Source organism: Lutjanus erythropterus, chromosome 9 (genome assembly GCF_056507025.1).
Source record: "Lutjanus erythropterus isolate fLutEry1 chromosome 9, fLutEry1.hap2, whole genome shotgun sequence".
Taxonomy (NCBI): Eukaryota; Metazoa; Chordata; class Actinopteri; order Lutjaniformes; family Lutjanidae; genus Lutjanus; species Lutjanus erythropterus.
In genome coordinates, this window is record NC_139325.1 from 8,340,867 (window position 1) to 8,412,955 (window position 72,089).

The window sequence follows — 72,089 nt, forward strand, 5'->3', positions numbered from 1 at the left end:
GGTTTCAGCGTTACAAGGTTCTGTAAATGCACTGTGAAAACAATACAGCAATGTACTGATATCAGAAAATGTACTTTGTAAGTTGTACTTTTGAATACTTAAGTATTTTTAAAAATAAGTACTCTAGTACTTTACCTCAAATAAAATTTTGACTGAGCAACTTTCACTCGTAGTTGAGTATTATTTGACCAGGAGTATCTATATTTTGACTCAAGTACTGGGGTTGAGTACTTTGTCCACCACTGTATATTACCAATGAAAACAAGGCAAAGGTAGACAAGAGCTTGGTCAGAGGAGTTTTTTATTAAAATGTCTACATGGATACACCTAGATGAACATCAGCTTCTGCCTCTGTCCTGATGACATTTGCCTGAAAGTTTTCCCCGGGTCCAAGTTTTTATAGGTTTAAGTACACCATGCACTGTGTGAGGGGTTAGAATTTTTGGCGAGGTGTTGAATAGGATTAGAGTGCAGTACAGGAGTATTTCAACATATTCCTCTAGCATCAAACCTTTGTAACATTGCTCATTTGTGGAAACACAAATGTATTGATCTTAGAAGTCATCCATCACCTAGTCTCAACTCCTCTTCCACCTCTGTTGGCTGCTCCACCACAAACCCCAACATCTGCAGGTCCCATCCTGGCCCCACCTCAGCCCACCTCTTATCAGACAGCTGGCTGATCTCAGAGCCTCGCATGGCATTAGTAACTGTTAGCACAGCAGAATGACTGGGCCCGTCTTCATGCATTTGATCTGACCTAACAGAAGCAGAACTGACACTGTGCAGTCTTGTAATGGAGCCATAAACTTCTTGTGCATCTTTGTCTGTCTGTACTGTGCCACTTAACTGACTCAGATGAAGAGCTTCACCTTCAGTTCCAGAATCAAAATCAGACTCATGATCCCAAATCAGATCCATGAACTCAGGCGGATGTGCAGACCAGTCTGATTCTGATTCTCTGATCTGTAGACTGTGAAGCATATCGTCATCATCTGAGTCACCTGATTGATCTGGTATCCACTCAGACTTGGTGTCCACAGATTTAGCAACAGATTTGAGCTGTTCTGACCACAAAAGAGGCTCCAACTTCTCTGACACCAGTTTGCTCTTTCCAGACTTTCTGACATCAAGTAAACCAGGGGGGTCCATTTCAAAGTTACTGGTGGCAGAATGCGTTCCATCTAATGTCTCAAGTCCACTGCCAAGCAGACTCTTGGGATCTCTTGAATCCCAAACAGAGTCACTTAATGTGGCTTTAGCATTATAGCGGGTAAGGCTCTCTGCACTAGTAGCAGTATACATGGTAGAATTATTACTACCCCTTTTGTGCTGGATTGCCCCGATAGTGGCACTACAACTCGTTTTATTACCATTAGGACAAAGTTTAGGAATTGCAGTTGTGGAAGCATTTTCAGCAGAGCCATGATTACTTTTAGTATCAATATCAAAACTGGATTTGTTTGTATTATCTACAGTGGTGGTAGTAGAACTATCTCTTGAAGCATTACTGCTACTGTTCTCACTGGATAAACCACTCACAGAACCATTTTTGGAACTATGGATCTCCTCAGCCTGAAGTGTCTCATAGTCTTCTGGTCTAGTGTGGTCAGACATAATGATGCCATCTGTTTCTGATTCCTTCAGTTGGCTCTCTGCCGTTTCCATAATCATGTCTTCTGTCTCATCCACCTGCTTTTCATTCTTTCCCTCCTGGCCAACTGCAGCACTCAACTTCCATTCTTTTTTCTCAGCAGGGAGCACAGAAGTCTTCTCAGGGAAAGATTCTTTTTCCCCCTTGTGGCCAATCTTTGTCTCCTGGTCTGGACGAGTTTGGACTTTGTTAAGGTGCTTATCTATTCTTTCTTCCTCCCTCTCTTCTTCATACAGCCACTCTCTTCCTTCCTCGGCTTGAAAAGACATTGCCCTTATCCTTGGTTTCTCTTCATCTTTTTGTCCAACGATCCAGCCTGGACTACTGACTATGTTTTTGGTAGCTGAGAAGAAAAGAACAACCATGAAAAAGCTCCTTTAAAACCAGAGTGTGTTATGATGGGTTTACTTATCTCCAGTTGTCAGCTGGTGTGGTATGATTTATAGAATTTGTTCTCAAAGCTTACAGTGTTGTTTGTCACCACACATGGCATCACAGCAGGAGCACACTGAGGGTGGGGCTTCCAGCTCCTCCCACCTACACACAAAAGAACAAAGCAGTTATGTCCATTAGTTCAAACTGGTTTACGTCATTCAAGGCACAATACAGCACCAAAACCACACCAAAATCTCCAAATGTATGTGTAAGTATTAGGAGCAAAGTGTTCGGCACGTGAGGCTCTAAAATCCTGACTTCCACAGACAACTTTCATATGCAGTTATTTTGCCATGTGATATACTCTTATTATTTTTTTTATATGGCATTGTGTAAACTATGCTGAAATAATTTAAGGAGAAAGTTTGTGCACAATAACTCATTCTTAAATTATTTTCTCAATCGTGACAAGCCCAAAAGCTGAAAGAGTGGCCAAGCTAGCATTACGTGTGACCATAAATGACAGCAAAACACAGGAAAGAACTGTAGTGTTTGTATTAATAATGTAAAGCAGTAACTTTACTTGGCCAAAAGAGTGCATCAAAACAAGGCTTTGTACAAGAGTACTGTAGTAACAGTGCACATTTTTCATCATGCCTACGGCTGATATATACAGAACATTTGGGATTTAGAATATTCGACATACCACTTACGCCAAATTTTGCCACCCATGGTTGTGCAAATGTACAAAGATTTGCCCATTAAAAACAGGCAAATCCCTTTCATTTTTTGTCATTCTGCCTTTAAGTACCAGCTGTGCTATACTTCTAATAACATTGGTGGTTTACCTGCCGGCAGCCTTGTTGTAGTTGCAGGACTTTGCAGTGTGGGAAGCAGTGAGACCAACTGACATTGAACAGTGGAGGTACAGGACCTATACACAAACAGTAGGTAAGGAAAAACATGACACACTGTTATAGTATCTCAACTGGTGTGCTATCAAACACATAGAGCCAGTTTCACAGACAGCCTAGTCCCAGCCTGTTTACCTCAAAGTGACTTGCACAGATTTATCTGTAAATAATTATAGATTTAGCCTCTTCTAGATTAGAACTACTCTAGGACTAATTTGAAGTTTAAATTAATCTTTCAAAGAGACAGGCTAACTTCTGCTCTGTACTGTTTGAGAGGGAGCATGGACCATTTATAATCTCTTGATCAGGGGGCCCACCTTTTCCCACAGAGGGCCAAAACTGGAGCTTGATGTGAGCCTTGAACCAAAAGCACACACCTACTGTACTGTATAAGAGGCAAAATGGTGCCATGAGCCCAGGTCAATCTTGGTGGAACTTTGCAAATCTCCGCTGGTTGCATCTGACAGTTGTGGTAGCACTGCAGTAGGCGTTTCTCTAATATGTTGCCAGGCAGGGATCTGCACACTACTGACTGACCTCTTTAAGTTTACAAAGTGAAATATAGCTAAACATAAAAAGTTGTCTACTGATGGGAGTTCTGACAATTACACAGGCCAGTATGATGCTGTGTTCGTCTGAAACACTTGCTCTGAGCAGATCTTAAGGTAACTTCTTCATACAGCAGTATACAGCCAAACTGTGCTCCTTTTGTCAGAGCAACTCTGCAACTCTAGGGTTGCTTGATTGATTGATTTTCTCTCCTGTTAACGTTTTGGCATCTCATAACATACACACTCTGTTGTTACATGACATTTTTTTTTTTTTTTTAACTACAGGTAATTTCCTCCAAGGCTCAGCCCGATTTGAACTTGGGCAAAGGTCTGCTCAACCAGAATAACTGAGCACAATCAAGGGTTTCAAGGGCCCTTAAAGGGATAGTTCACCAAAAAAAAAAAGAAAATTCAGTCATTATCTTCTCACCCTCATGCTGACTGAAGGTCGGGTTAGTTTTCAAATGGAAAAAACAAACAAAAAAAAATTAAAATGCCTCCATACTGCTCACCTTGTGTAATCCAAGTCTCCTGAAGTTTGTACATGCCCTTCACATGTGTGCGCACACCATCACACCACACACACCCAGTTCAAATGGTACTGACATGCACACTCCAAACTAAGGATCTACAGTGGTGATCAGGCTGAAAACATGGCACAAATGACTTCTTTCAAGTCAACTTGGCATGCTGAGGCTTTAGGAGACTTTGATTACACTGGACAAACAGTATGGAGACATTTTATGTTGTTTTTTGTTTATGAGGGTAAATACATAATGACTGAATTTTCATTTGTGGCTGAGCTATCCCTTAAAGGTTTTGGTACGGTGTCCAATTTTAACTTGTTTTGATCTTACTTGTGATACGTCTCTGAAGAGAAATGCATCCACAGAAAACTTTAATACACTGCCCCCTCCCAGCAGGAACTGGGAGCTGCTGCCCTTTCTCCTGCTGTCTGTCATGCAACTGTAATCAAAAATCACACAAATACAGCAATCAAGACATGGAAGCTGACAAACCAATTACTGTAAAAATTGTGTGACTATCTGTTCTTACTAGAGACACACCCATAGCTCGTAATAATATCCACTTTCGGTGCACTGTTTGGGTCTTTGGAGCTTGTGGCATAGCATGAGTCCACATAAAGCCTCTCCCCAACCAACAAAGCTCCTGTCTGGGCAACAAAATACACCGGCTCCCCTAAAAAGAACCAGTGGCCTGGAGGAAGGGGCTCCCACTGCGCTGTTAACACACAAACACACTCACATTTGATGCAGACAAAGTAAATCTTTTGTCTTAAGTGCTGAAGTTGCATTTGCTTTTGTATTTTGTTTTTATAGGACATGATCAAACTATGCTAGAGTTCACTGTATAGCAGCCTGGATTTATGCTTTCATATTTACACATTTTTCACCTTAAACCCATACAGAGGACACGTGCATTTTCCAAGTCACATCTTTTTTAATAAATTAAAATCTGAAGTTATGAGAAGAGATTTTGATCTGAAATCTAGAAGTTGTAGAACTACGCTGATGTGTGTTCAATTTGTTTAAAAATGGCTTCACTGACACATTAGAATTACAATGTCAATGTCAAGTTTGAAAAACAACTTGGAATTCAAATGTGAAATTTGGCTGATTTTGGTTTATTTACAGTTAATATGTCATCTTGCACAAATTACAGCAACTGAAGCCTTTTTAGATACTGTAGGTGTGTTACCATTGCAGACAGTGAGGCTGAAGCGGAGTTTACTTTGGATGCTCTTCAAAAAGGTTGTGTGCTGAACTTGAGGTCTGAAGCCGACTTGGTAAGAGTAATGAAACCTGAGACACAAAAAGGACAGAAATGAAATCTGGACCATGCAAGATATTTTTTCTACCACATTAATCCAGAAGCTGATACAAAGACTGACAAATCACTTTTGTGCTTCAGACAAACAGATGGTGCTAACAGAACACAACAAACCAGCAGGAACAATGCTGAGCCATTTCATAACGACTGACCAGCCTGAACCAGTCGTGAGCCTGTGAAATATGTGTGAAATAAGGCCCAACCTGACCCCGTCGGGTTCTGTTGGGTTTGGGGACAAATCTCAAGCTCTACACTGAAGCACAAATTAATCAACTTAGTGCACTATGGCATAACTGTTTATAAGTGTCATAAATGTCATTTCCTGATTTTAAAGGATGTATACAGTAAAGTGATGTAATTTTCTATATCCACATTACTGATGATTATTTAGCAAATAAAAATCTCATTGGGTAAATATTTTCTGAAAGCGCCAACAGTCAACCCTACAATATTGTTGCAATCAAGGTATTTTGTCAAAATTATTATTATATGGACTCATCTTATCATCTCAGTCACTTTCACCCCTAAGAGTACACAGCATGTCATCACTCACAACTGGCATGACCAATGATTATTGATATTAAATGATATGAAACTTCACTGTCATACTATGTTTTTCAGCTATATTGCCCAGCCCTAAGTGGACTTGAGATGTGAATAATTACCTGTTGTACTGGCAGTAGATGGGAAGGTTAAGTGGTAGAACTCTGATGACAGAGCCTTGTGGAGGTGGTATATAGTTCAGTAAAAATGTATATACTAGCTGACCACCAACAACCTGTGAGACAAGAATAACAAAGATTGAATATCAAATCATTTTTCAATCCATCTCAATTCAAAGCTGGTATCTATGTAGATTTCAGCATCTTTAAAAGGGTAGTTCTACCAGAAATGAAAATTCAGTCATTATCTACTCAACCACATGCTGACTGAAGGTAAGGTTTAGTTTTTTAGTCCACAAAACACTGCTGCTGAATGGTGGCCAGTTTTCCAATGTAATAAAACAACAGGAAAAAACAAATGCCTCCATACTTCTTGTCTGGTGTAATCCAAATCTCCTAAAGCCCCAACGTGCCAAGCTGACTTGAGAGACGTCATTTACACCATGTTTTTAGCCTGATCATCACTGTAGATACTTAGCTTGCAGTCACGTTCACGTGGGCATGCACACTGTCTGAACTGGGTGTGTGTGTGGTGTGACGGTGTACAAACGGCATGTCGGGACCTTAGGAGACTTGGATTACACCAGACGAGCAGTATGGAAGCAATTGATGTTTTTTTTATGTTTGAAAACTGGTCACCATTCACTTCACTTCTTTGGGAGATTCTGCAATGCCGTTTTCCTGTGAAACTCCAGCAGTGTTTTGTTAACTAATAACCCAAACCTGACCTCCAATCAGCATGAGAGCGAGTAGATCAAAAGTGAATTTTCATTTTTGGGAGAACTATTCCTTCAAGTCTGGCTTTTTACTGCCAGAGAAATAACAACAGCCTTAATACAATTATGATTAGGCTAAAATGATTCAGAAAGCTGATGACAATACTGCATATAAGTGTGCAATGTGCTGATGAATTGATCAGAGGGCAGGGACACTTTAGAGTAATATATAGGAAGCAGGGTTTGGTGATGTCAGCAGTACAACATGGTGATGAAAAATGATATTTTTGCTGGGTCTAAAAGGGTCTCAGCACCACATGTCCATAACTTAATCATCATTTTATTATGGCCAGCAAGGCATAATAATGTCTATTTGACCTTCCTGCCCTGAAAACCGTGATATGCTCTATCAGCATGGCTGGATACAATCACAAGAAGTGAGGAGAAGTTTGCTGTTCAGTTTTGTCCTCACCTGACACTTCGCGTCGCATTCCGTTAGTCTGGAGTGGAAATACAGGAAGCGGGGGCTTACTCTGCTTGCTGCGCACGAGCCAAGCCGGAATAGGGACGGAAGGCTCCACGCGCGCAGCTGGAAGCGGTCCACGCGCACAGAGATTTGATTGGTACCGCAGCCGACCTCCACAGCGCGTGCCCGTCGCTGGACGCTGTGCTGTGGTCTTGTTGGTGGCAGCAGCAGCTCAGTGAGCCCTGCTGGGAGCAGTCTCTTCTGAGGAACAGGCCCAAACAGCTCTCGTGGTACAAGTGGCGCTGGCGCGTGCTGGAACATGGGCAGGCGGATGAATGGTGGGCGCCAGGCTCCTTTAGGTTCGCTCGGCTTTTGGCCTACCTCTTCCGACCATGCCGCGCTCTGAACCGGACCTCCGAATGTACCACGAAACAGTGTCCACAGAAGCCACGCGAACACCAGCATGATGAAAACAGGAGCACAAGGGCACGTGCTGATAGACCGTCTGGTATGGTTTCATCTGATTACGTCACAGCTTCATTATCACACCTGCTGATTGAGCTCCAGTAGCCAGGTAGTCTGTTGTAATCAATATTTTTGGTAAATGTTGTGCACTAAACACCACATATTGAAATTAAATGTATAATCATGACACTGTGTGACAATACCAGTGTTGGGCAAGCTACTAAAAATTAGTAACTAGTTACATTTATTAGTTTCTCGTCTCAAGAAGTAACTGAATTACTAACTGAATTACTGCATTAAGAAAGTAACTAGTTACTAGGAAAAGTAACTTGCATTACTTGTTGGCTTTTTCTCATAAAATAACAAGAAATGAACACTTTTAAGTTTTGGTAATTGTTACTGTGTTATTGAATTTGAAAAGTAATTAGATAAACTACTAGTTACTGCAAATGTAATGTAACTCAACATTGGAGAATACAAAATAAATAGGCCGGTTAAAGGCACAGATCATACAGGCAGTCTCCCAGGGCGCCAACTTCAGATGAATGCTGGTCACCCTCAAAGGAAAAGGTGGGTGCCCTTCCTCCTGTCATCCTCCTTTCCTCATTTTCAGCCTTGTCAGCCTTGTGTTAAAAAACACTCTGTTGTGATTGGCTGTTGTAAATCTCCCCTGTATTGTGTTGTAAAAAAAAAACCAAAAAAAACACCTGTTTTGTGATCGGGTGTTGTAAAAATCCACTGTGCAGCGACTTGCTGTTGTAAGACCCACCTGTTTTGTGATTAGCTGTTCTAAAATCCACCTGTCTTGGCTGCTATAAATCCCCCTGTGCTGTGTTTTCTGTTGTTGTAAAACTCTGTGCTGTGCTGTGCTGTGATTAGCTGTTGTAAAATGCTTGTGTTGTGATTGTTTGCTGTAAAACACTCTTATGGTTTGGCTGACTGTTATAAAACCACCTGTGTTGTGTTTGTCTGTTGTAAAATTCCCCTGTGATGTGATTTGCATTTGCAAAAACCACCTGTGCTGTGATAGGCTGTTGTAAAAATCCATATGTGCTGTGATTGGCTGTTGTATAATCCCTCTATGTTGTGATTGGGTGTTGTATTGTATTATGTTTTTTTCTTGTTGCTATCGCCTATGAAATACTGGCATGCAGGTCAAATACCATGAAGCACGCATCCACATGACTGATAGGTATTGATAGTTGGTAAGATGTAACAATGTAGTGATTACTGATGCGTGATTTGTTTGTTTGAGATGTACTTTTTATTTGGAATAAAAGTATATATTTTCTCATTTGTTGTTCACATTTTACTGTAGAATGAAGGGGTGGTGATGAAGCTGTCCTGGTGGGATAGTGTGGTGGCGGTGATGTTGGGGAAGCACCAACCAACCACCTGAATAAAAGAAAGTTGGTAACCAGCATTGTTTTTAAAAGCTCATTTTTGCAGGATTTATGTCTTTATTGGACAGCTAAAGAGTAGACAGGAAAGGAAAAGAGGCTGGTAAGAGGGGCTGACATGCAGCAAATGGCCACAGGCAGGGGTCAATCTGGCAGCCACTGTGGGACTGACAGCCTCAGTACATGGGTTGAATGCTGTACCAGTTGAGCTATAGGACCATCCTGACACCAGGTATCTCTGATTGGGATTGTAGGTTTTGTTGAGCCAGCTCATACAAAGAAAGCCTATCTGTCTTGACTCTGTGGTCCAGCCCTCTGTAATTAGGGCTCTGTTTTCTTTTAGTACAAACTGAATTCAAATTCAAGTTGAACAATCACGTTAACCAAGCATTTGAGCCAAGATCCAAAACCAAACCAATCCCATCATGCTTTGCAGCTGATGGAGAGCAGCTGAAAATCACAGTGACATCTCATGAATCATGCTGCAAGTCACTGTGCTTGGACTTTGGGACAAAATTAAAACCCTCCAACATTGCAGTTGGAATTCCAAGTCGGACACAGAGCAGGATCCATCAAGCCCGAGCTCCCTGACATGAACACACCTCAGTGAACAGCACAGTTACCTTTTCAGAGATTTTTATCATATGTAGTGTTTGTGTTGTGAAATGTGCTGTAAGAACTTTGTAGCTGCCCTTTCCATCCAGTTTACTTATGATTGATAGAGCTCTCTGCAGCCATGCAGTACAAGTCTACTTCTCTTGTCTCTTTTAAGTATGCTTATCTCTTAAATCGACTGCTTGCGGAAGTTTAGAGACTTGCCATACAAACATCAGTTGCTGCAGGCATCCATGTTTTCCTGAACAGAAGCACTGGGATGCATTTAGATTGAAAGTTGGGAATAGAGACTCAGAACTATCAACTTCCAACTTGCAATGGATTGCAGCATTAGAATTGCCAATGTCAGTGACTACATTTACATATACACAAATATTCCACTATTATTCCAAATATGACAATCAGAGGGGAGTTTGTGGCTGGGGCAGGGCCTACATTTAAACTGTAGGAAAAAAAAGTACAATAATTAGCATAATGTCAGCATTTGACTAAATCTAAATGAATCAGCTGCACACTTCTTGTTAACTAGTGAATTTCATTTGTATTCCTCATCACCAGTAACTTAAGGAAAGAAACTGCTTTGGTGTTTGGTGCAAATTACTCTTAACATAAAGGTAGATAATAAAAATATGATCAGATATTTCAGGCTAACTGAATGACACTAAAGTTCAACAAAAGAAAGAGCGATTAGCAAATATTACTAGAAACCACCAACTGTCTTCGTACCTAATTGACAGAATAGGTTGACTGCCAGTGAAACGACATTTATGACCTTTGGAGCAACAGTGACAGACATGTCAGATGTTAAATATGTGGTGTGAGTTAGAATGGTGTGAAACGGTCGCAGTTCCATTAGGTTTAGGTACCAAACTACTTGGTTAGGTTTAGGAATAGATCAAACTTTGGGTTGAAAAAAGTATGTTACCTTACATAAGTAAGATCACTTACAAAACGTAACTTAAAACGTTGCATAAGTCAACACTGATGTGGTTTTACACAGGACACAAACTCTAGTCTCCTGGGTGAAAGTCCTGTTTGACCCATCCGTATCTACACAGGCTTTTGTCACTCTGTATACTGCTTCTGTCATAATTACTATGGCCGCAAGAAGTCGCTGCCTATCATAAGATGTAAATAAACTGCTTGCATGGATGACAGGTACAGCTGTTTTAATGGTGAAGATGGGCTGAAACCACCCAGCACGAAACCCTGAATTTGTAGTTCTCCACCTCCAAGATACTGTGATTGGCTGCTTCCAGTCGGTGATGTGTGTGTTTTTAACGGTTGTTAAACTTTGCACTGCCTTAGCAGTTTTTTGCACCATCAAGTAACTGCAGATTGCACACTCCTGCTCTGTCTGTAAGCCCAGCATGTGGCCCTAACCCAGGAAACATCTTTAATTGTTGCACACTAAATGCTCCTTTAGCCCTGTGTAGTCTATGTATGTTACATAGTCTTGTTAGGTGTTTGTAAATTTGTAATTTTTTTTAGTAGTTCTCAGGGGTGGAACTAATCAATTACAAATACTCAAATAACTGTAATTAAGTAGCTTATGCAGGTACTTGTTCTTTTATGATTTTTAAGTCTGTACTTTTACTCATACTTAAGTATGCATTACAAGATTTGATCTACGTAGTTACTTTTAAAATCATAATTGATATGCTGAGTACAATTTGAATAAATATCCAAACCTTTCATAAGCTTTTTAGTAGCCAATAAGGTGATCTGATCATAAACAGGCCAATGAAAACCAGGGCATATGGACGAAAAACTAAACAAAAGGCTTTGATAGTACACATTTGGAGTAAGGATCTTAATGGTTAATCAATAATCAATTAATTGCCATCAAGGATTTAACAAATTAAAAATATATTAATGGATATTTAATCAATAGACATGCCAGTAACTGCACCTCATGTGTCATTGTTTTGTCAGGTGTGGCTAAACTTTAACTGAAAAAACAACAAATCAACTACTGGTTCAGGAAAACGCACAAAATTTGCAGCCTGGTTTGGAGAGGTGAGGTGACTGTGACATCAGCAATTATAAGTAACTAATACTCTGAGTAGCTTTTGTGACTAATACTTTGTACTTTTACTTAAGTATATTTATAACACCAGTACTTTTACTTGTATTTGAGTATTATTTTAGTAGTGTAACAACGCTTGTCCTTGAGGACAGATTTTCAGTTCTCTTTCCACCACTGGTAGTTGGTGGTCACAGAGAATGTGGTTTCAAAGAAGTGCTAGAAGGAACTATACAGAAATCTGGTTAGCTAACCTGACAATCCTACTACTACTGCTGCTACTATTACTAAAAAATATTTTGAGACTGTAGGTGACTGCTAGTGACCGGGATGGTTTTGGCATATTCAACAAATGGCTCCACCAGACAAAACACTGTCAGACGAGGTGCAGTTACTGCCATGACTATTGATTAAATATACAACACATTTTTTAATTGGTTGATTTCTTAACTGTGATTAATCAATGATTAATGATTAATCACTGATCATTAACATCCTTACTCCACACCTGTGCTGCTGCAGTGTTTTGTTTTGTTTCATTTTGTGTTTGTATCTCCTGGTTTTCATCGGTCTGTTTGTGAGCAGATCACCTTACTGGCTACTGAAATGCAAACGAGAGGTTTGCATTTAATTCAAATTGTACCCAGTACTCAACTATAATTTTAAAAGTAACTAAGTAGATTACATAGTGTAATAAATACTTGAGTATGAGTAAAAGTACTTGAAAATCTACTCATACTATCCCCAAAAAATACTTAATTGCAGTAATTTGAGTATTTGATATTAGTATCCCTGATAATTATTGTTATTAAGCCAACAAACATAAAACATTAGGCTAAATAATTTCACCATATTTGGGATTTAGGTAATCCCAAAAGAGAGTGATCAAGTTACATTACGTAATATTGTGATACTTTGATTAGATTACCGACCACATTTTTGACATGTAGCTTAAGTAGTAATTGTAGCCGAATTAATTTTGAATAAAATTTAAAATAATGAAAGTACCCCCTCTCTCCATATGGTGTCTTATAATGAAGTGGGTGTGTCATGTAGTGGAGGGGTGTGTCATGTAGTGGAGGGGGTCTGCGAGACTTGGGTGCTTCACGCCGTTTGGGTGCCCACACAACTCGCCTTAATTGCAGGAATAAACGCGCATTGGAATCTGCCGTCGGTCGGAGTGAGCGGGGTTTGCAAATGACGGATCACTTGACCATAGCGTTAGTGATTTCAGGGTCAGGAAAGGATCGAAGTGTGAAGAACGACGAAGCGGGCAGTGGGTATTTACGAGACCTCGGAGACGGTCGGCTGATTTCCGTGTCACGTGGTGGACGCATTAGCAAACCGCAATTCATTCATTGCCTGAACCGACCGTAGTTAAACCAATAGACGCGCATGTAAACTCCAAGCGGGGCTGGCCTTGGTTCTGAAGCAGCGGCTCAGAGCACCGCAGAGAGGCTGTCCCTCTCTGCCCGGACCGGACAGCCGTGCTGGTGGCACACCGAGCCAGGCGGCTCATGAGGGAGAATAACGGCATAGTGGAGCCCGTGGAATATTTGACGGGACTCGCTGAATGAGGCTTTGAAAAAAAGTGAGCGTGTCCCCGTGCCAGTCCCTCAGTGTCGATGCGCTCCTGATGTAGGCCGGCGATCCTGCTGGAGGTGGGTGATGGATGATTGTTTCAGATCTGCTTTGTTTAGGGACTAATGTGTGCAGGACAGGCTGTCCGCTGTGATGTTCTGTCCCCTGCGTTGTTAGAAAGGACACACTGGTCAGGACTGGACACAGACATGTGCCGGTACACCCTGTACCCATAGACACAGACCGATTCACGGGTCTGTGAGCGGCTCTGACAGAGCTGCTGTAGGCCGGGGGTGCAGATCGGTCTGGAATGATATTGTTGTCGGGATGTGTCGGTGGTTGCTTGTAGTAACGGCAGATGTTGAACATGGGAAGAGGAAGCGTTACTGTCCTGAATGATTCTTATCTTATTTGAATATAATTTCCTATACGTTCCTGAAGGGTAGTGCGTGATTGGAGAGTATCGGCTGTGTGGCTGAAATGGTGTCACCAGCAGGATTCACGAGATGAGCAGGATGTGGGATTAGGTTCCTGTTAGAGAGAGACAGCAATATGCCTCAGCAGCATCCAGACCCTTCAATACAGTGGACCCAAACCATTTGTGTGTGTGTGTGTGTGTGTGTGTGTGTGTGGTCTCAGTCCTCACTGTGCTTGGTCACCTGCTCTGTACATCCTGCTGTCACTTTAAAGGGAAGATTCATAACTTTTCATGATGAGCTCCAGTTGGCGTTGATGGTCAGTGTAGTCAGTTTAAGTAATAAATTTCTCATTGTTGCTATATTTTCTGCTGCAAAATCTGTTGTTTTTTCCTGCACCCTGTGATGTCACAGCGATGTGAACTACAGACTGTTAAATCTTGGATTTCTAGTTTCCTGCTGTAGCAGCAGGGGGCATGCTAGTAGAACTTTTTTTTTCACATGTATCTTTATTGGGTTGTCAATATATAACATATTCACAGTATGACATGTCACCCGTTTTTTACATTTTAAGCAACTATATAAGCACAAAGCACAAGCCGACCCTCCCACTTCACCAACTTGAGAGCCAAGCCTGCGTTAACAAAACACAACATCAAAACAACAGACAAACAAACAAGGGGTTTGGAATTACAGGTTTATTTAGAGCTTTTGAAAGTGTATCATAAAAAGAGGACCAAAATGAACTCAGTTTTGGACAGGAAAAAAACATGTGTGTCGTTGGCAGTAGATAAACAGCATCTGTCACACACATCACCTGTGTTAAACAGTTTATCAAGTTTGACTTTGGATAGGTGTGTCCTATGTAAGACCTTAAACTGGATCAGTGTCAGACTAGCACAGGATGAAGTATTCCTAGATGTCAGGGGAGATGATGATAATGATATGATTAACTTCACCACAGCTGAAATGAATCCACGGACTACAGGGACGGCTAGAATTGATTGATCAATAATAGAATCAGGTGGTTTATGGGGAAAGTTAGGAAGGTTGCAGTGCACAAAGTCTCCGATGTGAAAATATCTAAATAAATGAGATTGTGGGAGGTCAAATGTAGTCTTGAGATTGTCAAAAGATGCAAAGACATTGCCAACAAAATTTTTTTTAAAATGAACCAGACTTTTCTCCTTCCACACAGAGAAGATCGGGTCAAGTGTATATATGTGTGTATGTATATACATATACTACTACTGCTAATAATAATAATATATAATATATTTAATAATAATAGTAATAAAAAAATAATAATTATAATACCCTTGAAATATGTGAGAAATACGACCCGACAGATCTGAAGCCGTAGCTAGATGAGTATTTTTGTTACCTAACACTATTGTTGGACAGTAATGTAGTACTCAATATTATTACTTTTTGCTGTATTGAGTAATGTAAGGGAATAATTTCCAAACCAGTAATTGTATTACAGTTACTATTTCAAGTAACTGAGTTACTGAGTAACTCCATACATCAGGTCAGATCAGGTCATGCCAAAAGCTAAATGAAGGATGGCAGGAGAGGGAGAGGCAGACTTTCCACAGGTGCAAACTATTATCATCACTTTGAGTTTGCTCGGCTCCTGCAGAGATAATGTGTGCTGATGGAATCTAATTTAAAGACCACACTCTGAGAGGTGGAGTTTGTTTCCACACAGCCAACATCTGGACAGCTGACAACAAAAGCTTTGTCAGTGTGAACTAGAATAACAGTTAAACTTTTGGACACAAGAATGCTGCCAACAAGGTACAAAAGTAATTCAGTAATAACTAGTGATGCAACTCATTTCTTTTGATACTGAGTAATAAGTAAAGTAATATTACTTTTTAAAGGAGTAATAAGTAAAAAGTAACTTATTACACTTTCTTAGTAACTTGCCCAACATTGCCTAACACTATGGTTTGGCCAGCAAAGTAATAGCTATTGGTTAAGGTACTGATGGATGGCAACATGGTCATGGGAGTCACAAGCTCACCTTTTTACAGCCAGCATCATCGATGGCTGTGAGTGCATTTCACCAACAGAAGAAGTGGTCTCCCCACCCATCCAGACGAGTCTTCAAGCTGCAAATGTTAAATTAAACATTTTACTAGCACCAAGATTACTAAAATGTCTGTTTGTTGCATAAACAATATTTCAGAATCAGTATTCCACTGTTTGTGGACTTAAGTTGTTCACAATTCCAACAAGATTACAACTATTTTAGAGCAACCAGTAGCATCTGTGGCTGCAAGCTATTAAACATGTTGACTGGACTGAGGATGCAGTTAATACTGCTCTTGTTTTCAGTACTATTGACAAGCTGTTGTGGTCTGCTGTACTTCGTTGCCAAACTGTGCATGCAGCTTACTTACCGTTTACAAACTGTGACTGTGTCTATAGAGCAGCCTTAAAGAAGTTATTGCTTCAATTAACTACATTTACCATCAACACTGATTAAACACATGAAAAGTGCCAACATTTTCCCTTTCACTTGTGATACCATGCAGTGATGTACTTAATATGCATTTTTGTATTTTTGCTCATAAGCTCATAGCTTTATTCAGACTTAAAATTCACAGAAAAGCATAATATGACCATAATGCAGTATGAAGCAAAACATGTAATAATGTACTGAGAGAGATGATCTGACTGATGGTCAGATGATTATCACTGTTAGAGTTTTTTTTTTTTTTACTTTATTATTATTATTATTATTATTATTATCATTATTATTATTTTTTTTTTTTAAAACAAAAACAGAACATAAGACAGGGTCAGCACAGGTGTAGAGAAATGCTTAATATGTGGAATGAAGATTGATTGTTACATTCATTTTCAAAATCTATGAATCCTTTGTGTCCACAAATATCATTTGAGGTCCAAGATGTTTTTATGATCCTTGGCTCTGTTTAATGTAAGTCCTGAGTGTCCCCTACAAAGGAAGATGTCTCTCATTCTTTCTTAACTTGAAAGTCTATTCTGTTTGTGTGAAGGAAACATACAGAGGAGGAATAAGGCTTAAATCTTCAACCAAACATATATAAAGAGATCACTTAAGGTTCAAATAGGACTTCCATTTTTCACAGTATTTTTCACATTTCTTGGTAGCATGTGTCAGAGATGAAGTCAGTCATTCCATAGTATGAATTTAATTAACTATTTCTAGCCTTTCAAGGATTGCAGGAGATTCTTTACTCAGCCATTTTCAGGTTATTGCTTTATTGCTACCTGCTAGTAGTATTTGTAACAGGTATCTGTCCTGGTTTTTCAAGCCAGTTGATACATTTCCCAAATGTATAACAACGAAATTAAAAACAAGCTCTGAGCTGATCTGACCTCTGTCACCACATCTGTCCAATAGGAAGAAGTGAAAATGACCAGCAGACATATTACCACACATTCTCCAGCACTGACTTTGTTCAGGATTATTACTTTGCAATTTTTTGATCTTTGGAGTTATGAAAAACCTTAAAAGGGTTTTCCAGGCATATCCCCTGCATAAATCTGAACTTGTTGTAGAAGTTATCCTACATATATTTAACCAGTCATCTTCAGTCAATGTTGCGTTCTTCTTTGATGATGATATTTGTTTCTATGTATTTGATTTTGTTGTCAAATTTAGCTGGTGTGAATACTGTGTCATATGCCACCCGACATACTATTTTCATATTCCTCTTGCAATTCAGGTCTCAGTTTTAGCTTTTTTTTTCATCTACATGTGGGCTGTTGTAACATCTGGAGGGTTGTATGTGGGGTTGGGCCTGCTGATGCTTGACAGCCCTCAACCACTGTAACACTGTGGATTAAAATCCTATTATTCTAATTACTATTATAGCTCATTGCACCTGATTTACTAAAGGAAAACAAATTATTTAGTCACACTATTTACCAATGATTAAATGATAATTCAGTGTTTGGCAACTACACGCCTATGTATTGCGAAATAAGTGTGTTCAAAGTGTTGATATAATAAATTGAAAAGTACAGTTGTATATTGCAATAACAATATGTGGTTGTCACAAAAGGCACACCTGGACTTGTCTCATGGTGAACTGGGGAAAAATATTGCGCTGTTCTTTTACACTTTATACACAGTACAACTCTATCCTTGCATTTGGACTGATGGTTGTGTATATTTCTAAATGGTTGTGTCTCCTTAAAAATGGTGTCTTTGTTTTTGACCAAGACTCAGAAATATGAGAAATATGGCTAATAATTCTTCAAAGCTGTTCTATATTTTATTTTATATTTCTTTTTCCAGGACAGAGGGGTGGAATTTCCACGGCTGTAGAGAAAGCAAAGCAAGAGCGTCAAAGGCAAAAAAAAGAAGCTTCTGTAATTCATGTGTCCCTTAGTGTCTGCTGGGCAAGATGAGTACAGACAGACCCAAACGGAATATCATTAAGAAAAAATATGTAAGTGAAATTTCTTTCCTCTTTATGGTTATTTATGTCATATTGTATATTTGGATGGTAAAAAGTATGCAACTTTTTTTTTTTTTTGAGTTATATGTTTTACTACATTGAACCACAGTGGACTGAGTCTGATTTTTTTTTTTTTTTTTTTTTTTCAGCACAAAAGATTCTAACATGAAAAGTTGATGTTAAACCACAAACATACATTTGACCTAAATTAATAAGAAATAAAAAGAAAGAAGAAAGAAGGAGAAAATATAGACAAGAGGCATCTCTGACAGCAGTTTTGTCTGCATCAGCATTTGCATAACTGCTCACATTGTACTGAGTTATTCTGATTGCTCCATCATACTGCAGACCAGGGTATGTATTTTTCTAGGTGATCATGGATATATAATTGGTAGGAGATGGAAACAAAAGTGAGAAATGAAGTCTAAATGATACAATATTGTTTGTTCAGCTTATCAAGGTTTTATTTGTTGGCCATTTTAATTTTATGATCAATTTCATAATTGTTTTTATTTACAAAGAAGGTATAATTTTATTTGATGTGTTATTGGTCTTTTCAATTATTGAATAATTCATTTTTAATCATTTAGGAAAAAGTCTTTGATATTTGTGCACAGCACTAAATCATTAATTATCTTACTGAAGGTAAATTATGATAATTCAGATATCATCAACAATGATCATTTACAGCTGCATGTGATTAACTGATGACAAGTGTGCAGCCGTGTGCATGATGACAGCTGCTCTGATGTTGTCGGAGAACAGTTGGAATTGCACTGCTTCTTTGTCTTTTCTGATGGGTGTGATGAGAAGAAGCCAGATATGCAGGTTATTAAAGATGTGTTTGTCTACATCAGTTTATGGCTGACTGTGGAAGTGCAAATGAAGCTTATGCTCCACAGTGATTTAGATTTTTTTTAAAGCAGGCACAATTATGGATATTTGAGAGTATAAACAATCCAATAATATAATATTTTATAATTTATATATCCCCCAGCTGGCTTGGGCAGGGCCTTTCTGTGCAGAGTTTGCATGTTTGCATGTTTGCCACAGTCCAAAGACATGCATATACACATGCTTCCATGTGTGCATACATTCTCACACACACACACACACACACACACACACACACACACACACACACACACATCCAATGGACAGCAATGGAAAAAGGAACTCTGCTCCAGTGATGTCTGCCACACGACTCAATGATAAATGGTTCATAAGATATGAAAGGGGCGTGGCTACAATTTAGAGAGCTGGGCGTAAGTCACCACTCTTACAGTGCTTTTCATTCAGTAAATTTGTCTCCTCATCTTGTCTGCTCGGTTCCTCTCCTTGCGTCTTGGCTCTTCCCAGGGAGGATATGAGAGAGAGGTGCAAGGAAGAAACGCAAGGAGGAGACAAAGCTGTGAAATGAGAAATCCTCAGTTCCACAGCATCAAAATGATGAGCTGCACAGCTTTATTAACTGTCAACTGACTGTGTGACCATCCACTGAACCCCATATTTAAGAACAATTTAAAAACCTGACAGTATTCATTTAGATCTGTAAACTGTTTAACTTATTGATGTTGATTTTAATCATCATTTAATATTCCCTTTAGATCTCCTATTTATTACAGATCAGTGTTATTTGTTTACTCTGGCTATTTCTTTACTTGTATTATTGTTATCTGCACAATAATACACACTCAGCTGTGTAAGAGTGGGTGTATGTCAAATTTATTGTAAAATAAAAAAAGTTCTGCTTTGTGTGATGCCAAAACTCTTTGCAGTGATTATATTTCTATTACAAAGTGTTAGATATCACAAACTTAATGAGCTGTTTGTGACACAACATAAATAAAACATAAGAAGCTTAAAGTGCTGTGTTAACATCTGTCAGTCAGATTATGATTTTCCTGCGTGTCTTCTGATAATTGTGGATAACAATCGCCAAACTTGTTCAGTCAACATCACACCTGTTGATAAAAGACTTACATGTATGATACACCGGTGTATCCTCGTTCTGAGGTCCTCCAGGAGCCTCCTCTCTCCTTGCTCTTCATCTCTTCTAGGGGCCATTAAAGGGATACTTCACTCAAAAATGAACATTCAGTCATTATCTACTCACCCTCATGCAGTGTTGCAGCATCTCCCAAACAGTGGAAGTGAATGATGGCCAGTTTTCAAACTTAAAAAAGAACTGGGAAAAAAAAAACCCCAAACACAAAATGCCTCCATACTGTTTGTCTGTGTACTCCAAGTCTCCTAAAGCCCCGACATGCCTTTTGCACACTGTCACAACACACACCCAGTTCAGACAGAGTGCATTAGGACTGTGTATGTTCGATTCGATTACGATTATGCTGTCAACGATTTGATTAGATTCGATTTCACAATGCATCACAATGCATTGAATCCTCAATTTTCTATATACCTGCACATGGCTACTTTTTCATCAGTGAATTCAAGCAGTCAGATAAATATGAACTCCCTTTTTTTACTGTTTAGAAAGTGCTTCAGAAATTAATAACATAAGTCTTAACATTAAATTGGCAAATAAATAACTAAATAAATTGTATGGGTCTAGCCTCCCTGTATTTGTGTGAAATTGTTCCATCCTCAAAAACATAAATTATACTTCTGCAGTCTAACTGCAGCTTCTAGCCACTGTGTTCTGCTCAAGTAACTGCTAATAAAGCTGCAACGATTAATCAGTTATTAATCCATTATTAAATTAATCACCAACTATTTTGATAATTGATTAATGGTTTTGAGTCTTTTTTTATCATAGTGTCCAAATTTTCTAATTTTAGCTTCTCATATGTAAATATTGTCTGATTTATACATGGAATCACTTGTCGCCGTGGCTGAACTGCTTGAGGGGCCTGAATCACATGAATCAGGACGATGCATCTTTCCTGTTGTGTCGGAGTTTGCATTTATTTTTCTTTTAACTGACCCCGTCTCGAGTCACCGATCCATCTTCCGTTGACTGCGGTTCTCATTGTTGATGCAAGATCATAAAACGTACACCTGCGTAGCTGTGCTACGAGGTGGTGTCGCAAAACAGCCGGAACACTACCACGTCATTACTGATACTATTTGAATTTAAATAGAATTTACATAGCTTTGGAGTCGCTTGCAAACAGTTTGAGAAACACTTTTAATTTAAAAATATGATATTAAGTTTTAAAATATATTGGACCAATGAACTCATGGATCACTAGCGGTCGCTCGAGGACCACCAGTGGTCCGCGGACCACTCTTTGAGAAAGGCTGCTTTAAGGAGTTGGAACATCCTTCATGATGGCAGTCAGGGCATGAGAGAGGAGACAAGGAGGCATACTTCACCCTGATTAATGTAGTAATGACTCCCACAAGTCCTTAAAACAAACAGGCAATAAGCTATGAAAGAGAACTCTGCTGAGACCAGTGATTCCTCCCACAAGAGTCCACCTCTCTCCCAAATGGCCCCAATGGGGCTGAAGGATCAGTATGCTGTAGATGGACAAGGTTGTGGTCCAACCATGTCTAAAGTCCAAAGAGGTTTTATATGTTGTGAAAGGCCACACTTGTAGACAAGGTGAAAAGCCTGCTGTCAGAGCAGCCTCATGGCTGCATCTTTCGATCTCTTCTTTGTCATTGTCATTTACTATGCAATGCCACACATCAAATAAATGGACAGCCTCACCTTGAAGCTATTCATGGTGTTACACTCAGTTTTTCACAAGAAAAATGACAGAAGTAGACCTTGCAGTGTGAAGTAGGCCTCAGGGTGTGAAGGAGGACAGAGAAGTTCAAACCTGTTTACTTTCACACCTGCACTGATCTCTGGATATAGAAGGCGGATGTTAAACTGTCAGCGTTTAAAGTTCACTAAGGGCCCTTTTCCATACACAGAGCTAGCCTGGCTTGATTTGGTTTGACTCGGCCAGTCAGACCAGCATGGCAGAGGTTTGCATTTCCATTACACCAGGGCTACCCGGTCGAAGGTGTGTCTCTTAACTGAAGATGAGCTTGAGGAGGCTGGTTGTAAAGCTGTGGATAAATCATTCATACACATCTCTAGGATAAACACACTGTTTCCTTAAATTCTTCATAATAAAAGTCCTGTGTTGTTTTATTTAAATGCTTTTATTATTCAGGGGTTCATCAGTAACTTAACATGACTTCAACACAGCTGAAAGCAAATATAGAACGCTAAAATAGTGCAGAAACCTGAAATTACAAACAGTGACAGAGGAGAGAACCTACATTTTAAAACAATGATTCAGCTGGAAGCTACAGAAGAACTGAGAGCTGAACATAAAGAGGCTTTAAGAAATGTTCTCTCTGCTCTCCTGCACACATGAGCTGAGTATCACAACACTGGCTTGTTCGAGGGGGAGAAAGGAGGGTCCTGACTGGTTGGCTGCGGCCAGTAAGATGTCACCACAGCCTGCTTGGAGGAGGGTAGGACTCACTTTTGCCCCACTCCAGAGTAGGTCAATCTCGGGCGTGGTTCAGCACAGCTTGGTGCAGTGAAAGTGATAATGGAAAGGAAATTTTGTGTGGTATGGTTTGGCTCAGTGCAGCTAAAAGCACCGAATGAAAAGGCCGATAAAATTGTCAACCAGGCCAACACCCCCAAATGAGACAGCAAATCTCAACTGTGTAGATACTTCAAGTCCTTTATTTTTCTCTTTTTATTCTTAAATATAAAATTTTACTGTAGTGTGATGTGTTTTTTTTGACAGGTGATGTTTATAACAGTTGTGTAACACTGATGGCATTTGTGTCTGTGACTCTGCAGGATATCAGTGATGGGATGCCATGGTGTGAAGAACGTTTGGTCCGCAAAGTTCTTTTCCTGTCCCTCAGGGAATTCAGAGACACTCACCGTACCACACACAAACACATACAAACACGCACACACAAATGCACATCAAAAAATACACTCTTACGTGCTCCACGAAAAACACAGGCACTACCTAACACAAGCACACAGAAGAACACGCGTACAAGACAGAATGTGCACAAGCCACAGCAAAAGGTCACACACAGACCACAGAACACACATACACAGAAGAACACACACCGTGCACACAATACACACATTTCAAAACACCACACCAACAAAGGGCAAAAAACTAACTCATCTCAGGACTCACACACACCAAAAAATAAATGTACCCACACGCCACAGAGCATGCAAACACAATCAAAAAGGTGTACAGGGAAAATCACACACACTGTATCACATACACACCTCCAAGAAAATACATACATGTCCCAAAAGAATTCTCTATCAACCAGGACACTACGCTCGCATAAAACACAGAATAAACTGTCACTGCTGAATTCCAAATACACAGAAACTGCAAAACACACACAGAGAAGTCAGCACAAACACTCAGTGAAAAACACCTGCACACCTGACAACACACAGACGCTGTTGAGCACTCCTGTCCCGACCAGGACACTGAGGTCACGCACTCCCACGAGCCTCAGAGGTCAGTACCATCAATACTCTTTTCCTGCTCCTCTGTCTTAGTCAAGGAGAATTCTAGTTCATCACAGCACTGTACTCAGCACTGGAGTGGCAACGATTAATTGATTAATAATCAATTAATAAATTAAGTGCCAACTATTTTGATAATCATTTAATCAGTTTAAGTATTTTTTTTTTTAAGTCAAAATTCTATGACTCCAGCCTAAATGTGAATGTTTTGTGGTGTCTTTACTCCTCTGTGTCAGTAAACTGAATATTTTTGGGATATTGCCTAAAAAAGACATTTGAGGACATCACCCTGGGCTCTGGGAAATATTGAACAACACTTTTTTTTTTCCTTTTTCTGATATTTTATAGGCAAAAAACTATTAATCGATCAATTGAGAACGTAATCTACCAATTACCAATTACTTATATTTGTTGAGCTGTGGGAACATGGTGACATCACTAAAAAGAGTCACTAAGGAACCCTCATTGCACAGAAAGACTGTGATTACAACTACATTAAGTAAAGTATGTCAAAATGGCTCTTTAGCATGGCTGGGCATCAATTAAAAAATTACAGTACCAATACTAATATACTTTAAGTGATACCAATAAAAATGGAGTACTTAATTTGATACAGGTTGCAGATTGTTAAGCACAAACATTGTTGAATTCCAGAAATCAGTGGGTATTGAAAATAAGTATGAGGCTCATTGTATGTATAGATAATCAGAGTACTCAGCCTCATTTAAGTAACTTAATTTCAATCTATTCTCTTTAGGCTCCGCAGTTAATGGCATCAGCCGGTGTCAGCCCCTTGTGCCAGCTAGTCCAAGCTGGGGCTGGTCCCTACAGACACGCCTTCCACAGCGCCGCCCTGCGAGCATCCATCATGACAAGGATGACCCTGCCAGCAAGAGGTCAGCTGCCGTAGTGAACGCTCTTGCACATGTTTGCATGTTCATTCCTGTATGCATGTCTCCAATAAACAGATAGAGAAAACTATGCTGCTAACTATGCTATATGGAGTACAGTCAGGATCCGAAACCAAGATACTGTGGCATGAGAACACCTTATCAATTTGTCTGATCACATACCAAAATGGAATTGAAAAGTCTGATTGTGATAATGTAGAGGATTCATTTTCTTGATCGGATGACAAATACAAATCAAGCAGGGGCCCCATTTCCCAGAACCTCCTTAGTGTTACGTGGATCGTAAGCTGTACCTTAAGGTCTTCCTTAAGCTTACAGGCTATAAGCAGAGTCTCCTTAGCTGAGGTATACCTTCTGAAAGGTTTACCTTTAAGGGGGTGGACTGAAGCACTTCTAAGCTGTCCTGTAATGATGCGATCTGTTCATCTTGTCACAGTTTTGTCTTTTAGGCCAATACTATGCTCTTCAAATGGACAGTTGTAGTGAAGTGCACATCTAGGTTATTTGTGCAAATTACACATCCTGACAATGTTGTTGTTAAAACATGCCTATTCTTATCATGATGGTAGCCTGATAAAAAATCAGATAAACTAATCCAATTTATGAAAAAAAATTGTGGAACTTTATTTTATTTTTTATGTAATGGAGCTAACTGAGGATATGTAACCTGAACCCCAGACTGACCCTGAGAGCTGAACACTGCCAGCAGAGGAGCACAGTGCTGACAGGGACCACACACACACACACACACACACACACACACACACACACACACACACACACACACACACACACACACTTGCAATTAAATGTGAATATGCTGCTACAGGTGCCTGTTATGTGACAACAACAAATTTGTATTAGACCTTTTGTTTGTATGAGAACAAAATCATTCACACCTTTGGCTACAGTTGAGGACAAATTTATTAGGTCCCCTATGAAAGTTAAAGTTTTTTTCAAAATGTTCCCAAGTGCTTTTTTTTTTAACAGATAAGGGATTTTCAACATAGCATTTCTAAACAGACTAGTTTTCTTTAGAAAGCATTAATTATTTCTATTTGTACACAATAACAGAATTATTTCAGAAAAAAATTAAAATACCAGGGTCAATATTATTAGAGGTGTTGTCTCTTCATCACCCTATTTGCAATCCTTATCGAACCCCTAGCTCAAGCAGTGAGGCAAAATGAGGAAATAGAGGGAGTAAATATGAGGGACATGTGGATGATGTCTCAATATATTTAAAGCAACCAGACATCAATCTACCAAACTTGATGACCTTATTAGAATTCTATGGGCACCTCTATTGTTATAGGTTAAATGTAGAAATGTATTAATTATTTATTAATTATTTATTAATTATTCCCCATCTACAGAAATTCAAGAGATATAGTTTCAAATGGGACAAAACATCTTTTCATTATTTAGAAATAAAAATTACAAAAAAACTGAATTATATGAAACAAATTACAAAAACCTCTAAATCTACAAATCTTTAAGGATATGGAAAGATGGGAAGTTCTGATATTAGATTTTAGTTCAAGATGAACATGTTGCCAAGAATTTTGTATCTATTTCAGTCTTTGCCAGTGCCGATTCCTCCCTCGCAATTTATAGAGTGGGACAAGAAAATTTCAAGATTTATTTGGAAGGGATGCAAACGAAGAATTAAATATACAACACTTTAAATATATATATATATATAAAAACAAATAAACAAAAAACATCATTTATGAGCCTTTACAAGTGATCAAACAATGCATGCACCGCAACTTACAGCTTACAGTGTACTTTAGCAGCTATCCCTTAAGGGTGCCCGCTAAGGGACAGTCTGGGAAACACTTGTGGGAAAAGGAGTTCCTTTGCTAAGATATGCCTTAGTAACCTTTGTGGAATGCTAAAGGCTAAAACACACCGCTGGCGGATGCCACACGTCAAAACAGCAGGCCCCATTATTTTCTAAGGAGAAGCCCGGCGGCGGCAGGTGCATGCTGGCACAACTTCACGTTACTGTCCTATTCCCAGTGTTGCTGCACCTGGAAAAAAAGGCGGGTTTACCTCACAAAACCACAGTTCAGTGCTTCAATACAATGTTAGCGCAACTCCAGTCATTCTTTACGTGTGTTTCTTGCTTTTTGCTGTAGTTTGAACTGTTCCTCCTGTGCTCCAGCTCCTCTCTCTGCCTGCGATCTGTCTCCCCTGCAGCTCATCTCTGCCTCTGCTCGCATGGCAGCTCAATTTCCTCTGCTCGTCTCTGTCTCTCATGTGTGTAGAATGATGGAGAGACTAGAGCCTCTTTACAGACATTTGTGCTGTTAGTCTTGACCTGATTTGACTTGGCTAGTCAGGCCTGCACAGCAGGGATTCACATCTCAGTACTGCTGAGGTGTGTGTCTGAAAGGCGCTTGTTTTTCAAGTGGCTGACGCTGGACGTTTAACTTCCTTTAACACGTGTCCTTCCTTTGAACACATTGAAACTTCTACAGACCACTCTGTCTCTGCTCTCCTGCACAGACAGAAGCTCAGTCTGACAACGCACTCTTATTTGAGGGGAGAGATGGAGGCTCTGAGATGCTGAGGTCAAGATATATCCGAAGACCAATGTCCTGGATGAGGATGACGCTCTGCGGCACTTCCCATGTGTGTCACTAGAACACATGACGCATGTCACATGACACGCCGTTGCACCGGTGGTGTGTTTTAGCCTTAAAGTACATTTAAACTGGGAAGTGCAGCCCAGAGAAATAAATACCCAGGGTTAAACTGGTTTCATTCTCACCTGACTCAGTCAGTACAGACACAACGGAGTGACTGAGAGGTGACTGATCAACACTGATCACACTGTGGACAGTCATGATTTTGGAGGGGTCTGTGTGGTCACATCTGTCAACCAAATTCTTGAGAAATGCCTTTTTGTGCTTGTACTTGCAGTAACAGGCTGTCCAACCCACTTGTCATATTTTTCAGCATGTTAATAATCAGCAGTGTTGTAATCAAGACCACTGAAACAGAGACCAAGTCATGACCAAGAACAGAGTGTACCGAGACAGAGACAAGACCAAGGGTCCTATTTAGACAATCTGTAGCACAGGATCTAAGGAGCATAGCACACAGGCATTTAGGGTATGTCCAATTCCACTTTGCTATTATATGGTGCACAATCTGGGCACAAATAAATTAAACCAATTAGAACGTCATCTCACATTCCCTTTAGGAGAGCCAGGTGCCTCTTCCTGCAGCACATTGCTATTTAAATGATGGATTTGGCAAGTAGGAGGAGTGAATGGAGATGCTGAAATGAGCCACTTGTACTGATACAGACACTGGTCAGGCTGGGCAGGTCATAAAAATTACACATAAGAACTAGAAAAGCAATTTCTGAAGAAATTGCGGGTGTGAATGCTTCAAGCTGAAGCCAAACTGCAATGCTGCCTTGAATACAATAAAGTTTTGAACGATTTGAATGTTTGAATGTATGTACAAAGGCTGACGCCACACCGAATAGCTGCCATGAAAATAAATTAATATTTGAATTTAGTAAAATATTTGAAATTTTGTTAGAAAGGCTGACGCCACACTGAATAACTGCCTGAATGATATAAGAAGGTTTGAATTATGTGAAATGTTTGAATGTCTGAAGAAAGGCTCACGCCACACTGAATGGCTGACATGAAAGTACAATAATGTTAGAATTATGTAGAAAATTTGAATGTTTGTTAGAAAGCTGAAAGAAATAAATCTGAAGAAAGAAGGGTAACAATTTCACATGAAGCAACTGAAACTCTGAAGTTATTGACAGTTAAAAAAGACTGCAGTCTAAAATGTCCAAGGTGGACACAGAAAGACACAGACAGAGAGACACAGACAGACATGCAGAGCAACAGAGAGAGACAGACAGACAGACTTTTGAAACTGATAATTTCAAACACCTTGACCTGCTTCAGGTGTAATTGTCTCTCTATGAGGTTTTAACTGCTAAGAACTCAGGCTGGTGAAATTGACCAATCGCCTGTGTGTTACAGAACGTTCAAATTTGAATACTGAGAGGACCTAACTGCTGTTGGTTAAATCAGCCAATCGCCTGTGAGCAACAGCACATTCAATTGTAGGCAGACAGAGATAGAGAGACAGAGATAGACCAACAGTCTTTTTAAACTGTTAGTCATTTCAAACCTTGAACTGCTTCAGGTGCTCTGCATGAGGTTTTCACTCAGGTCCTCACAGTATTCAAATTTGAATGTTCTGTAACACGCAGGCGATTGGTCAATTTCAGCCTAACTGCTGTTGGTTGAATCAGCCAATCGCCTGCAAGCAACAGCACATTCAATTCTAGAGAGACAGAGAGACAGACAGGTATGGAGAGTGGCAGACAGAGATAGATAAACAGTCTTTCTAAACTGTTAGTCATTTCAAACCTGGAACTGCTTCAGGTGCAATTGTCTGTGCATGAGGTTTTCACTCAGGTCCTCACAGTATTCAAATTTGAATGTTCTGTAACACACAGGCGATTGGTCAATTTCAGCCTAACTGCTGTTGGTTGAATCAGCCAATCGCCTGTGAGCAACAGGACATTCAATTCTAGTCAAACAGAGAGACAGACAGGTATGGAGAGTGGCAGACAGAGACAGAGAGACAGTCTTTTAAAACTGTTGGTAATTTCAAACCTTGAGCTGCTTCAAGTCTAATTGTCTGTGCATGACATTTTAAGAACTCAGGTCCTCTCAGTATTCAAATTTGAATGTTCTGTAACACACAGGCGATTGGTCAATTTCAGCCTAACTGCTGTTGGTTGAATCAGCCAATCGCCTGCAAGCAACCGCACATTCAATTTCAAATACTCCAAACAAAGGCAAAAGTTGAGAAAATGTACCACTCAAACTCCAGCCGTTTAACAAACAACCGTAATGGCTAGAGCTAAAACCGGATACGGTGAGTGAGAGGACGAGATGGCGAACGCGATGGTGCAAATTTTATTTCTGTAGTGTGAAAAATGAGGCCGGTAGGGCGATGGAAAAAACAGGGATAGTCTGCTTTCTTCCAAAAATGTTGGGCTCTCGCTTAACATGGGAGCGAATGGGGCAGCCGGTTCGACTTGGCGCCCTTTTGGACCCCACTCAGCCCAAACCGTTTGTCCGTTGGCTTCGGCAGTCACACCTCTGCGACCGGTACGGCTTTTCCTACAAAATGCTGTAAAATTTGTGTATGTAGAGCGAACGGTGTGGCCGTAGCGGCGAGTTGAAGAGAAAATTTCTGGATGATTTTGTACCCCCTCTCCACTCTAGCGATGACATCACCCACTCTAGCTTTAACGACGGCACGCAATACACACCCATTATAAAGTCTGAGAAGAGATGAAAATTTCATGTTTTTTAAACTGCTGCTGTGGAAAAACTAAAAGAGATATCGAAAATCGGAATGAGTGACCGAAAGTCCACGTGATTGTAAGCGTTTGAGAGTTGGAATGGAGTTTCTACGTGAATGTATGAGTTCGTGGAGACAGGGTGAAGTCAAACGAGTTTGAAGGATTTTCTCATTGACTTCCATTATAACCAAATTTCAGAAAACGGTGAATAAGTTTTAAAGTTTGAATGGGATTAAGAAGTTGAAACAAATATAAAAAGTCAGCGAAATGTTGAATATTTTCCAGTTTGAATGGAGTTTCTAGCTCAAAGTATGAGTCGGTAGTCAACGTTTGAAAAAAGGTGAAATTTTGAGATTTCTGAAGATTCCGTAATTCATTTTCAATGGGAACGCCGTTCGGAAAAAACCTGGAATAGAAAGCAGACGATCCCTGTTTTTTCCATCGCCCTACCGGCCTCATTTTTCACACTACAGAAATAAAATTTGCACCATCGCGTTCGCCATCTCGTCCTCTCGCTCACCGTATCCCGCTTTTAACTCTAGCATTTACAGTTGTTTGTTAAATGGCTGGAGTTTGACAGAGACTTTTCTCTAGAAATACACTCTAAACTGCCTGGCAAGCAGGAGCAGCTGTGTGGGTCGTCAGTCAGTCACCATGGCAACCTGTTCAGCTGGGGAGTCAGCTCATTTACTCAGGTCCTACAGATGACTTGACAAAACTTTGTCAGTTGTTCTGCCTGCCTGTCTGTCTCTCTCTGTCTGTCTGTCTAGAATTGAATGTGGTGTTGCTCACAGGCGATTGGCTGATTTAACCAACAGCAGTTAGGTCCTCTCAATATTCAAATTTGAATGTTCTGTAACACACAGGCGATTGGTCAATATTGCCAGCCTGAGTTCTTAGCAGTTAAAACCTCATAGAGAGAGAATTATACCTGAAGCAGCTCAAGATTTTTTAAATTAACAGTTTAAAAAGACTGTCTGTCTGTGTCTTTCTGTGTCCACCTTGGACATTTTAGACTGCAGTTTTTTTTAACTGTCAATAAATTCAGTTTCAGTTGCTTCATGTAAAATTGTTACCCTTCTTTCTTCAGATTTATTTCTTTCATCTTTCTAACAAACATTCAAATTTTCTACATAATTCTAACATTATTACAATTTCATGGCAGCTATTCAGTGTCGCATCACCTTGCTAACAAAATTCAAATATTCTATTACATTCAAATATATATTTATTTTAAAGGCATCTATTCAATGTGGTATCAACTTTTTCTTTAATACAAATTCAAATTTACGGAAAATTGAAGAGGTTTCCAATCGTGTCATAATAAATCTGAATAAATTGAAATTTGAACGGTTTGAATCGGTTGAAGTATGCTGAAGTTACAGGACTTTGAAAAACGCGGCGGAAAAATAATAATAATAAAAAAAATAAAGAATTTTGGTAGTAGAAGAACAAAGGGTTTGAATGCTTTCAGCATTCACACCCAACAAGACATATAAAATTAACATGCTTATAACAGATGAACTGCAGGTGTGTGAAACAGGATGGGGCATCTCCCCCTGTCCTAACTGTATGTGTGCTTTGTGCACAATGTGAGACACAGAATGACGACTGCTGTGACATTACAATGCACATGGAAATGTTTCTACAGTAAGTTAATTATTGAAAGCAGCCTCTTTGGTCATTAAAGTAAACTATGATAGACAACAGAACACACAATAAGATTTAAGATTCAATAATTTGTTACCAGCTCAATGAAACATTGAGTGGATTTTGTCTTGGGGTGTGCTCGAACAACCATACAAAGACATAAATACACATAAACAAATACACATATGCATGAAAATTACAAATTAAGTCAGCCTGAAATACTGTATCAGAGTAGATAAAACAAGTAACAGTTTTACTCTATCAGAGTAAAAAAAAAACACTATGAAATGTACTCAGTATCAATCAATCAACCAAACTTTATTTATATAGCAGTTTTTATACCAACAGAATGCAACACAAAGTGCTTCACACAATAAAAACAATAAAACAGTCACACTCTGGCGATGTTCTAAAGATGATAAAATCCAGTTTTGGTTATACTTCTAATATGTGGTTCAAAACTAAGATTTGAATCAAAGATAACTCCAAGGTTTTTCACTCATTGACAGGGTTTCAGTGCCAGTTCTGGCCGATTTGCGTTAAGTTTCTCTTTCTGAGCTTCGAGGCCAATAATTAAGACCTTGGTTTTGTCCTGGTTGAGTTGGATAAAGTTTTCTGCCCTCCATGACTTGATATCTGAAATACATTTTAAAAGGGCATCAATTGGCCCCGAGTCATCAGGAGACACAACGATGTACAGCTGTGTATCATCAACATAACTATAGAAACTGATGCTGTGCCTCCTGATGAAGTTTCCAAGTGGCAGCATGTAAAGATTAAAACGTGTTGGACCTAAAGTTGAGCCCTCGGAGACACCACAATCCATTTTATAGCTTTCTGATGAACATTCATCCATTGTTACATGAAATTCTCAGTCAGAAAGATACATTTAAAACCAGTTAAAAACAATACTAGAGAGGCCAACCAAATTCTGAAGTCAAGCAAAAAGAGTTGAGTGGTCTACTGTTTCAAAGGCTGCAGTAAGATCAAGTAGTACTAATACAGAGAGTTTTTTCATATCCATATTTGACCCCATTAACAACCCTGACCAGTGCAGTCTCTGTGCTCTGATTGGCTGGAAAGCCAGACTGGTGCTTTTCAAAAATGTTGTAGGAGACCATAAAGTCATTTAACTGATTAAAAACAAACCCTAAAATGTTACTTAAAAATGGCAGGTTGGACTGTAGTTGTTAAGTACTTAGGCATGATGATTTATGATAAATTATTGTATTATGATTGATTATTATGATGATTAATTTCAAAAGAGGTTTAACCATGACAGTCTTAAAAGCGGTAGGGAAAACACCCATCTGAAGCAAATAATTTACAATGTTAAGAACACCTTCATCTAAAAAGCTATAAAAAAAATTTTTTTTAAGGATGTGAGGAATGGGATCTAAAAGGCAGGCTGCTGGTTTTAATTGAGAAATTACTTTACCAAGTATTTCAGCATCAACCAGGACAAACTTCTTTAGTGTTTCCTCACATAAGAACAAAGGTTCAGGGGTGTTAAAATTCATTGGCTGGGACTGACATAAATTAGATCTAATAATTTCTATTTTACTACTGAAGTGGACTGTGAATTCTTCACATTTTGATTTGGTTGACATACTGCTAGGCTTTATAAGAACAGGCTTCATTACCTGATCAATGGTAGAAAAAAGAATTTTTGGGTTGTTCTGGTGGTCATTGATCAATTTAGAGAAATGCACCTGTCATGCATGTTTAAATGCTTTATTGTAGATAGTGAGATACTCTCGGAAAATTTGGTAGTTGATCATTAGCTTGTGGTGGGGGCCGCAGAGGGCTCTGGCCAGACTGTGGGTCTGTGGTCACAGCAGCCGTGGGACAGAGTCAGAGCGAGCAGGTGAACCAGCAGTGGGAGGATTGGTGCACGGAGTGAAGGAGAAAGCCGCAGCCCTAAGAGATCAGAGGGGCGAGCAGCTAGCATGGCGCCCACCGTGTCTGCGCGGGTGGTGCAGAGATCGTCCGGAGCTACGCTGCGTGGATCCTGCAAGTGGAGGAAATTCCTGTTTTGTTTTGTTTTTTGTCATTTAAGTTTTTTATAGGTTTTAAAGATGCAATTCCATATACGCATATAATTTACACGTTACAAAGCATCTCACATTTGAAAGGGAAAAAAAAGAACCCCCCCCCACAAAACAAACAAACAAAAACAATATAAAACAAAAAGAGCAAAAACAGAACCTTAAGGCAGCCCATAAGAACCCTCACAGCACTCCATACCCATTACACAGGTTTACATATAGATATATACATTGTGTAGCCTAGTACACACATAATACACACCCCTCTCTGTTATTCACTACCTTTTCTAAGAATTTGTATCAATACTATAGTCAAAATGTAGCCATGCTCGGCTAGTTTTACTTGAGTTATTCTGCACCCTTCCTGTCATAAGTTCAAAAGCAGCTATCTCTGTCATAAGCTTGAGCCACTCTGTAACCTCTGGTCTGTGTGGGCTTTTCCACATATGCAGAATAATTCTGGCTGCTACCATAAATCCTGTTACCATCACTCCAGCTTCTGCTTTAGCCAGGCCTTTGAGACGATAACCGTGGGGATTCTGGCAGGGGTTGTCTAGTCCAGCCTTTAAACTTTTGCAGCACTGCCTTCCAAAAGGGCAATACTAAGGGACAATCCCACAGAGCATGTAGAAATGTACCCACTGCTTTGTTACATTTCCAACATTTGTTGTCTTGGGTTAAGCCCATTTTAAACAACTTATTAGGAGTAAAATAATACCTATGAACAATTTTGTAGTGGATGAATTTATTCCTAGCATCCCTTGAACCCTTTCCCACCTTTGAGATAAAATCCTGCCACACATCCTCATCTATGTCCATACCAAAATCTCTCAAAATCTTTCTGCCATATTATTCTTAGGCTTTCACACAGTTTGGTCTCAATACTTGACTTTTTTTTTTTTTTTTTTATAAAACACTGAAACAGATTGTAGAATTTGTGTAGAATTAAGGAATTCCTGTATCACATTTTCTTTCGCCTCTTTTTTTCTCAATCCAAAAACAGCACCCACACTGCTTCTTAGCTGTAAATACCTCCAAAAATCCCCTCTATTTGTTAAATTGAATTGTTCTTTAAGGTCCTCAAATGACATAAATGACTGTTCTCTGTACAGATCTCGAACTACCTGTATGCCTTTCTCCAACCATGTTTGCCATAAGCAAACCCTTTTCCCAATACAGACTGAGGGATTATTCCATATTGAGGAATAGCTTTGTTTATATTGTGAAATCCCCAATATCTTGTGTGCATGCCCACTGAGAATGGCATAGAATTATATTCCTTCCTGTTGTCTCTGTATTCTTTTGTGACAATAGATCCATGACATTAAATGGGTATGCAAGTTTCTTTTCTATCTTAACCCACCCAGGATTAGATATGTAGGTCCCGCAGTGTTTTACCAACTTATTCATGCTGTAAGTGCTGTATAATTGCTGTATAATTCCACATTTGGAAGTGCTTATTCACCACAGTCTTGTGAAGCTAGTAATTTCTTAAGCCTAATTCTGTGTTTTTTCCCATTCCACAAGAATTCTGTAATTAATTTATTATATTGCTTGAAGATTCCATCAGGAATCGTTACTGGGATCATCATAGAAATATAACTAAACTGTGGAGCCACCACCATTTTAATGATATTAATTTTTCCGCATAGAGTTGGGTTAATCAGCTTCCATTTGTCTAAATTCAACTTAATTTTCCTAATTAAAGGAGACATGTTAATAGCAATTATGTTTTCCAACTCTGGACACAATTTTATGCCTAAATATGTCATTCCGATTTAGACCCACTTAAACTGAAATGTATTTAATATTGATTGACTGCATCCACATACTTGTTTCAGTAGAGGATCACTATGTTTCTCAGCCAGAGCCTTCTCCAAATCCCTAAGTTGAGACTCTAGTTTTTTTATTTGTTGTGTTTGCTCTCTTTTTTTCCTACTGGAATGAGCTATAATCTTGCCCCTAATATAAGCTTTAGAGGCTTCCCAGACTGTACCCACTTTATCCGTTGTGCCCATATTCACCAAGAAAAACTGGTCAAGTTCTTCTTTAATTTGGCTACTAAATATTGGGTCCTGGAGCAGAGATACATTCATTCTCCACCTACTTCCTCTGTTACCGTCATGCCCCATTACCAGACCTAAGTGTACTATCGCATGATCAGTCAATGCTATTGGACCTATTGAGCAGTCAGAAACACAATTGACCAGATCTTTGCTAATCAAGAAATAATCTATCCTGGAGTGAGATTTATGATTATGAGAATAGAATGTGTATTCTCTGTCTTTTGGGTTAACAAGTCTCCATATATCTGTCAAACCTATGTCCTCCATCAACAGCTCGATGGCCATTCTATCTTTTGGTTTTATCCAGGGCCCCATCTAATACCTGATTAAAATCCCCAGCTATGATTGTATGCTATGATTGATAGATCTGGCCAACCCAGTTTTTTTTTATTTTAACAGCCTCTAACTCAGTCACATGAGTCTCCTGTACTTGTGTACTTGTTGATACTTTAGGTATAACAAACATTTCTTTCTCTTAATGGGATTTTTCAATCCATTTACATTCCAGGACACTATCTTCACACAGTTACTCTAACTTAAGAAATGGATATTGTGTCTTTTGTATTGATATGGTAATTTTCCACATGTGTACAGGCCTATATAAGACATCTTTAAAGAGATATGGGTAAATGGAAAAAAACAGAAAGGAGGAGGTGCTGTCCGGCTGCCAATCAAGAATAATAACACACAATAAACTACCCTCAAAACAGGGAACATAGACAATAAACCCATTTCCCTCCCATCCCACCCCTCTCTCTTCCTTGAGAGACCCCCCACAAAACCAGTCCATGAACCAGTCATGTAGAATTCATGAACACACCTGAAGGTGAGGAGTTAAGGGCCCTCACTGCCTCAGGATATGTGCTGGACAGGGAGCAAAGAGTGGATAGGCAGGGTGAGATGGGTCTCTAATTATTTTCAGACTAAGCCTACGCATGCCGGTGTTGTAAATATCACACTTTTTTGGCAAAGGAATCACCTCAACATCATCAGCCAGTTTAATGATCAGAAGTGTCAGTTTTGTTTCCATGTATGTGTAATGCCACTGTGGCACATATTGCCAATAATGCACATGCAGCAGCTTCACCCTATTTCATTAACCTGCAGCCATCCACTATTAATCAGAATTTAAATTTTTATGACTCATGGATTAATTGCAGTGCCTTAGAAGCAGAGTGGACAGGTGTTGTGAACCCATCTATGTAGTCTCATCTCTGCACCACTGACTTTAGACCAGGTTTTTGTTAATCAATAACATGGTCACTTTCTGCTGCCTCAAGATAGCAATGCGCCAACAATGACCACACCTCATTCTAAGACCAATACACTCATGGATGCACAGAGAAGCACAAAAACATTTGCTCGTTATGCAATGTGGGCACTGGTCAAGAAAATGACAATTGTGTCAGTCAGAAAATATCCATGACAACTGAGATTTGAATGCCAAAATGTGTACCCAGCTTGCATCTCATCTGTTTAAACACTCTATCCATCTCATAAGTGGGCTTGTTTGAAGGCAAGAAAATCTCAAACTAGAGCAAAAAATGAAACACTGCCAGATAAAAATTGTACTGTGATTGTATTTGTACTGCAGCCTCCAAAGGGATCATGCAGATGAATCAACACCTCTCTGTGTGTACACACAGACGTGTGCTTAAACAGTGCATGCAAACGTTTTAGGCACAAATCTGGTATACATCAATATTTTCTTACCCAAATTTGTTCATACTCCATGAACAATGATTATCTGTTTTTATGTTAAGCACTTTTGTTGCATTTTGTGTAGTTATTGTGATTATTTATCATTATTATTATTGCCATTGGGTGAAAGTCCTTGCTGGATGTCATCACTTTCACACACATTTTTTTTATCCCGCTTATCAATGAGTCTCTTATCTTGGGCTGACAGATCAGGTGCTCCTTCTCCTCCAACTGTTACCTGATATTTCTCCTGCTGTTTTTTTTTAATGCATCAGTGTCAACACAACATGCACCACTTTGGTTACTGAAGCCCAAGGAGTTACTATAATGAGTTGCAAAAGCATCTTTTCTATGCTTGGACATGAGCAGCACAACAGTGTGTCCTTGCAACAGTGTGTACTGTCTAAATGTGGAGAGGCGGTGTTCAGCATATAAAGCTGGTAAATCAGAGAAATAAAACATTATTTCCTGATTGTTTCACAGCAGTTAAACTCTAAACACAAAAAAAGCATCCCCACCCACCTCACCATCGCCTGGTTCGGCCTGAATGTGGAGTTATAATGACTTCACTTCTTTTTCTATGCAGTCATATTTCTGATTCACTAAGATACACACAGTGGTAAGAACAAATGGGTGGTGAGTATGTTTCATGAATCAGATGGTGACTTTGCATGGGAGCTTATTTTGCGTGCAAAGTAAGAACATTTCAACAGACATGTTAGTGAATAAGGCCCTAAATACTAGAACATTATTCTAATTCATGAAGGTCGGATTTATTGCCAGACTGTTAGCCCTGGAAACTGACTGTGTGTGTTTGTGTGTGTGTCTGTCTGTCTGTGTGTGTTTGCGGCTGCATGTATACGGCAGACCAAGGCTACAAGCTCAGAGGAAGTTTGCCCAGTCTCCTCCCAGCTCTCCTGGACCACCAGCGATGATGACACCAGCACGAAGGAACCACACCCACAACCTGGCTGTAGTCACCTGTCTAACTAGACGACGACCCAAGACTGAGGACTTCTTGTCTTTTCTCTGTCTGAGAGGTAAGCTACCAGCGCAGAAGCTGTCATGACTGTCAGCCATCAGTCCATCCCTAGTTCAGTTAATGCTGAAGAAGGACCAGTGCAGACTCTGCTTTGACAGTTCAGTGAAAAAAGGGTTTTGCAGTTGGATTTTGCAGAGGTGAGGAGTAATGAGTTACATTTACTCTGTTACATATACTCAAGTAACCTTTTTGAGAAATTGTACTTGCCAGAGCAGTTTCAAAGCAACATATTGTTTACTCTTACTTGAGTAGATTTTTAGAGAAAAAATATTACACATTAATTGGTTACATTTGGAAACATTCATTGCTTACGTTTATATATTTTATGCACTCATGATCCATTGAGACAGGTGGTCAGCTGGTCCCAGCTCTGCTGGCGCTCTGTTATCCTACCATCTGTTACCCTCCACATGACTCTGATCAAAGCAGCATTATATCTGAAGCTACAGCAGGAAGAGTGTTCATGTTCTGACTTTCAAATAGCACTGGCAGCTAATATTTACAAACAGACAGTGCACAGTGCAGCAAGCTCAAGTCTGTACATTAGAAAACTGTGCTGACACAGAGCTGACAGAGAGCAGTAAATGTGTCGCGTGACGTGTCAAAAAGTCATATGTCTACGCAATTCCTGTGCCATGTAAACAACCGAAGAAAAACTTACTCTTGTCATTGTCAGTTTCCAGTTCTATGTACACCTAACTTTTTTTCTTACCATGTAAATCGCATCGCAAAACACATCGCTTTATTGAAGCTGCCTGGAGACAGTTAATGAGGGAAAACAGGCCTCAGATCATTTCAGACTTTGAAGTGCAACAATCCTGCAGTCATGCATTAAGGTGTCATCCCTCTACTAGGAAAAAAATCACTTGTGATGGTTTGTATTGCCTATAGAATGCCAGACTGTATAGTATATGCTTACACACGGCGAGTCAGTGAGGATCACAGATTAAAATCACCTTGTATATTCATGTATGTATAACATATTTAAATATTTCTATATGGATAACATTGATCAAGCAACTAAAAACCTAGAAAATAAATTAATTTAAGTGGGTGTAATGAAAAAGTAAAAGCCCATATTTTCACATAAAACATGTTAGTATGCCTAGAAATAATTATTTGTCTAAGAATTTCACACGTCTTCTTTCTCCTCAGGCTCCGCTGCGTTGCCTAGCAACATGGCCTTCTTATCTAGGGGACAACCAAAAGAGCAGGCTGACACTCCGCACCTTACTTCCTGTCTTTCCAGTCACAAGACTGCAGCTGAGGGGAAGCGCATGAGAATATACAGTAGAACATCAGGTACTGATCAACTGACCTGTCTGTGTGTCTGTCTGTCTGACCTGGGTGTGTATTCAACAAATGCTTCACTCACATTTTCCCCTTTGCTTAAACATTTTTTCTGCCTTACCTGTCTGTCTTCGTGCCTCTCTATCCGTCTTGCTGTCCTACAGTGCAGCAAGACTTTAGGTCTCCGAGAGGGAGTGGAGGCTCCACGGCGGTCAGCTCCTTCTGCCCTCTTACTGCTCGGGCACAGAGGAGGAGGGAGAGAGAGAGGAGAGAGGAGGAACAGCAGAGGAGGAGGAGAGGGGAGACAGAAGAGGCCAGGAGAGAGGGAGCTCAGAGACACCTCCTAAGACCTCGTGAGCTCTCCCTTCAGGTCAGGAGGACTAATAAGGTCTGATCATCCTTTCTCTTCTTTTCTGTCTGAAAAGTGGTTGTATCATCAATGAAGAAGAATACAATGAAGATTGAATTTGACCCTGATACATAGACAGTTCAGTTGATTGTGGGGCAGAAAGTGTCCTCTCTGTTGTTGAGCACACATTTAGGATTGCATTGCATCAACAGGACAAGCAAAGACATAGTGATGGACTCACCTGGCCCCAGAGTCCATTAGCAGTTTGTGTGATCACAAAATATGACATTAATAATGAATAAAAATGTAAAATGCAAAAATACATTACTTAACTATTAATTATATCAGTAAGGAAATATTTTTTAATTACATACTTTGCTCATTGCCTCCTATAATATATTATGATTTGGCAAATAAATCACGAAATCATATGCTTGTCCACAGTAGACAGTGTTGGTTATGGCAAAAAGTAAATAGAAAGTGTGTCAACATGTTACACTGTCCTTGAACTCTGGCAACCTAAGTCCCAGTTCTAATCCCAGACAGCCACAGATCAGTGTGAGCCCAACACATCCTGCTTGTCTAATCACATGAAGACAATCAGACTAGAAAAGTGAACACATCAGGGTTGTGTCCTTCTGAAAATGTCTCATATCAGACGATTCATTTAAGCTCATTGGAGGAGATAATGCTGTAAGGCTTCATCATTAATTGACTATTAAATACAAGCGTGGTCACTTCTTCACGTTGATCTGAAGTGCTATATTCCACTTCAAGTAGCCCTTTTGCACTTTGTAGTGCTACACATACAATATCCAACCCAATATACAACCCAGTATACAACCCAGTATACAACCCAATATACAACCCAGTATACAAACCAGTATACAACCCAATATACAAACCAGTATACAACCCAGTATACAACCCAATATACAACCCAGTATACAAACCAGTATACAACCCAGTATACAACCCAGTATACAACCCAATATACAACCCAGTATACAACCCAATATACAACCCAATATACAAACCAGTATACAACCCAATATACAAACCAGTATACAACCCAGTATACAACCCAATATACAACCCAGTATACAACCCAATATACAAACCAGTATACAGCCCAATATACAAACCAGTATACAACCCAATATACAACCCAGTATACAACTCAATATGAGCCTGTGGAGAGGCCCACGCAGTCTGTGTATGCAAAACAGATAGATTAGTACTGTCAGTTGTGTATTTGTGATTAAAATAGGCTCCTATGTGTTGTCCGTCTCAGTGATGTTTTCTTTGCTGTTAATTGCGTAAGAAGTGTTAGGTTATAGAATTGCTAGCTTCTTAATGCCTGATGCATCCCTGGCTTTTTCTACATAGCCAATATTTTTACTTACTATCAGCCTTTTTTGCTTAATGGCATTTTAGCCTCTTTTCTGATTATTTCTTGTAAGGCTATACACCTTTTGCTTGGCACATTCTTATGTTTCTTGGTGTGTTTCTTCCACCAGCTGTTGATTGGTAGTGCAAAAGCATCAGTAGGAATGGTTATCTGACATGTCACATATTTTTGTAGCTGTTACACTGGTGTGAAGAGCTGGCCACCACAGAGGGATATACAATATGATGTTTCTGTGACTATTTGTCCATCAGCACAACAAACACACTGGCAGCATCATGACCACCTTCAAGTGATCAAATAAAATCCCTCCCATAATTATACTCCCCAACATATTCCTTTTTGCTCTGACTGCTTTTTCACTGGGCCTGTAAAGAACAGTAGGCCACCCATTTACAAAATTGCACTTACAATTGTTTTCTGCACATGTAATTATTCCCAGGACTTAACCCAAGCTGTCATGATCTCTTTCTGTTGCAGGTTGCCATGGTGACTGGATTCTCTGAACAAAGAACCTCCTATGTCAGGTCAGTCCCTCCTTTAAAGCCTAGCACAGGGGTTGGTAGCAGACGATCCCCCTGCACAAGACCTAGTAGTACCTGTAAACCAAGAGGCCATCCCCAAAGCAAATCCCAGGAAATCAGCAACAAACACCTCTCCCGGCATAGCAACCAAGAGCTGCCTCGCAATCAGCACCTTCCTATCAATCGCCGAACAGTCTCTAACTACTATAGCAACTCCAAAACCTTCAGTAGTCTCCAGAACTCAGGAAGAAATTCATGCAGGACTCCAGCTCAGATACCATTGACTAATGGTTTAGTCATCAGACAGCTAAGTGAGAACCCTGGGGTTCTGCGGTTGTCCAGAAGGAGGAGAGGCCTTCCACCAGACACCAGCCCTACCACTCTGAATTGGGGTCCTTTGGACAACAACTCATCAAAGAAGTGCAGGACACTGCAATACAATAATGGTGATGTTCCACCGGAGAACAACTGCCATATTGGTGGGATCCCACAGCAGGAGGCCAAGTGTGATAAAGATGTTAGAGAGGAGTATGTGAGCTGTGTGGACAAAATCACTGGTAGCCATGAAGAAGAGCTCAGAGAAGACAGAAGCAGCTATGTTGGAGAGATGAGACTAGAGAGAGGCAGCTGTGTTAGTGAAGACCTACAGGACGAGGTAAATGTTGGAAAATTAAGTTTGGCGAAGGTCACTGCTCTGGAGTCCTCACAAGAAAGTGTCAGCTTTACCAATATGATCACAAACTGTGACCTGAGCCCTATCAGTGAGGTCATATGCAGACATGGGAGAGATAAAAGGCTCCAGAGACATCAGTCTGCATCATCCACAATCCCTAAGCCAGTTACCAGGACTTCTGATTCCAGGACATTTTCCAGAGCTGCTACTGCGAGGACTACTGCAACTAAAGCTGCTATTAACTCAGTGACATCTACACATGTGCACACTGACCCACCAGCCAGTTATTCTGCCAAGCACACTACTAAGGACACTAACAAAGGTACTAGCAAGGACATTTCCAAGTGTACTTCACCAGCCAGCAGTTACTCTACCCACAATTCCAAAGGTGCTGCAAAAGACTCTTCCAAGGGAACTGCAGACAACTCAACTAAGGACAGTGCACCTGTCAGTAGCTACTCTAGGACTTCCAAGGGCACTACAAAGGGCCACACCCAGACCAAGTCTACTACCTCAGCCATAAAGACCAGAACCAGCCCTAGAATCCCTCTGAAACGCTAATGTTCCCCTTCAAACATCCACTCTTCACTATACTGACAATTGATGTTGAAGTCAATTAGAAAAATATTGAAAACAGCAGTTGATAGTTGTTGATCATAGGCAATGCATGGTGATCGTTGGCTGCTTGAGTTTTGCCTTTATTTGATGGGAATAGCTGAAGACAGACAGGAAAGACAGACAAGACAGAAGGGGTGACATGCAGTAGAGGGCCGGAGCTGGAATCAAACCTGAGCTGCTGTGGAAAAGACTTAGCCTTGGTTAATGGTGTGCACGCTCTCCCAGCTGGTTGGATAGTGATGTAGTGACTACGTACTGTGATTGTGAGATATTCCATATACCACGCCATATAAATAACATAGATGATTGGAAGACACAGGATAATGGCAGACACGTTGTGTAGAGGACTATATAGTGAAAAGTCACTTATTATGGATGCTTTCCTGCTGTCTGACTAAGCAGCTTGATATTTTTTTATTATTATATCCACATGGAAAGGCACCAATTTTATCAAAGCACATAGTTTAACTTGAGTCAGCCCACTGAAATGTTTTCAGGAGCTTACTTAGAGAAAGCTGCCATGCATAAAGCTACATGCCATTGCTCTGGTGCTATTTGTCAGTCAGGTTACAACCCTCAGAATCAACCTGCCTACTCTTATTTCCTGTAATATTCTGTTCAAGATTGTCAAGATAGATAACATAGAAGTCCAAAGGGTCTCTCACTTAAAATCCTCACCGGAATGAAAGGATATGTTCACATTTTTTCAATTTTATCTTAAGATAATAGTCAAGCGCTCATATGAATAATGGGCCTCATGCAAGAACCACTCATACGAACAGATTTGTTCTTAAGTAATGTGTACGAGTAATTTAGGAGAACTTGTCGCAGTCACCCATTTTCTTCGGTTTTGAATTTTCTTTCAGAAATAAACACAGTATATGAGGTCCAAACCTGTTGAAGAGTCATGTGCAGTCAGTCTGCTGTTATCCAAACTGATTTTTTCACTAATAACCGTATATTTTAGACATTTTGAGTTCTAAAAATAAATTACACTTCATAATTATGTCAATCTCATTCTGTTTGACTGCAGTCCAAATTATAATATAATTGTAAATGTACATATAAAGCTTCTCATCATTCATTACAAGATCTTTTATTACCTGCTGTCAGGTGTGTTGGCCATACATCTGCACATGCAGGTTTATGAAGTTACTGTTCATCCTCTGTCTCCATGATGAAAACTTCCCCTTGACCTCCTCCTCCCACTGCAGTTTTTTTTTTTTTTTTTTCAGACATTTCCACTTGAGTGACAGTATGACCCTCCAGCAACACAACATCAACATCATTTTCCTGTTTCTTTTCTTTAGCAGGTCTTTTAATTCCACTGCTGACACTTTTAAAATAAACTTTTCTTTATGGATCTCTGAAACTCCAAACTCCTACTACTATTATTACCACTCTTTGATGCCATTTTCATGAATGAACACTTTCGGACACATGAAATATAGCCACAGGACAGGACACAGGAAATACAGCCTTATATGGTATTATTGTGGTGTTAATTGTGCTAATTTCCAAGTATCATGCACATGTACTCAGATATGCACAGGCAGATCATTTACACAGTTATCTGAAGTTAAGAGCATTTGCTGAATCTGATGTGGCACGTTCGTACAAGCCCTACTTACGAACAAAAGTAAGAGAAATTTAAGACAACAGTACGAAAATGTTCTTGCATGAGGCCCAGTGTCTGCTATGATAATGACTTGCTGTAATTGTTCCTCCTGTTCATACTGTGCATTAAAAATCACTTTCCATGTAAGTGATGGAGTACAAAATCTACAGTTCTGATTAGGAAAACATTCCAGTTTAGCTGAAGGTAATATGAGACTTCAGCTGTCCTCTAAAGTTATAGCCTTTTGTACAAGATTCTACATTTTTCATTCCCACAGTGTTTTATCTTTTGTCTCCCATCACTTGTGTCAAATTCTGGTTGGCAACGATTCTTTATGAACAGGAGGAATGTTTACAGTTAACAAAACATGTTTCAATGTACATATGGGCATGTGAGTTTTGTTTTAAGATAGACATGACTGTTCCCCCAGGAAGTTGCAATCAAAACAATTAACACAAATCCGAGTGGACAACCTGCAAATTTGATTAATCATTGTAGCTTCCCACAAGTTCCACCAATCATAGAATCGTCTCCTGTGCAAACATCATGCATGTACATCACAATGAACCGATTCAGTGTATAATATATATTATGTTTTTGTACCTCTTTTTTTGTTTGCTTTTTGGTTTTGGTTTTGGTCACAGGTACTGAAAAGAACACACTGTCTTTGTCATTGTTGACATTTATCAATGCTTTCTGCATTTTTATATTTTAGAATTTTGTGCTTTCTGTTTTGAATGAGTTGAAAGAAAGATTTTGCTTCTTTGTGGAACATCCCCCAGGTGCACTTCTTCTTTTACAAATAAAGCATATTTTATTAGAAGATTTGTAATTCTTTTTGGTAAGGTTACTTAGAACACTAATAACAGAGTGTGGTTTTATTCTCACAGGAACAAGGTGCCTTTATTTTTAATGAATTGTTTTTTTTAAAAAAAATCTCACTTTTGTTTTACAGTTTTCACATGATCCTGCAGTTTCATTGCAAAAATTTCACAAAATGCATCACAATTACTTAGAAAAGTTGCTGTGAAATCAGGCATTATAGGCAGCAACAATCCCAACAATACCCAGCAAAATCCTAGAGGGACTGATTTGAAAAATTTTAACCAATTTTTTTTTAGAAACCAATGGCACATTCTGTAAGCACATGGAAATATTTATCCATTGTGTCCACACCTCATCTGACCTTCAGTTGTCTGTGGAAAACCAGCTGAACAGTCACCAGCCAAACTGTCTTCACCAGACTGTGATCTGAGCAGGAGCTCTCAGTCTACTGGTCTGCTCAGCGACCACAAGTAGTTTTCAAATGGGTCACATGCAAAGTATGTGATCTACCACTAAGAAAACTGGTGGTGTTTTTATTTACCGATTTATTTATTTTATTTCCACATGCCATTGAAGCCTTTTATGCACATACTGTGAGAACTGCTAAGGTTTTGTTTATGCTTCATTAGACATGCAAAAAAACAACAACAAAGAACCCTGAAACAGACTTTTAGTGTGAAAGTTAACATGTGACATGTTTTTTTTTCTTAATACTGTTAACGTGCTTTGACCTTCACTGTTAACATGGCCACCATACTGAATGATAAATGGCTGTATAAGTCCCCACACTCAATATTGTGCATATTATAGAAATTTCAGAAGGTTTTCAGACTACATTGGGTGCTATTTGCTTGCTTGTAAGCTGAGTTTTTGGAGGTTGAATAGGAGAGGGTTAAAATCTTTAGTCCATGTAATATATTTTATCAGTCCAAATCACGCATCACTGTATTTATTTATGTAATATATTTACTGTAATAGATCAGAAAATGACCATGATATGTCATCAGAAATTAAGGAAATATGCTAAGTTGAAATTCTTGCTTCTCTGACAATGGTGTCCTTTGAAGTTTCCATTCTGGGCTGGAATGACTGTTTTTGTTTCATGTTTGTCAGGAGTTCAAATTAATACTGAATGTTTGCCGGTGAGAAATTCTAATCATTAAATTGAGCAATATGTTAATGGGATCAGGCAGGCAGTAAGACAGGCAGTCACTGAACTTCAAATCCAGAGTGTGTATTTTCAGAGCAGTGGGCTTCTGTTTTCAGGATAACAGGCTTAGCTTTACATCAACAGACAATTGGCCGCTAAACAGCTGATCAACTGACAGTGTAGGACTGGTCGTGGCTTGTTGTTGTCAAATTATAATGTGCTCATCTTGTGCTTCTGGAGATTTCCTGCAGGCAACCTGCTGGCTCCAAGTTGCCAACTGTTACATGTAGCTCCTTTAATAAACCATATGCTGACTTTATTTATTTATTTTGACAGTATAAGGTTTATAGAAGGAGTGCAGAAAATGCACTCACCACTACTCGCTTTATAAGATGTTTATCCTTTATTAATAGATTTTGTTTTCACTTAAAGTGAAGTGAAAGCTCTTTCCACTTGTCAATGTGAAACGTTGCCTAATGATGCCACAACGCTGACGTATCAGGGTGGTCTTCCACAAAGAATAAAGCTTGCTCCAATTATTATGCCCTGAAATTGTGCCTCAAAGGTGTATTTACATGCCAGCAATCCTGGTTGGTATTTTGAGAAACTTATCACATCCCTTTTTTTTTTTTTAAAGCATTTGATGATTTCTGCTATGAAAAGTAGTGTTTGTGACCTCATCATTAATCATTAATCACAGAGTATAGAGTTGGCACACAATGCTACAGACAAACAGAAAATCACTGCTGTTAGACTATCTGGATTCTTGATACAAGATTTACACTGTAAATGACTACCAGTTTACTGAACAAGTCACTTTTTGACACTCAGAATTTGACATGCAGAGTTTCATTATAAGGATCCTTACATCTTGTGTATGTGGAGCCACACATAAAAATGAGCTTCAGCCATGCTTCTTTAACATTTATTGTGACACATTTGTTACTGTGGTGCATGTGTTGGCTAAATGGGCTTCAATGGAAAACCACTGAATGGATATGCAGTATGTTAGAGCTTATAATGTGCTGGGTTTTATCAGGGACAAAAAGTTGTGTTTTCCATTTCATTTGGAAAAATGTGAAGTGGAGGACAACTTTACTGAGTATCTCCCACTATTCATTGGAAGGTCTTGAAATATTTAGGTGCAAAAATGTGCAATATATTTATGCTCCTTGGAGATACTGACATTCATTGACTTTCTTTCTCCTGTTTTTTGTCCTCTGTCTCAGTAGCCATGTATCTTTCTGATTTGCTCACTGGAAGAGTTTCTCCAACTGAGACAGAGAGATCATAACAAAACAACTGAATTCTTGCCTGACTATGAATTTATGTTATCTCATGCTGGTTAAAGCAACTTCAAAGTGTTATCAAAGTTGTTGGTAATAAATTGGTTTGTTATATAATCTGTCATTATGTAGTCATGACTTTTTGGTAAGCTGAGTAAACTCTTTTAGTCTCATTTAACACACACAAGTATTTGTGCAGTGACATCTAAGGTAACTGTAAGAAGTTTGTATAAATGTGAATGATTTGAATCAGAATTTGCAATAAAATCACTTTGTATATTTATCTGCTATGTGCATTTGCCTAATTTAAACATTTCCCCTCTTTTCCCCAATTTTCACCCTTTTGTTTCCCAATAAGTAGCTTAAAGGTTGTTAAAAGACCATAGTAGTGGGTTTTTTTTTTTTTACTATATATCACCTATAGCAGGGGGATTCAACTAAAATTCAAAGAGGTCCAGTTAGAGAAAATTTCCTAAAGCAAAGATCTGGAACATCATAATGTCTAACTTGTGTTATGAGAGGGATATATACTGAAATAGTGTTGTAGGTAACTCTCACGAGATTTGTGTTCGTTATTTCTACTAAAATAATCAAACTCGCGGGATCTTTCGCAGGTCTAGGGTTCCCTTCTAGACACGACTCTCTCTGTCTCTCTGTCAAACTACAGACTGTCTGTAAACAGCACGATGTTACACTCTGCAGTGTTTCACACAAAGACTTTATTTGTGTGAACATCCAGGTTTGGTTTGTCACCAATTTTGGCATTTTTTTAAAATCAGTCCGAGAGGACGACGGTATCAGTGATTGATTAGTGATCAGTCTGCCCTCCTCTCCTCCCTCACCTGTTCACTCTGCTGTGAGAAGGTCTGAAAGTTTCTCACAGAGAAACACAGACTCTCCCGTTTTACGTACAGGCCTTTTGGTGGGTGCTGGAGCAAAAAAAAAGAAAGTTATTTCACTGCATGTGGACGCCAAAAAAAAAATAAAAATAAAATAATAATAATAAAAAGGTTGCAGTCTTTGGATCTCCTCAACTCCTAGATCCACCCCTTGTTAAATATATTAAGACATAACTCTTTTTAGTGTTTTTTGTGAGGGAACTGGCATCGTAGGCCAACTGTAAATCACTGAAGGGTATGAAAAAGAAAATAGCAAACAAATTTATTATTAAGAAAATTATTGATGCATCTTAATTACTTAAGCAACAACTTTATCTCTAGAATGCAGTGAGGGAATTTATTCTGTCTTTGCTTGGCATGAATGTAACTTCATCTCAAGGAGGAACTGATTCTGGTTCTTTATGTTTTCCCCAGGATGGCGAAGACATGGCCCGCCCTGCTCTGCTTCTGATTGGCTTACCCTGATACTCTTACCCTAATCCTACCCAATGACATTCCTCGTGCCTACACCTAGGGCGGGCCATCACTTGGCCACCCTGGCAAAAAAATTTCAGACCGGGTAGTCACAGCTAACAGGCTGACATGAGCTAACTGTGCTGTGCCAAAAGCCAGTTACTTCTGGTGTTTTAGATGAGAAAGATCAGAGACTAAGACGAATCATGTTTGAAAACTTCAGAGAAAGACTTCACATGGTCCAGCAGGATTTCACCACGGGGTTGGTATGCTTTCTGATATTCGTCTAGTTATGCTTTTAGCTAGCGTTAGCTTTGGCAAATGTCCCACCTCACACAGAGTTAGTGTTAGCTAACGTTAGTCTATATGATTCATTTGGATGCTACGTTATCTTGTAACATTAACATTTTGCGGTTAACTTCAACTTAATGTTAAAACTCTGGGAACTGTCTCCTGCAGAGTAGCAGCTAAAGCAGCTAGTTAGAGCTTACTAACCTCATCCCCTATCGTTCCTCTGTGCTGTTGTCTCTGTACATACTACTTTCTAGAATATAACTAATATTTGGATCATACCTAGTCATGCCCCCCTCCCCGAATTTAAGGAAATACGTTGTTACTTTTATTGCCACTGTTGTTTTCATCTTAACCTCGTTGACACTCGGTTTACTCTCGGCCCTAGCTGTTAGTGGTTATTGCTCTCAGCTGACGATCATGTGATGAGTTGGGGCCTGTGAGGTGTGAATATCTATCCACCTCTGTTCTGTAACAAAAGTATTAAAAGTACTACTGCTAATAATAATGTGATATGAGGGGCTCTTGTATCTGTGTTGGGGCAAAAATATGTTGCTTGTCTGCCTGTTGTGTGGATCCACATGCACAAATCAACTATGGATGCGCAATCTGGATTTTCCTTCCAGCCAATATGATAAATGATAATTACTCGGTATGTATGCCTGATACTAAACCAGTAAATGCAGTTTTTTGTGTTTTAAAAAGAAGTTCATTTAGGCTGCAGTTTCTGCACACCTGAGGGTAAGAAAGATTAACATGTAGCGACAAAAACGGATGATTTACGATTCCATAGCTCTGACTGAACCAAATCTAACTGACTTAATCACTGTTACAACAAAAGCAGTTCTGCCTCTTCAAATGTTCATTTACTTTTTCCAGTAAAATTCATAAAAAAAAAACAAAAATCACAAATATACTTTAGCTTTTGGAGAGCAGTTTGTCTAAAAAATTTAAATACTTTGACACAATCTGTTAAATTAGATGTTATTGACTAATACATGCAGATTGTGATATAGATCGATATAGCTGTGACATGCCATTATAGACCGATAATTTATCTGCCCTGCTAGTTATCATGTATCCCATTCATCCAAATCCAGTCCCATCATTAAGCTGGAGCATGATGAAGATGATGAATTACTTCTTTCATTGAGAAATGAAATTTAAAGTTGCACTACATTACATCCATCAACTTTCAGTTCAGTATGAAAAAGTAGTACCAGGCATTCTGTTTTCAGCAGGTTAAGTGGGTCATCAACTCTCTCTTTCTTCCTATCCTTCAGTTTCAAGACCCTTGGAGACAAATCAAGAGAGACCAAAGTCAGGAGGCGACCCAGGTGAGCAGAAAACTGTTGATTATGGTACAAGGCTTCACAGATAATGTCAAATATTCTTCCACATTGCTCTAAGCCAACACTTTAAGCCAAACTGACACTTGGGGTTACAGTCATGTGCTGTATCAAGTTACTCTTCAAAATTTCTAATCATTTAAAAACAACAAACTAAAGGTTTAATGAAACAATAATGAAAATGTTCATGTCACTGATAACTCCTGCTGTTTGGTGCACGGAGGGAAAATTTTTAAGAGAAATGCTGCCTGTAATTGGGATTGGGTTGGGTTTGTGATGGTTTTGGACAGAATCATGTCGGGCTCGGGCCTTTTTGGGCTCAACTTTTCAGGCTCCATTAAAGCTCTAGAGTGTGTTGGGGGAGGAAGATAATGCAAGAACATAAATAAATTGAAATTACTTAAGAGCATACAGTATGTTAAAGGGGTGCTGAAGTATTTACACAATATTATCATATTTTATAATATTAAAATGATGTCAGTAATATTAACATGATATCAGTATTTCATTTTGAAGATATCACAGTTATTGTCAATACCAGTGTATCATGACACCCCTACTTCATTGACTGCTGGTGTCCACCAGCAGGTTTTCAGGCTGCTGCTGTGTCAAGCACTAATGACTGCTTGGGCACAACTTTGAGCAGCTCCTCCCACAGTGTGCCTAACTCATGTGGGAAAGGAGAAAAACATCCTTGCTAAAAATGTTATGTTCACGCTGCAGGTATAAGAAATTATGATTTCGGTCACTTTCATATGTGTGATTTTTTTTGCAATGTGAACTGTCATTTAGGCAGCTAAAACACCACTCACTCTGCTGAAGTGTCTTGGTGCAAAACTCTTGGGGAGACAGATGAAGTTTAATAGTAGCCCCTTGACATTCCAAAACTTTGGATGAAATCTGACATGATTTTAAAATCTTTATAATCTTTCTCTTCAGCATCTGCTAGCTAATTAGCTGGCTTCCACAGCCCATCAACTTTCAAATGATACCATAAACACTGATTTCAGTAGCGCCATACTTTTGCACAACAGCGTTCTGCATGTAAACTGTGTTATTGATTTTGCGCTTGTGGGTGAGTTTAGAATGTGACCAGTACACAATGGAGTCTGGATATTAGCCACATTTAAAAGATGATGTGAGCAGCCAAACATCAGAAGTGGGATTTGAGCAATAAATCTGAATTGAGCACTAAGGCTTGCAGTGTAAACATAGTCAAAGTTATTAACTGTGCTACGTGCAAAGTGAGACACACATTGTGTGATTCTCTTGTTGTTGTTCAGGTTTGAAGAAAGCCTTCCTCATTTCAGTGCTGGACTGGAAATCCTCAGCAGGTCTCCACACACAGACACACACTATCACTCACACTCTCAGTTTCAAAACAGCTTTGATGTAAATAGAATGTGTGTTTATGTATATAAAATTTGTTTCTGTAGGTATGAGGAAAGTTGGTTTCTGCTCCATAAAAGAACAAAAGACTGTGCCCAGGCTGCAGAGGTATGTATATTTCCCTGTTCTGCTCTGTTCATTAATTCTTAGCATTAAAAGGGAACTATTATGCTTTTCCTCTTTTCTGACCTATAAATGTTGTCACAATGTCGGATACTCGTGTTAAACGATTCCAAAGCGTCAAATAATGAAGTTCATGCATTTGGAAGTGAGCTCTGCAAGCTGTTTTGGATGGCTCTGCACGCTGTGTTTTACTGTCTTTTTTTAACAGTGTAGTAACATTGATGTTAATGCGTGCCAGACTTACTTATATGGGCATAGCCCAACATATGCTCTAGGCCTGCCCGCTCCCCCGCTCTGCTTCAGAAGTTACATCGCTGTGCGCTGCTCTGCTGTCTACAACGATTTCACAGTGTTAGCACATTGAGCAATGGCTCCCAGAAAATGTTTGTTTGGGTGTGAGGGAAAGTTACCTTTGTTTAGCTTTCCTAAAGAGGCAAGCACCAGGCAGAAGTGGATAGAGTTGCTTTTTCCCGGCCAGCAAAGGAAAAATACCTCTGTGTTTTTCTGTCTACGGTACGTCACAGGGGACTGTTTTGTCAACACGGGCCAATACGAAGCTGGATTAGCCAGTAGCCGAGCTCAGCAGTGCTCGCCAGCCCTTCGGAAGTCCTCGGGAGTGTGACCAATCACAGCGGAGTGGGCTCGGCGGGAGGCGTACATGGAGGAGGGCCGGGGGGTGGAGTAAATTACATTGACTGTTTTCGCGGGATGCAGAAAATACAAGGAAGAGATGCAGCGAGAGGCACAGCGTCCTGACGATCTACAAAGCTTTCTGTGCGGGCGATCATGTGTAGCTGCTCTATAGGAGTCCAAAATCAAATACAAAGACCTGAAAATGAGTATAATAGGTCCTCTTTAATGATCCTCACACAGTACACAGGGAGTATCTTCTGTGCTGACTGGTGAACCTTTGTTAATGAATGCTTGAATATCAGATGTGGATATTTTAAGCAAACAAGATTCACAGAACCTTCTTGGCCTTCCATAGACTATAGTGAAGTGATAGAGAAAATATAGATTTATAATAAAATCTTAATTTACAGAAACACACTTAAACACAATTTCTTGACAAAATAAGCAACAGCTGAACAGGTTAATTAATTGGTAAATCTACAGAAATTGTACTGGCAGTTTTGATAATCAATTATTTATTGAAATAATAGTTCTCATCTTCTTTTCTCTGTTTTTATATCATTACAAACACAATATGTTTTGGTGTTAGACTGTCTTATGGACAAAACAAGCCATCAACATGGACCATAAGAAAATTGCTAATGAGCAATTTTCACTTCTTACTTGCATTTTATAGACCAAATGATTGCTAAAGAGAGTATGCAGCAGATTAATTAATAGTGAAAATAATCACCAGTTGCAGTCCTAAAATGGACAAATAAAAAAAAAAAGTGTTGCCCACATTGTCATTCCATTAAATAAAACGATAAGAAAGAATGGACTTGAGTTCTGGTCTAAGTTTGTAGAGCTGTCAGTTGTTTTGTAAGAGTTTGGAGATAGATAACTGCAGTAAACTTCAGTCATATGCAACCCTTGTTGTGATCAGCTGACCTTAGCTGCTGCTTTTACAGTCTGCCCTGGACTGGACTGGACTTAAAGCACTTACAGTTCTGGAAAATCTGCATTGGCAGACTTTGACATGGGGTGGTAGGACTTAGCAGTTGCTAACGTCATTAACTTAAAACATAGCTGCTCCACAAGAAAAAAGATTAGAAATGATTAACTGGCTCAAATCTTTAATAAGGAGTGACAGGAGCTGTTCTGTTTATTCCAACAGAAACAGAGCAGTGAGTTTGTAACTGATGATTGTGTTGTTGCAGCTTATACTCACACCAGCTGTCCTCTCTGTCCCTCTGTCTGTTTGTCAGGCAGCAGATGGGGACATAGTCATGCTGTCAGCGCACTGGGAGAGAAGAAGAACACTTCTGTCACAACTACAGGAACAACTGCAGAGCTTGCCAGCCTTTATCAGTGAACTTGATGCCATCACTGCTAACATAGGTATGAAGTCTGTTTCATTCCTGTCCAATAAAGCCAGTCAGCACCGCACTGCCACCACTATGCTAACATTCTCAAAGCTCTTGTTGCATTTGTCAAAACAAAATACATATATATGGTATATGGTACCGGTTGTCAAAAATATCAGTACTTTTTCAGTGCCACATGTTAAATAACAATACAATACCAACATTACTAACCAGGACTGGGGCGATTCGTCAATGTCATTGATTACGAAAATGCATGTCTTGCATTGACGTGTTGCTATGAACTGCTATGCCTGGTCAGGGCATGAATTGACCTGGAGAACAAACTGCTGAGAGAAGGACTCACTGCAATCATCCACAGTGTGAGAGTATTTTAGACACAGTTTGGCTCTCTTTAGCGCCACAAAGTGAACATGACTTATTGCAGCAGGACAAACTGCTTCACATGAGTGCTGGAGTGAAACACTGAGTGACCTGTCCTCGTCCTGCAGCTGCAGCAACAGCAGCAGCGTCGTCCTGTTTACTTTCTGTGAGCACCCAGACACTATATGTCAGGATTATCAACACGTGGAACATGTTTCTCTTAGTTGAAGTCACTTAAGATAGATTTTCTCTTCATCACCCCCGTGTTAAGTTATGTCTGTACTGCTGCTGTCAATTTTACATGATGCTCACCTAATGGTGTTATTCTGCCGTTTTGTACTTTCTGTTCATTTCAGCCACTTATGAGACAGAAATGGCTAAATCTAGCATTACAGACTGTCTGTAATTCATTTCTGTCACCAAAAAACACAGAAAAAGTATTTTCTTTGGCTCACACTGATGCAAAAATACACTGCCAGTGGTCATCTTACCTGCATGACAGTGATGAAATAACTCCATGTCATAACCAGTTTAAATTTTAAGTCAAAATACTGATTGTCCAGTTCAGTGAAGGGTTGACAGTGATGAGTGATTAAAATAATATGCATTACAGCTCATTTTGGATTTGAGGTCCAGTATTTTCTGACCAGGCAACATGGAGTCTATCAGATAGGGTGGGAATTTTTTAAAATTAAGTCAGTACCATTATTGTTCTAATGTGCTTTATTTGTCTGTTTTTCAAGATTATGAATAAATAAAATATTGAAATATTAATGAGACAAGTTTTTGATGTATTTTAGGTAAATTAATTGCTATATAATTGAATAATAAAAAATAATCACTACATTATAGACAAAAGTTCATGCGAGTGATGTTATCTAACTTAGTTACAGCATCTCAGAAGAATAAATAACAGATTATAACTTTATTTCATTCATTCCTTTTTTCTAGTTTACTTTTCTGTTATTATCAGCATTGGTAAATGTAAGTTGGATTCCTGCTCCAGCCTCTATACCAGTTCATCATCAAGCTTCTGCAGAAGCCTGAAAACAACCTGATCATTTGAATCAGGTGTGCTGGAGCAGGGAAACATCTAAAACATGCAGGGCAGGGGGTCCTGAGGACCAGGATTGAGAAACACTGCTCTAGAGAGAGATTCAAACCCTGGCTCCTCACAGCTGGCCAATCACAGTGTGAAGTTGGTATGAATGTTGGATGGGTCTGTTTTGGAACGTTCCAGAATTGAAAGAATGCTAACCCTGGACTTTCATTAGATGCATTTTTTATGAATAATTATGTATTGTATTGATTTGTTTGGGAGTGATTCTGTAAACCTTACAGTGAACCTGGGTCGAGAGATGGAAAGCCATGTTGTGTGACTTTATGAGTTTAATGTGTTCTGTGCATGTGTTTGTCCCTGCAGCACATTTGGAGGGGGATTTTGAAGAGATGGAGAGCAGACTAGTTTACCTGGAGACCCTCTGTTGTCAGTGTGAACAACAGACATTTAAACAACATCATAACAACGAACTAGAAATCTACAAGAAAAAGAAGAGGTATGAGATATGAGATCGTACATCTATCCAGAAGACAGTGTAACCACTCTTCCAACATTCTTATTTTTAATTCATCCTCACATATTTACAAGCACACACACACGCAACCACATATTTCTAAATGCTTCATACACAGACAGTTAGACATAAACATCAAAATATGCTTAATCCAACTTGAAGCCTTTCTGCTTCTGTTTAAAATCTCATGGCATCACCAATATGGCATTGTCTTATCACCATCACATATTGTCTTGGCTTGTTCTGTCTTGATGTCTTTTGTCTTAATCTGACCATCAGCTTTAGTTAAAGTTTAGCTTAATTGAGGTTTGTGTAGTCAAAGTAATCGAATGACATAATGCTGACTAATCTGATGGTCTTTGTGTTTTAATGGGAACTTATCTGCTGTTTGTCTTGTAACAGGAGGGAGGTGGAGGCGCTGGAAGGTAAGCTGCTGTCCTGTAATCAGGCATTAATGATGTCTGATCACTGCACAATACTAACTACATTATTACCTTACTACAGTGTTGAGAACAAGTATTTACCTCTTTTGTTATTTCTCTATTATTGTATGTTTGTCACAATGAGTGGAATGGGTGTATTAGATTAAAAAAAAAAAGTAGCATTAGACTGAATCAGAATAAATGTTTGTTTTTAAAATGATTTCATTTTGGAACAACTCTCTTTGGGATGTTATCCAACACCTACATCACCCATGTGAAAACAGTTAGATACCCTGTAGGGCTGTAGCTATCCATCCTTAATCAAGTAATAGTATAAGAAATACTGCTCGCTCTGCAATTCTTTCTGTCAAATTACTTCTCCTTTATTTAAGAGCAATGATTATACACAACAGAGAAAATAAGACAGGCCTCTCAAGTGAATAACTAATTGTTTCCTTTTTTGAAAACACAACAGTTTTATTGCTTTTATTGTACTTGAACTGTACTCTTACTTATACTTTTTAATTAATAAATACAGACCAGCAAAATCATAAGAGGTGAAAAAGGTGACATGTCCCCTGTAGGAGGTCTGGGCGCATCCTCCCCCAAAAGAAAAAAGAAATTGTGATTTTAACATGTAAACAAAGCATTCTGGTTCACTCTGCTTCCTTAAAAGAGTGATATATATGTTCTGTGTATGTTTTCTGCAGGCATTACTACCTTTACTTTTGCTTTAGTACTTAACTAAAAAGTAAACTTGCTCTGTGTGTGTGTGTGCACATATGAACGCCTATGGTGGAGCCGCATACACAGCTGCAACTGTGTGATAATAAATTATATCAAACCCTAAACACCAGAACTAATCAATAATAATTCAGCTCTGGGGCTGTTTAATACAGATTTTCGGGACCCATCCATATGGGCAAAACACAGTGCGCTGTATAGTTGTCTGCCTCGAGGCATTTTAGTTATCAAAATACTCCAGTTACTTGAGGAATCATTTCAGCTCTAATACTCTGTACTTATCATCAGTAAAATTAATTTAATTTGCATGTCCTATGCCCATTATAAGTTGGTGACAAGTGATTGAAATATTGATTTGCCTCTCAATGTTCTGAATGATGGTAAATCTGCTGACCAAGTAAAATGCCAGGAGCAGACACACCGACTTGTTAATACTGCTGTGAATGCTATCATGTGAAACATTGTGGAGATTAAAGGGTTTTCTAAAATGATGTGTTGTCTGTGTGTAGTGGAACTGAATTCCCAGCATGCTCAGAAGGTGGCAGAGCTGGAGCAGGCCACGCAGCAGAAACTGAGAGAACGACAGAAAGTCTATGAAGACGCCTTTAACCAAGACATGAAGCAGTACCTGTCCACTGGATACCTCCAGCATAGAGGTGAGTCACTGTTAGCATTATTTAAAGCATAAAAGTTTATCTGGTATAATTATTAGCCAGTAAAATCATCAGTGGAAGTACATTTTTAAGGCAAGTTAGTTAGAGTGATATGCTGATCATTTCCACAGTAATGCTTAAAACTTCAAAATCTGTCATCTCCATCTTCATCCACACTAAGCTGGTGCTTTTCATAAAAATCTCCAGACCTGAGAACAGCAGTAAAAGTAGTGTTGTTGGAAACGACCACTTGAGTAGGGAGTAACTTAGGAAAACATCTTTGATGTGGAAATGGCCTACATCAGCCACAGATCCTCAGGTGTTCCTCAATTAAAGAAGTGAACATGCACCTGTTGTCAGTTTGTGATGAAATGTCACATCTCTCTCTCAAGTGTGATCACAAAATTTCCATGTGCATATTATGTTAATATAACACCTGGTAAGCAAATAAGTAAGAGTCTTCCATTGGATAATAACTGCAGTGATTAATGTGTTTCATCTGGCAACAAGTTCTTGAACCCCGACTGATGCAGTGAGCAGCTTCTCATTTCTTAAACAACCATGTCAGAAGACATATCCTGTGGTCATGGAAAAGATGTTACTCTGTTTCAGAAGGGTCAAATTATTGTCCTGCATCAAGCAAAGAAAAACAGCTAAGGAGATTGATGAAAACTACTACTAAACTACTAAAACTGGGTTAAGAACTGTCCAACATTATTAAAACCTGGAAGGATAATCAACAGTTGAATTCATAGCTATGTTTAATAGTGCATATATAATATGTTTGATGTGTCTGTAGCGTCAAGGGGCTATAACCTGTGTTTCACTGTGCAACCCTGCATTGTAAATAACAGTTTAATGACTTAATAAATGTATTCCTTTTGTTTTTCCAAAACCTGGCTGTTGTGATTGTCAGCTTTCACATGGCTGGGCACTAGTGTTAGGTAAGAAAATATGTAACATGTATGTGAAAATAAGTGTGTGTGTGTGTGTGTGTGTACGCACGTGTGCGCGTGTTTGTAGAGCCAGCAGGAGCTGATGTGTGTGTTCTAGATCAGATGACAGTAACTAACGTATCAGATGAGGAGGCTTTGGATGACTTCCTCAACTCCACTGGTGATGACATGAGTACTGGATCATCACTGACCTCAGGTAAGCCTGACTCAGTTACTCTACAACATAAGGACAATATGATATGGTATATGTTCAAAGGTTTTTTGCTGCATCAGTTGATATTGGCCTATGTTTTGCTGGCTTGTGACACGTCTGTTTTTTTTTTTTTTTTGTCATTTAACACAAATCTTTTTGGGTGGGACATAAATTAATGGATGATCAATAATGCAGTGAAAACTGCAGGTAAATAGTTCTGCAGTTATTACTGGAGAAAGGGGGGAGGACAGGGGTCCAAGTCTTTAATGCCTCCCCCGAAAATTTCTGTGTCCATCTGGGTGTCATGTTTACATCACTGCTCACTAATTTGAGCAAGAGCAGATAGATACCTGTACCAGACCTGGGACTGATGCCAGTGTTTTTTCTTTCCTATTGTGGACAAAAGCCAGATTTTAGTTGTTTTTTTTTTTTGTTTTTTTTTTGGTCCAGTGTAAAAGCGGTGCTTCCGTGTGGTCCTAGTGCCTGTGGTATCACCTGTTTTTCAGATTTAATGTTAGGTTCTTCAGACTGTAAAAGTGAAGGGGACCAATTCTGCCCTCTGAAAAAGTTGGGGGGACATGTGTCCCATTGGTAAATTTCGCCCTTTGATAGCAGTTCCGACCTGGGTTGTAGCCCACTGAAAGGTTTCATGTGGCCCACAAGGCCATTATGGAAAGACGAAAAATTTAAAATCCAGCAAACACAGTTAAAAGCATTTTACCATTACATCTTACCACCTTACCATTAAATCATTGTCAGACCTTTATTTTGAAAGGGCTCAGTGAAGTGTTCAGTGGTAATGACAACGAACTGTGTATTTTATATTAAACTCTAAGTACAGTGCTGTACATCCATGTTGTTTATGTTCTTTGACTTTTGCTGCTACTATTGTTACAAGCTGTGTGCAGCCTGCATGGTACACTGTAAAACATCAAGTTTTAGACACTGCCAACACAACATTAGTCTGCAATTCATCACATGACAAGTCAGAACAGGTGAAATTGGTAAAAGTGCCCTATATACAGCCCTTCTGAACATTCCACTATTAGAGGTTTGGTCACTGAGTGTAATGATAGTTGTCTTCTCCAACAGGTCCGGACCTTGAATCCTGCTCCTCTGAATCTTTGAGAAGCCAAAAGAACCAAACACAACCCACAAATAACCAGCCGTCCAGCCAGGAGGCAGCATGGGATCAAGTAGAGGAAGCAGTCAGTGAGGAGAGTGATGAGCCCCTTGTGCAGTCAGACGAGGAGGACGTTCAACTAGATACGTCATTGGTTGGCCTGCAGGATGTTGACACAGTGAGAGTCTCTGATGAGAGTGACCCTACAGAAGATCTGCCCTCTGGGTAACCTAGCAACCAGGCCCTCAAATCTCCATTAGTACTGGGTAAACATTAACTGCTGTTACCCCTTAAAAACACCCCTCTGGTTGCCGTCCAGGTAACATCAGACAGTACTTGAGTGCTTCTTCCCACTGAAAGCCTGACATCAAAATGTCGCTTTATCAGATTTGATTAGAAAATATGCATTGAAGAAGAGAGCTGAATTGAAATGGCAGATATACTTCAGCTGTGTCTTTGACAGAAAACTTCTCCATGCACAGAGACAAATCAAAGCTTTCCTTAGTTCTGACAGATCTCCAAACTGGCAGTTAGCAATTCTTAAATGTTAAGGCCGGTGATATTCTATATTGTTCTGTATTATGTAAATTATTGTAAACAAATGAAAAACCGGTATGAAAGTATTGTCAATTTATCCAAAGCCCGAAATAACTTATTCCTAATAGAGCTACATCATTTCAAACTATTCAAACCATGGCAATTTAATTTTTAAGCTAGCTCTACATTAAATGCAGTGGGCTGAGTTGTTTTCAGGTTTGCTGAGAGGATGAAGTTGAAAAACATCATTTCATGTGACAAAGCTTTAAGTCTGAAGGATCATCAGACACCAAAACAATATACAGATGTTTATAAAACTATGAGACAAGGTTATACAATTCTAGAAAGTAGTAGTTATTTTATCTGACATTGTAACAAGTATTTCCCTCACAATCTACCACAGACAGGGTAAGTAAGTCTGAAAGTAGTGAACAACACCCAAACATGTTGGTTTTGGTCTTTTCATGACATTTGTTGGCAATAAAAAAAAAAAAAAAAAAAATCTGCATTGCATTTTATTTAAGAATGACGGTCGGTATAAAGTTTTTGTCTGACAATTAGATGAAAAAATCTGTTTTTGTCTCACACCCATTTAATTAAAATATCAGTCTGTTTATGATACGTCTGTCTCATCATGTGTGTTTGTATAATGCTTTTAGCAATGTGGCTGGGTTTCTCAAAAAGTCATTTACACAAAGCAAGAGCATGCAACCATCAGCACAGCACGACAACAGCCACCAGCAAAGGCCTGTTTTGTGAAACAAGTTTAACCAAGATTAGTTCAGAAAATTCTTTTTATTTTTAGGAAATGTTGGTCCATAAAACAGGTGTAATCAGGTTGGAGTTTAGCTGCTGCTAGACGACCCCTGATCAGTCTCACTGGCTGGAACTCTGGCTTCGGATCTCCATAATGCTGGCTTGTATGATTCAATGCAACACTAAATTTTGTGTTGTGGTAGATACTCATGTTAAATAAAGTAGTTGTCTCGCATAGGAGTCAAATATGGACAGATAAAATCAAACCTTTGCATGGTTAGATAGCATTGAAGATGCAATATTTTGGACAAAAGTATTTGGACAGCCCTGTTTGAGTACAAACAAAAACTTTTGTGCAGATTTTTTTTTGAGTATAAGCACTTGTCTAGATTCATTTGGAATGATAAAAGACCCAGAATGAGATACTTAACATAACAGCTACTGGAGGAGAGAGGGGTCATGTCCTCACCCAGCCTTTGAGGACAGGTGTGAAGACATTGAGCGATCTTTAATGGACATACTTATACAGTCAAAATTGGGCTGTCCCAGCAGAGTTAATGAAGTTCTCCAACTCTAGAATCAGTGTGTTATAATTTGAATAAAAATAGGGATGTGTTGAAGAAAGATTCTTTCAGGTCCAAGATCTTTGGCTGGTTCTAGATGATCTTTGTTCACTGCACAGCAGAGACAGCCTCACAACGTGGTGGCATGATACTGTCTCCGCTGCACAGTGAATAAAGCTCATCTAGAACCAGCCAAAGATCTAGGACCTGAATGTTGCCAGTTGCTGTTCTTACTTAACAGCATGGTTCTGGAAAACATCCAGTTGCCTACTACAGTATCTAAGTGGACCCTGTGGCACGGGGGCTTCCACCTTGCCTTAGTGCAGTAGCTGCTGCTGCTTATACTGTAGAAACTACTTCCCCCTTGGCACAGGGATCTCCATTAACCCTGCTTGTTCCCCACTCTGTCTCCTCACTTCTCCTCTGCTCTTAAACTCAACATTTTTCCTTCTGTAGACAGATGTGTTATGAAATGATCCTCCTATCTACCCCATCCTCACCATTGAATGATGTTCACCCTTTAACCCAGCTTCTCTTCTCCCTACTCTCGCTGGTGGTGAGCCACATTGTTGTGAAATCTTAGTCGATCACATGCTAAGTCCCCGCCCTGATCTGCTAGACAGACTGCAAATCCTGACCTTATTTTGTTCATAGATGGTAGCTCATCTCGCTCTCTGAAGGGAGCACTGGACTATAGCAAGCTATGCTGTTTGTACCCTCTTTGAGACTCTAGAAGCAGCCAAACTTCTCCCTCATGCTCTGCTCTACAGGCCGAGCTTCTTGCCCTAACTAGGGCTTGCATCCTTGCAAAAAATAATTCTGCCACCATTTACACAGATTCAAGATATGCCTTTGGGGCTGTGCATGATTTTGGTACATTATGGAAACACCAAGGTTTTCTCACCTCTTCTGGTACACAAATTAAGGATGCCAGATTCATCTTTAACCTTTTGGTGGCTGTTTTACTTCCTAGCAGGCTTGCAATTGTGAAATGTGAGGCGCACACTGGCAACATAGATGATGTGTCCTGAGGAAGTGCCAGGGCTTATATTGCAGCCAAGACAGTGGCCATTTCCTGTGATTCCCTTGTAGATAAAATGTGTGTTTCAGCTGCTACTGTTGTACGGTCAGTACCTGCTCTCCATGACGTGGCAGACTTACAATGTTTTTAGTAATGGGTTGTGGCACTAAGGGGTGGATCTAGGAGTTGAGGAGATCTGGGGCTAAGCTCAGAGACTGCAACTTTTCTTTTTTGTCCATGTGCAGCAAAATAACTTAGTTTTGCTCCAGCACCCACCAAAATGTTTTTGCGCCTCTCTTGAAAGGTCTTAAGAACTTAAAGTGGACAGAGAGAACTCATATTAATGCACATAAATTCACACCTTTTAGTGATGAAAACTAAGTACATTACAAATACTGAACTTTTTAAACCACAAAGCTGAAAAAAGGCTGACATTAAGTGGTCTTATAGACCATGATGCACTGCTGTAGATTAAACTAGCCACAGTGGTGTAATGTAGTTAAAATGAGCTCAACCTTAAACATCTACAGCAGTAACATTAATGCAATAATATTAATCTAGGAACATAAGATGACATAACACTGACAGGAAACATTTTACTGTAACATTTACTTTAAGTATATTTATCTGATAATATTGCTATACTTTTACTTCAGTAAGGTTTTGTGAATGCAGGACTTTGACTTGTATAGAAGTATTTTTACAGTGTGATATTAGTACTTTTGCCTCAGTAAAGGATCTGAATACTTTTTACACTCCTGGTCACCTCAGAGGAGTAACAGCACGTCCATATACTGTCTGGACAGAGAGACAGACAGACAGACTGGTCTCCACAGAGGCTGCTGCAGTGTGTGTACATATGAACACGTTCACGCAACATGGTTTTCTTTTCTGAGCTACAAATTATAAACTCTGTTTCATGTTGGCACTGATCAATGTGATAAATAGTTTTATTTCATTTTATGACTCCTTGTGTCAGACACAAAGTCACAGAGCAGCCCTGGATGTCTCTGTAGGACACAGACAGACAGACAGACAGACTGCAGCTCAGTTAACATTAGACAGACAGACACATTACTGAATGAATGATATCAAACTTGTTGAGAAGGAAACACAAGTTTACCTGATTACTGTTCACTCTGTTCATTCTCAGGATGTTATTTTGTCTTTAGTTCTGCTTCATCCTCTCATTAAAGGTGTAAACATTGACACATGCTTTGACACGAGGGGGAGGCGGAGACCTTGTGTACCACAAAGGGCCCTATGTGACTTGACGTCCATGAGAATGAAATACTTCTTCAGGGCAGGAGACGGAGGCTACGTGCTTGTTGGCAGTGTATTACTGCCTCTCTGTTAGACTCCAGTACTGCACATTGACACACAGTGCAGTCAGAGAGAGACTGAGTGAAATTACTTGTACAGTAGTGTCATTTTCAAGACATAAAGATGTGGGGCTTTTGAGAAAATATCCGAGGCTCGAGCCTCAGTAGCCACCCCCTAAATCAACCCTAAATAGCCCCACACTGGGGGAGGATGGTTGCTATAATAAACAAACATTGGTTTGCTCCTGGCATTGCAATAATCTGTGAACAAATTTGCCAAAGGTGTGTAACATGTCAGCATTACAATCTGGGTAAACCTGTAAAGACAATCCAAGCACCATGTTATGGTCCACACTGTCCATATTCACACGCTTTCTCCCTCTCTCTCTCTCTCTCTCTCTCTCTCTGCTGTGGGTCAGACTTATTTTTACTTTTACCTGGTTTTAGGTGGAGCTGCAGCTTGATCAGTACTTTCTCCTCTCCCTCCTCATATACCGTTTCTTTAGGTTGAGTCAGTTGCCTAAACAGACAAGTCTGTTTACATTGTCAGGAGACAGAGAAGCTCGCTTCTGATTCAAACTATTGGTCAGGCCAATATAACAGAATGTGCCTTTAAAATAACGTATGTCTCTCTCTCTCCTGAGCATGATTTGGGCTGTTATACTAATTTTTGCATGTGCAGTGGCTACATATTACTCCTTTAAATGTTGTACTTGGCAGGTTGATAAATCTATATATTCTTTGCTAATTAGAAAAACTTATGTTTTACAAGCTGATAATGTTTTGCATCTTAACCAAATAACTACTAACTATGGCTATCAGATAGAATAGAGTAACATGTACATTTCCTCCTGAAGTATAGAAAAAAAAAGTATAACGTAATACTTAAGCCCAGCACTGAAGGTGCTGTTTCTATTGACTGCATGTGCAACAAGCTGCACATTTTGCAGTTCTACAACAGACTGTTCAGCTCACATCAACTTTTTCAGTTATCAGTAAGTCACTAAATGATTTGAATGTCTTACACTGGAAAATATGTGAGTTAATGGTCAATAGGGAGTCACACAGACACAACAGATGGTTACGCTGCTGAAAGAGGTTTAATGATCATTAGAAATACTCGAATAGTTGAATGTAGACAGGTTACTGCATACTGATGACAAATGGTACTGTAATCCTCCACAACTACATCAAAGTAGTACAAGTCTTCATCAGTTTTGAAAAAACTAGTGATGTAACAAAGTGCAAAAGCTTTTATACTAGGTCACATGATAAAATACACTCAGTACAGTCAACCCTACTCCATTCATGAAGGTTATAATGTTCTTTTTTGTTGGCACAGACTTAAAAAGGTTTTGTTGTTGTTGTTGTTGATCGTTGAGACTGTGGTGTATGTGCCGGGGAGATGTTTTTCTGTTATTTAGCCCAGCAGCTATAAACTGTATGGATAAAACAACAGGAACACAGAACAATGCAATACAATTCAGCAGCACCACAGTGTCTTTAAAATGCCTACAGTTGAATCAGCACCTCTCAGTTTCAACAAAAACAAAATATTAAAACCATCATGAAGATAGGATTTATTGCAGGGCTGTTGTATTCTACTGTACATGACGTAACCTGGAAATAAACATGAAAAGCAACAAAATAATCAGATTATTTTATTAACCCTGATTTATTGATTTATGATTTATTACACATTAAAACAAGAAGAGACCTTTAAGATTAGCTTTTTGACAAACTACTTGTGTCTTCAATTGTGAAATGTGGTTTTAGATCGAACAGATAGAACAGAAGAATGTATAATTACAGGGATTGCTTCCATTCTAAACACAACATTGCAAGATATATTTTCCCAAAAAAACTTGTTTTAATTATGAGAAGACGGAGCTCTGCAGGTGACTGTCCCTGCTCTATCCTTTTTTCCCATCCTTTTTGAAGGGGAACAGTCTTCTGCGGTAGCAACCCCTCACTCCCTTCCACACTCCACATTTTTTCCATCCTCTGCAGGGTTTTCTCTTGCAGATCAAATTCCCTCCTTTACACACACAGAAGTTCTTACAGTAACGGTCAGCGTAGAACTTCTGGCCAGACACAAGGTACTGACCATTGAATTGGCAGCCACACTTAGCCAGTGGCACACAGCGATCCTAGATGGAAGAAGTTCAACAGTCAACACAATGTCACATTTTTGCTTTGGTTACAGTTACATGGTCCTTCAATTATTCTGATTGACAAAAAAAAAGAAAGAAAACAGTACACTGGACATCATCATCAGATCTCAAGGGCACTTGAAGGATGATGATGATGAGAGACATGTTACTTCCACTGGTTTCTGTTGCTCATTGCCACACCAAGTTCATTCACAGTCAGGCCAATGTCCCTAGTCAGCAGATCTGGAAATGTGACTGGTCTGCTCCCTCTTGTTGGACAAGGAAGCCTCCGGAGCAGAATGTTTAAGATTATCTGGTCTTTTGCTTTATAGCAATGTCCAGCAAAACAGGTTCTTCTGTGTGCCACAGAAGTTGATCATGGTAGCTCTTGAGATGTCTGAATGCCTTGTCAGGAAGTCTTTTCTGCTACTGACTACATATGACCCTAGATATTTGAAGTTGGTGATTTCCTTGATGTCAGTGCCAATGAAAGAGCAGATGGGTTAGTGATCTGGCTCTTGTTTCAGAATAAGGCATTCTGTCTTCTTGGCATTTAACAAAAGGCCCACTTTGGCTGCTATGTCTTCAAGGTATATTAAAAGCTCTTGTGCTGATGGTAAGAGTTCAGCTGACAGTGCCGTGTCATCTGCTTAATCTAGGTCTGTCAGCCACTTCTGGCCTTGACACCCAGCTCTTCTGCCTATTGTGAGACCTTTGTTGAAGTTGGTATCTTCTTATTGCCTGAAGACAGAGTTGACAACTATAATAATGAGAAAAGGAGCAAGTGTATGACGATGAATAATGCCTGTCATAGTCAGAAATTCCTTGGTGGGACCTTCAGCGCTCCGTACAAAACAAGTAGGTTTCTCAAACAATACTGCTATTGCTTTCACAATCACTTCAGGTATTCCATAGTTGAGAAGAATGTGCAACATAGCTCTCCTATTCACGCTATAGGATGCTTTATAAACTTCTACAAATAAGATGAAGGTTGTCTTCTTCAAAGCCCGTAGTTCTTTGATGATTCTCTGTAAAACTAGAATCTGTGGTTTGTGCATTGGACATTTGGTGCTATAGATCAATAATGGATGCAATTTTTCCTCTGTGCTGTTTCTGGGAATGCCTTTTAATTTGCAAGCAGCATTCTACACTTGCTACCAAATTACATACTTTTTAAGTCTGATTTTGATATTCAAATACAGGGATTTAGTATTGGAGTTCTATTCCTTGTATTTTTGAAAAGTGAAAATGCTACATTTAGATAATAGTGCTAGAATATCAAAATTCACAGAAAATATATTTAAAGAGGTAAATCAATATAGAAAATGAACACTAACTGGTTGCAGTGAGGGACTATGGACAAACATTGTTTTCGAAGTCAAAAGTTAATACTCAAGTTGCATTCAAGTCTCAAGTCCTACAAGTTGAGTTTCAAGTCAAAATATGTTCTTTGCCATTTTTTCTCATTTTAACAGCCTCAACTTATTCTTTGTGCAACTTAATATGTTGAATCAACTTGGAAGCTGTTACATCTATAATTTTTGACCCTCATGTTTTGCATAATGTATATGAATATTGCTGAGAATGAATAGTGTTAACATTACTTGATTTGGGAAATGAAGGAAAATTGATTGATTGGTGGATTCACACTTAAAATAACCGGCTCTTTAATCTTTGGGCTTGGGGGAAGGTATAAAGTATTTTCAAGCCAAAGGCTCAAGTCCAAGTCATGTCATAAGTCATCCAAATCAAATAGATTTTTTCAAGTCAAATCTAAAGAACTTTTTAATCCACAAAATGTGGGAGCTGGACCAGGACTCCTGACACTGATGCAACTCTCACTCAGTAGCAGTAGTTTGAACAACAGAAACACTCAGTCCAGTTGATATTTTACAGTGGTTTGGAGGTTCCTCCCTTATGAAAGAGCTTTGGTTGAGTGCAGAGAACAAACAAAAGATTACTTTAACTTTATGTTGGCTGATATTCATCTATTAATACAGTTGAACACAAAATTATTAGCCTCCCTATGAAATTAAAGTTTTTAAGCTTAAGCTTTTTTTTTATTTATTTTTTTTTAACAGAGCAAGGAATTTTCAACATAGCATTTCTTAACATTTTTCTTTAGTTTTCTTTAGAAGGCATAAATTATTTCTATTTGTACACAATAACAGAATTATTTCAGAAAAAACAACAGTACCAGGGTCAATATTATTAGCCCCCTTAAGAACTGACCTTTTTATTGAGCCATAGCACAAACCACGGTTGTGCAATGATGTGCTTTAACTTTGTAATGCTCAAAGTTTGTAAAATCAAGTTAAAGCTGAGGGTTATCTTCCAATTTACACACAGTCTAAAAACTTCAGTAAGGGTTTGAGGTGTCACTTGAGAAAACATCATGCCAAAAACAAAAGAAGTCAGTTTAGACTTGAGAAAAATAATTGTTGATGCTCACAAAGCAGGAGAAGGATATACAAAGTTATCACTGTGTTTTCAAGTGTCAAGAACTGGAGTGAGAAGTATCATCAAGAAATTCAAAGAAAGCCACACAGTACAGAAGAAGCCTGGCAGAGGGAGGAAGTGAAAGATTTCAAAGACTCTGGAAAGAAAACTAGTGAGAGATGTGTCTAAAGACCCCAGAACAACTGCCAAAACACTAGAGAATGACTTAGCCAAGTCAGGAATTGTAGTCTCCAAGAAGACTATCACTAGAGCCCTGCACAGGAATGGACTGCAAGAAAAGCTCCACTTCTGCAAAAGAGACACCTTCAAGCCAGACTGAAGTATGTTAAGGACAACCTGGAGAAAGATTATACATACTGGAAGAGTGTCAGATGAGACCAGACTAGAGCTCTTTGGCCATAAAGACGTTGCTTATGTTTGGAGAAAGAAGATAGAGGTGTATAAAGAAGAACAAAGAACACTGTCCCCACAGTGAAACACGGTGGTGGGAGTATTATGCTGTGGGGACGCTTCAGTGCGTCTGGAACTGGGAATCTCATCAAGGTGGAAGGAATCATGAAGAAAGACAACAACCCAAAACATATGTCGCTCCTGGTGAAGAACTACCTCCAGAAGACCAAAGTGAACATTATTGACTGGCCTGTACAAAGACCTGGCTTGAATTCCATTGAAGATCTGTGAGGTGAACTGAAGACCAAGGTCCATGTCAGAAGACCATCAAATCTAGAGGAGCTTGAGAGATTCACCAAAGAAAAACGGGCTGGGATTCCTCAGGAGACGTGTCTGAGACTTGATGAACACTACGAACGACTGCAGGCTGTTATCCAGCAAAAAGTATACACAATTGACTATTAGCATTAGGGGGGCTGATAATTTTGACCCTGGTAGTTTTTGGTTTTTGTGAAATAATTTTGTTTCTGTGTACAAAGTAAAATAATGTGAGCATCCAAAATAAAACTAGGATGTTTGGAAAAGCTGTATTAAAAAAAACCTTTGCTCTATTTAACAGCACTGATACAGCACTCATTTTAGGACATATTTTAAAAAAAATGAAATTTTCATAGGGGGGGGCTAATAATTTTGTCCTCATCTGTATACAGCCAGATCAGTCCACATGCAACTCTATAGGATTTGCTCAGGACATCTCAAGATAAAAGAATTATTTCAGTGGGAGAAGAGAATAGTATAAAGAACAAAGTCACATACTAGTTGTAGAAGGCAGTAAGTGTGAAATACTTTACCTGACTCAGGAGGAAACCTCGGTTACACACACAGCCCTCAGAGGGCGGGGTTTTACATTGTCCAGGTGGAGATGGAGAGCTGCAACTTTTTGGACAACCAGGAGCCACCACACTGTACATACTGTTTGCTGGGCATTTCATCCCTGACATACACACACACACACACACACACACACACACACACACACACACACACACATACACACACACACACACACACACACACACACACACACACACACACATTACTCAGATGCAACACAAATTGCAACTTGATCATGTCATTACAATTGTGAGCAGACATCTTTCTGTGCGGTCTGTGAACACTCAGGATTATCTAAAAAAGATAATCCTTTATTGATCTCAAATGTGAAATTTGAGCATTACTACAACACAGAGATAAAAATAAATCCATTGGATCCCATCAGGTTCAGGCACATATCTCAAGCTCTAAGTTTAAAATTGGACAGCTTAAGTTTACAAATATTATTCAGCAGCAGGTGTCAATGTAGTCCAAGAACAATTATATCATCTTTGACAGCGGGTGAGAAAAACCTACCAAACACATAAGAGAGCACTTACAGCAGAATTGCCTCGTCCTCCACATCTTCACAGAGCCTCCTTCTCTCTGACAGTCGTCCACATAATCGCTGATGATGTCACAGGCTGTTTCCTGTTTTCCACCACTAAGCGTCATGTCATAGATACAGTCGTTGTGGTACTCCTTCGGATCTATCCGGCGCACGCAGTCAGCCAGGGGTCCATCTTTCGCGATTAAGATATTACAGACTGATGTGTAGCTGGGTGGTGTGAAGTTGGGGGGGAGAGGCTGGGGACAGTCCTTACCTGGCAGCATAAAAAAAATCAATCATTATCAAAAGTATGACACATTATGGTCACAGTCAGCTGTCAGACTCTGATGTGATGTTATGATAGAATGAACTTAAAACTACATATTACTGTCAAAGGAGAATAAAAAAACAATTGCATGTCCAATAACAAGTACAGCAGTCCAAATAGTGAGTTTTTCATCTATGGTTGAAGCCAACTGTTTCCCATGCCTCCACTCCCTGGACTTGAGGAAGCTAAGGCAGGCTGCAGGACCAATGCAAGTACTGTACGCAAGACAAGTGCAACATTATAATTTGACAATAACAAGCTATGACATATCCAACACTGTCAGCTATCAGCTCTTTATAACTCTGTCAGTTGTCTGTCAATGTAAAGTTAAGCCTGTTATCCTAAAAACTGCTGCCAGGTCAAACCCTTTAAAATTTCCATTGTGACATTTATGTAAAAGTGACTGATATGCATGTGAAGACGTAACAATGTTCATATCTGAAATG

At 39.3% G+C, this 72,089-nt stretch overlaps 4 protein-coding genes across 4 annotated transcripts in view; 2 read left to right on the forward strand and 2 right to left on the reverse strand.

The window, feature by feature from the left end:
• Positions 1 to 284: 284 nt before the first annotated feature.
• Positions 285 to 7,789, reverse strand: LOC146321043 (uncharacterized). The gene is made up of 8 exons (XM_084725611.1): positions 7,196 to 7,789; positions 6,011 to 6,123; positions 5,214 to 5,317; positions 4,562 to 4,736; positions 4,352 to 4,460; positions 2,878 to 2,963; positions 2,121 to 2,191; positions 285 to 1,997 (listed from the first exon to the last, which is right to left on the reverse strand). Exons 1-8 carry the CDS (start codon positions 7,652 to 7,654, stop codon positions 562 to 564), a joined length of 2,553 nt encoding a protein of 850 aa, XP_084581737.1. The 5' UTR covers positions 7,655 to 7,789; the 3' UTR covers positions 285 to 561.
• Positions 7,790 to 13,113: 5,324 nt separating this feature from the next.
• Positions 13,114 to 44,288, forward strand: LOC146321044 (uncharacterized). The gene is made up of 8 exons (XM_084725612.1): positions 13,114 to 13,356; positions 17,990 to 18,143; positions 22,933 to 23,632; positions 24,398 to 24,536; positions 38,246 to 38,418; positions 39,576 to 39,722; positions 39,875 to 40,098; positions 41,948 to 44,288. The coding sequence occupies exons 2-8, from the start codon at positions 18,099 to 18,101 to the stop codon at positions 43,223 to 43,225; spliced, it is 2,706 nt and encodes a 901-aa protein (XP_084581738.1). The 5' UTR covers positions 13,114 to 13,356; positions 17,990 to 18,098; the 3' UTR covers positions 43,226 to 44,288.
• Positions 44,289 to 49,649: 5,361 nt separating this feature from the next.
• dtnbp1a (dystrobrevin binding protein 1a) lies at positions 49,650 to 61,271 on the forward strand. Its single transcript, XM_084726032.1, has 10 exons — positions 49,650 to 49,775; positions 51,088 to 51,141; positions 52,437 to 52,487; positions 52,590 to 52,650; positions 54,546 to 54,678; positions 56,449 to 56,581; positions 57,002 to 57,024; positions 58,275 to 58,421; positions 59,442 to 59,570; positions 60,660 to 61,271. Exons 1-10 carry the CDS (start codon positions 49,720 to 49,722, stop codon positions 60,917 to 60,919), a joined length of 1,047 nt encoding a protein of 348 aa, XP_084582158.1. The 5' UTR covers positions 49,650 to 49,719; the 3' UTR covers positions 60,920 to 61,271.
• Positions 61,272 to 66,681: 5,410 nt separating this feature from the next.
• Positions 66,682 to 72,089, reverse strand: part of LOC146321046 (IgGFc-binding protein-like) — a 59,539-nt gene continuing 54,131 nt past the window's right edge. The window contains exons 33-35 of the mRNA XM_084725825.1: positions 71,326 to 71,589; positions 70,744 to 70,886; positions 66,682 to 67,039 (exon numbers count right to left, since the gene is read on the reverse strand). Coding sequence (XP_084581951.1) covers positions 66,803 to 67,039; positions 70,744 to 70,886; positions 71,326 to 71,589 — 644 coding nt within the window. The 3' untranslated portion in view covers positions 66,682 to 66,802. The remainder of the gene's footprint in view (positions 67,040 to 70,743; positions 70,887 to 71,325; positions 71,590 to 72,089) is intronic.

Coding starts and splice junctions, on each gene's coding strand:
- LOC146321043 (XM_084725611.1), bottom strand. CDS start 7,654: ATGCTGGTGTTCGCGTGGCTTCTGTGGACACTGTTTCGTGGTACATTC. Junction 2,192..2,877: donor TACAACAAGGCTGCCGGCAG/GTAAACCACCAA, acceptor TTTTGTGTGTAG/GTGGGAGGAGCTGGAAGCCC. Junction 1,998..2,120: donor GTGTGGTGACAAACAACACT/GTAAGCTTTGAG, acceptor TTTTCTTCTCAG/CTACCAAAAACATAGTCAGT.
- LOC146321044 (XM_084725612.1), top strand. CDS start 18,099: ATGAGTACAGACAGACCCAAACGGAATATCATTAAGAAAAAATAT. Junction 24,537..38,245: donor GATGACCCTGCCAGCAAGAG/GTCAGCTGCCGT, acceptor TGTATACGGCAG/ACCAAGGCTACAAGCTCAGA. Junction 38,419..39,575: donor GTCTTTTCTCTGTCTGAGAG/GTAAGCTACCAG, acceptor CTTTCTCCTCAG/GCTCCGCTGCGTTGCCTAGC.
- dtnbp1a (XM_084726032.1), top strand. CDS start 49,720: ATGTTTGAAAACTTCAGAGAAAGACTTCACATGGTCCAGCAGGATTTC. Junction 56,582..57,001: donor ATCTACAAGAAAAAGAAGAG/GTATGAGATATG, acceptor GTCTTGTAACAG/GAGGGAGGTGGAGGCGCTGG. Junction 57,025..58,274: donor GGAGGTGGAGGCGCTGGAAG/GTAAGCTGCTGT, acceptor GTCTGTGTGTAG/TGGAACTGAATTCCCAGCAT.